The sequence below is a fragment of the Martes martes genome, assembly GCF_963455335.1.
Source record: "Martes martes genome assembly, chromosome: 1".
In the NCBI taxonomy this organism is placed as follows: domain Eukaryota; kingdom Metazoa; phylum Chordata; class Mammalia; order Carnivora; family Mustelidae; genus Martes; species Martes martes.
In genome coordinates, this window is record NC_137888.1 from 208,940,910 (window position 1) to 209,012,998 (window position 72,089).

Below are 72,089 nucleotides of genomic sequence, written 5' to 3' on the forward strand. Positions count from 1 at the left end.
AGTAGGCTCCATGGCAGGGTGGAGCCCCATGTGAGGCTTGAACTCACGACCCTGAGATCAAGATCTGAGCTGAGATCAAAAGTCGGACGCTTAAGCAACTGAGCCACCCAGTAGGTTTTTAAGATAAACCAAACTGACAACCTTTGGCTAGACTAAGAAAAAAGTATTGAAGATTCAGACAACTGAAAGCAGAAATGCAAGAAGAGAAACTGACATCACAGAAATACAAAGGATGGTCAGAGACTATATACATGCAAACAAACGGGTAACCTAATATAATTGGATGAATTCCTCAAAACATACAACCTACCAAGACTGAATCATGAAGAAACAGAAAATTGTAGAGACCAATAATGAGTAAAGAAATGGCATCACCGATAAAGTCCCGACACAGACAAGCCCAGGACCAGATGACTTCATTGGTGAATCCTACCAAACATTTAAAGAGGAATTAATACCAATCCTTCATAAACTCTTGCAAAAACTGAAGTGGAGGGAACAATGCTTCTAAAATTACTTTACCAGGTGAGCATTACCTGGATACCAAAGCTGGACAAATCAATGAGATATGCCACATTAACTGAATGAAGGATAAAAATCACATGATCATCTTCAAACATGAAGAAGCCTTTGACAAAACTCAACACCCTTTCATGTTAAAAATTTCCCACAATTTAGTATTGAAGAAACTTTATAGATTCTGCTTTTTAAAAAAGATTTTATTTATTTATTTGACAGAGATCACAAGTAGGAAGAGAGGCAGGCAGAGAGAGAGGGGAAGCAGGCTCCCTGCTAAGCAGAGAGCCCGATGTGGGGCTCTATCCCAGGACCCTGAGTCCATGACCTGAGCCCAAGGCAGAGGCTTAACCCACTGAGCCACCCAGGCGCCCCTGTGGATTCTGCTTTAAGTAAATTCATGCACTATTCTTTCTGTGTCTGACTCATTTCACTTAGCATAATGTCCTCCAGATTCATTCAGGTTGTACAAATGTCAGGATTTCCTTGTTCCATAAGGCTGAATAGTGTTCCTTTGTATATATATGCCCCATTTTCTTTAACCAGTCATCTGCCAACACTTAGGTTGTCTCCATATCTTGGCTATGATGTACAATACTGCAGTGAACATGGTAATACAGACATCTTTTCAAGAAATAACAGGTATTGGTGAGATGTGGAGGAAGGGGAACCCTCCTGCACTATTGGTGGGAATATAAATCAGTGCAGCCATGTGGAAAATAGTGTGGTGGTTTCTCAAAAAATTACAAGTGGAACTACCATACAGTCCAAGAATTTCACTTCTGGGTATTTACCCGAAGGAAGTGAAAACACTAATTTGGAAAGGTATATGCACCCATATGTTCATTAAATTATTTGCAAGAGCGAAGATACGGAAGCAACCTAAGTATTCAGTGATAGATGAATAAAGAAGGTGTGACAGATAGATATAAAATGGAAGGCTAGTTACCATCTGTCACTGTACAAAATTATTACGGTATTATTGACTATATTCTCTGTGCTTTACATCTCTGTGACTCAATGTGTTTTATAACTGGAAGTTTGCACCCCTTAATAACTTTTACTGATTTCATCAATCACCCAGCCTCTTCCCTTTTGGCAACCACCAGTTTGTCCTCTGTATTTATATTTCCATTTTGTTTTCTTTTTCGTTTGTTTGTTTTTAGGTTCCATGTACACATGAAATCATGTGGTATTTGTCTTTCTCTGACTTTTTTTCACTTAATACCTTCTAGGCTCATCTGGGTTGTTACACATGGCAAGATTTTATTCTTTTTTTTTTTTTTTTGTCTTTGATACTAGCCATTCTGAGAGATGTGAAGTGATATCTCACTGTGGTTTTGGTTTGTGTTTCTCTGATTTTCAGTGATGCTGAGTATCTGTTTCTGTGTCTGTTGGCCATCTGTGTGTCTTCTTTGGACATATGTTTCTTCAGGTCCTTTTCCCATTTTTCTTTTTCTTTTTTTTTCTTTTTAAGATTTTATTTATTTATTTTACAGAGATCACAAGTAGGCAGAGAGGCAGGCAGAGAGAGAGAGGGAAGCAGGCTCCCTGCTGAGCAGAGAGCCCGATATGGGGCTTGATCCCAGGACCCTGGGATCATGACCTGAGCCGAAGGCAGATGCTTTAACTCACTGAGCCACCCAGGTGTCCCTTATTTTTATTTTTTAAAAGATCTTGTAGATTTGTCATAGAGAGCACAAGCGGGGAGCAGCAGGCAGAGGGAGGAACAGGCTCCCCACCGAGCAAGGAGCCCAATGGGGGACTCGATCCCAGGATTCTGGGATCATGACCTGAGCCAAAGACAGAGGCTTAACCCACTGAGCCACCCAGGTGTCCCCCTTTGACCATTTTAAAATCAGACTTTTTTTGGTGTTAAGTTGTATGAGTTCTTTTCTTTCTTTCTTTAGATTTTATTTATTTATTTGAGTGACAGAACAAGTGTGAGAGACAGCACATGAGCAGGGGCAGAGGGAGAGGGAGAAGCAGGCTCTCCTGCTGAGCAAGGAGCCCGACATGAGGTTCAATCCCAGGACCCTGGGATCATGACCTGAGCTGAAGGCAGATGCTTAACTGACAGAGCCACCCAGGAGCCCCAAGTTGTAAGAGTTCTTTATATTTTAGATATTCACTACTTCTTCGATATATCATTTGCAAATATTTTCTCTCATTCAGTAGTTTGCCTCTTCATTTTGCTGATGGTTTCCTGTGTTGTAAAAATCCTTTTACTTTCATGTAGTCCTGCTTACTTATTTTTGCTTTTGGTGCCCTTGCCTGAGGAGACCTCCAGAAAGATACTGCTGAGACCAATGTCCAAGATTTATAGCCCATGTTTTGTTTTGTTTTTGTTTTAGGAGTTGTAGTTTCAGGTCTTACTGTTTAGGTCTTTAATCCATTTGGGGTTTATTTTTGTATGTGGTGTGAGAAAGTGGTCTGGTTTCATTCTTTTGTATGTTGTAGTCCAGTTTTCCCAACACCATTTATTGTTTTTTTTTCCTAATTATATATTCTTGCCTCCTTTGTCATAGATGACCTTGTAAGCATGGGCTTGTTTCTGTTTTCTGCTCCACTGATCTGTGTTGTCTGTTTGCATACTAGTGTCATACTGTTTTGATTATTATAGCTCTATGGTATAATTTGAAACCTAGGAACATGATACCTCCAGCTTTGTTCATTCTCAAGATTTCCTTGGCTATTGAGCATCTTTTGTGGTTCCAAAAAATTTTAGGATTATTTGTTCTAGTTCTGTGAAGAATGCCAAAAATGCTATTGGTATTTTGATAGAAATTGCACTTAATCTGTAGATTGCTTTGGGTAGTATGGATTTTAATAATATTAATTCTTCCAATCCATGAACATGGTATAGCAGTCCATTTATGTGTGTCATATTAAACTTCTTCCATCAGCTTATCATAGTTTTTAGAGTACAGGTCTTTCACCTTCTTGGTTAAATTTATTCATGGGTCTTTTTATTCTTTCAGATGCAATAACAAATGGAATTTTTTCTTAATTTCTTTTTTTAATAGTTATTGTATAGAAATGCAACAGATTGTATATTAGTTTTATATCCTGCAACTTCACTAAATTTATTTATTAGTTCTAATAGATTTTTGGTGGAATCTTTAGGATTTTCTACATATTATATCATGTTATCTGCAATAAGTGATAGATTTACTTATTCCTTACCGATTTGGATGTCATTTATTTACTTATCTATTTTCCTATTAATTAATTGATTTTTAGAGGGGGAGGTGGGGCAGAAAGAGAGGGAGAGAAAGAATCTTAAGCAGGCTCCATGCCCAGCCTGGAGCCCACTGCAGGGCTTGATCTCCCTTCTGGCCTGCTAAGTTTCTGTTGAAAAATCAGCTTATGGTCTTATGGGTGTTTCCTTATATGTGACTAGTCACTTTTCTTTTGCTGCCTTTAAGATTTTCTTTCTCTTTAATTTTTGACATATTACTATATGTCTTTGTGTGGAGTTCATTGGATTCATCTTGCTTCTGGCTTTCTGTGCTTCCTAGACCTGAATGTCTGTTTCCTTCCCCAGAGTAGGGAAGTTTTCAGCCATTATTTCTTCAAATATGTTTTCTGCTCCTTTCCCTCTCTTCTCCTTTTGAGACCCCTATAATGTGAATGTCAGTATGTTTGATGTTATCTCAGAGGTCCCTCAAACTATCCTCATTTCTATTATTCTTTCTTCCTTTTTGCTGTTCAGTTTGGATGATTTTCATTACCCTGTCTTCCACATTCCTGATCTGTTTTTTTTTTTTGCATCCTTTAATCTGCTGTCAATTCCCTCTAGTGTATTTTTTATTTCTTATTTGTATTCTTCAGTTCTGATTGGTTCATTTTTTTTTAAACGATTTTATTTATTTATTTAACAGAGAGATCACAAGCAGGCAGAGAGGCAGGCAGAGAGAGAGGAGGAAGCAGACTCCCTACTGAGCAGAGAGCCTGATGCGGGGCTCGATCCCAGGACCCTGGGATCATGACCGGAGCCGAAGGCAGAGGCCTAACCCACTGAGCCACCCAGGCGCCCCTGACTGGTTCATTTTTAATAGTTTCTCTTTGTTGTGATTTCACTGTGTTCACCCATTCTTCTCCTGAGTTTGATGAGCATAGGGCCATTACTTTGAACTCTTTATCAGGTAGATTATCGCCATTTCATTTATTTCTTTTCCTGAGGTTTTGTCTTTTTCTTTCATTTCGAACTTATTCTTCTCTCTCCTTAATTTGCCTAGTTCTGTGTTTATTTCTCTATTTTAGGTAGATCAGCTATGTCTCCTGGTATTGAAGGAGTAGTCTTATGTAGAAGGCATCTTTTGGGGCCCAGAAGTACAGTTCCCCTATTCACCAGAACCAGGCACTCCAGTGGTGTTACCCATGTGGACTGCCTATGCCCTCCTCTTGCGGATGGGCCATGACTACAGCAGGCATGCTTGTGGGAAGGCCCTGGTGTGACTGTTGTGGGCAAACTGGTGCATGGAGCCTCCCGCACCCACCAGTACAGGAGGTGTTTGGAGAGGGACCAGTCCTGGCCAGGGCTGCATGCTATGTGTGGTGGTGGAAATGGGTGCAGGAGCTACGAGGGGTGTGCTGGCCAAGGCCAGCTGCTGGATGTGATGGTGCAGGAGCTGCTTTTGGGGAGCTTTGGTCCTAAGATGTGTCAGGATGGCACCTTCCAGGGTGGGCAAGTTCACCAGGTGGGTCTGCAGGGGACACCAGGGTGAGGGGAACAGTGCTAGCAAGGCAGATGGAGAGTGTCACAACTGGCACTTGCTAGCATCGGTCAGCTAGTCTGAAGGAGCACAAGAAAACTGGTTCTTGGCAGTGCCTCTTTCCTTGGGGAACTTCCTACAGATTCCTGCCCCTGTGGCACAGTCCCTAAAATTAGTCAGTAAATCTCTCTCTCTCTCTCTCTTTTTTTTTAAAGATTTTATTTATTTATTTGACAGACAGAGATCACAAGTAGGCAGAGAGGCAGGCAGAGAGAAAGAAGGAAGCAGGCTCCCCGCCGAGCAGAGAGCCCAACTTGGGGCTTCAATCCCAGGACCCTGGGATCATGACCTGAGACAAAAGCAGAGGCTTTAACCCACTGAGCCACCCAGGCACCCCCAGTAAATCTCTTTTACATATGGCCCAGGTGCTTTTCAGCCTACTCTCTCTTTGCTGGGTCTCTGAGGGAGTTCATGCACTGGTCCTTTAAGAGCAGAGTCTCAGTTCCCTGTAGCCCACCATCTCTCCTGGAGTGAAGCCCCACTGCTTTTCAAAGCCAGACATGGAGGCTCTTATTCTAGTGCCCGTCCCCAGAGCTGAGGGGGCCTGATGTGGGGCTTGAAACCTTTCCTCCTCAAAGTGGACATCTGTGCCTGTGATAATTCTCTGAGTTGTGGGTCCCCCACACCAGCGGGACTGCGTCTCAGCCCCTTTTGCCTATCTTGATGTGGCTGTTTCTTTACAGCTTTAACTGTGGAAGTGCGGTTCTGCTCATCTTCAGGTTGTTCTCAGACAGCATCCACTTGCTGTCTGCGTAGTTGCAGCCTTGGCGTGTTTGTGGAGGAGGTGAACTCTGGATCCTCCTAATCCACCATCTTGACTGGGATCCCAGCCATTATTTCTTTAAAAAAAAGCTTCCTAGGGGCACCTGGGTGTCTCAGGGGGTTAAAGCCTCTGCCTTCGGCTCAGGTCATGATCTCAGAGTCCTGGGATCGAGCCCCGCATCAGGCTCTCTGCTCAGCGGGGAGCCTGCTTCCCTTCCTCTCTCTCTGCCTGCCTCTCTGCCTACTTGTGATCTCTGTCTGTCAAATAAATAAATAAAATCTAAAAAAAAAAAAAAAAAAGCTTTCTACCCCACTCTCTTTTCTCCTTCCAGGACTTCCAGATTGCAGCTGACATTTCTCCTACTGGTGTCCCATCAGTCTTATAAGCTCTCTTCATTCCTTTTAATTCTTTTTCTTTTTATTCCTCCAACTGGGTAATTTCAAATGGTCTGTCTAGAGTCTCACAGATTCTTCCTTCTGCTTGACCACATTAGCTCTCAAAGTCATCTATTGCGTATATTATTTCAGTCATTGTTTTCCTCAGCTCCAGAACTTGTTTGGTTCTTTGTAATTTTTATCTATCTGTTGAACTCCTTTTTCTCTTGTAGTATTTTCCTGATTCCATTGAGTTGACCATCTGTGCTCTCCTGAAGCTTGTTGATCGTCCTTAAAACAATTATTATGAGCTCCGTGTCTGACAATTTGTAGGTCTCCATTTCTGTGGGTTTGGTCACTGAAAAAATATTGTGTTCCTTTGTGGTATCATTTTTCCTTGCTGTTTTGTGTTTCTTGAAGTCTTGTGTTGCTGTCTTTGCATTTGAAGACGTGGTCAGCACTCACAGTATTTACTGACTGACTTTGGGAGAGAAACACCTTCACCAGTCAGCCCAACTAGATATTCTGAGGCTGTCTCAAACCTTTTCTATGGATACACCCACATCATGCCTCTTTTGCCTCTTTGGGGGAAATTCTTTTTTTTTTTTTTAAGTTTTTATTTATTTATTTGACAGACAGAGATCACAGGTAGGCAGAGAGGCAGGCAGAGAGAGAGGAAGGGAAGCAGGCTCCCTGCTGAGCAGAGAGCCCGATGCGGGGCTTGATCCCAGGACCTTGAGACCATGACCTGAGCTGAAGGCAGAGGCTTTAACCCACTGAGCCACCCAGGCACCATCTTTGGGTGAAAATTTTTTTTTAAGATTTTATTTATTTATTTGACAGAGATCACAGGCAGAGAGGCAGGCGGGGGTGGGGAGCAGGCTCCCCAATGAGCAGAGAGCCCGATGCGGGGCTCGATTCCAGGACCCTGGGATCATGACCGGGGTTGAAGGCAGAGGCTTCAACCCACTGAGCCACCCAGGCGCCCCTTTGGGGGAAATTCTTAAGGCTCTATGCCTTCTCTTGCTCTTTCAAAGCCAAGACGGGTGCTGAGAGCTTCTCGTTTTTTCTCCTTAGGTTGTCCTCTGAAATACTCAAGTGTCTGTGTCTTCTCCCAATTCCTCCAGGTCAGACTGGCTGAATGTACATGCTTGAAAGATATCTGCTTGTGCTCATCATCTCAGGGTCTGTAGGGAGCTGGACACAGGATTGGAATTGAGGCATATAGAGCATCAGGCACACCCATAAGCCAGTTGGAACTGTCCCCAGCAGCTGCTCTGTGAGCCTCCTGATGGTGTTTGTAGCAGACACTAGGGTCTGCAGCCTTTTTAAAAATTTCCAGGTCCCAGATGGTATGAGCCCTGCAGACTAGCCAGTATCAGCCTTCCAGCTGCCCATCCATTGCCATCCCCTACATATTCTTTTTTTTTTTTTAAGATTTTTCTGTATTTGGGAGAGAGAGAGAACACACAAGCAGGGGAAGGGGCAGAGGAAGAGAGAGAGGCAGACTCCCCACTGAGCAGGGAGCCCGGTGCAGGGCTCGATCCCAGGACCCTGGGATCATGACCTGAGCTGAAGGCAGATGCTTACCTGACTGAGCCCCCCAGTTCGCCCCTGCGAACATATTTCACCCCTCCCCTACATATTTTTAGAGAAGAAAGCAGTGGGTCTCTTGTGCAGTGTCCTGTACCACTGGGGAAGCCAGTGCGCAGTCACTTTGCTCTCTCTTTCCCTGTGGAAGGAATCCCAGGCCGAACTGAGGGGGGGTCTCGACAATGAGGTGTGCTGCTGTAGGGGAGGGCGGGGGGATGCAGGTAAAGTGAAACTGTTTTTTGTACTATCTGCAGTCAGTCTGCTCTCAGTTTATTTGCTCCGGTGTTGTGCTGGAAACTCTCCCCCGGACTTCCCGAAAGGTATTCTCAGCCTTGGGTGGTTGTCAAAACTGGTGCACTTGGAGATTTTAGGAGAAAAGTCTTAATCCACCTTCTTTGTGACATCATCCTTTTATTGACCCATACGTAATTTAAAAGTGTGTTGTTTAATCTCACAGTATTTAGGGGTTTTTCAGCTATCTTTCTATTACTGATTTATAGATTAGTACTCTTGTGCTCTACAGCATATTTGGTATGATTTTTTTTTCTTTAAAATTTTTAAGCTATTTTTTTTATGTCCCAGAATATGGTCTGTTTTGGTGAATGCTTCATGTGAACTTGAGAAGCATGTATATCCTGCTGTGTTGAATGAAGTGTTGCATGGATTTCAATTATATCCCCTTGTTTGATGGTGCTGTTTAATTCAACTATGTTCTTCCTGATTTTCTTCTTGCCAGAACTCTTAATTACTGATGGAGGGTGTTAAAGTCTCCAACTATGAGTGGATTCGTGGATTTCTCCATGGATTTTAATGAGCATGTGTCCTTGGACTGTGACCTTCTTTGGTATAATTGGAAAGATATTTGGTCTTTGTCCATGGTTCCCAGCCAAGACTTCCTAAAGCCCTGGGACTTTCTGAGTGGTAAGGGTGACCAGAGCATCTTATGTTCTAAGGAGGTAATCGTTTGCTGGTTCCTAGATAGCTTCAGGATGGGAGTGAGCCACCAGGAAGACCAAACTTGGATTGGAGGCTTCGAACTTTTAGCTCAGCCCCCAGCCCCTGGGTAGTGGGGAGGAAGGAGTTGGGGACGGAGTTATTAACTAACTGCCAATGATTTTGTCATTCATGCTTATGTAAGGAAACTCCATGAAACCCCCGAAACCTCAGGATTCAGAGAGATTCTAGCTGGAAGTGTGTTGTATCTGGAGAAGGCATGGATGTTCCCTACCTCCCCCACGTCCTTTGCCCCATATGCCCCTTCCATTTGGCTGTTTCTGACTTGTACCTTTTACAATGAATCAATAATAAGAGAATTTTATTCTAAAGTGTTTCTGGCAAATTAACAAACACAATCCAGGGAACCTTTGAATCTGTAATTGGCCACGCAGAAATGTGTGTGGCCAGCCGCCTCTCCCCTGTTTGTGGCTGTCATCCAATGTGGGGGCAGTTTTGTGGGACTGAGCCTTTAAACTGTGGAATGTGATATTAACTGTATTTCGTGTCAGAATTAAATAGAATTGTTGGGACACCTGGGTGGCTCAGTTAGTTAAGCACCTGCCTTGGGTCAGGTCATGATCCCAGAGTCCTGGGATCGAGTCCCGTGTCGGGCTCCCTGCTCAGCGGGGAGCCTGCTGCTCCTTCTGCCTGCCACTCCCCCCTGCTTGTGCGCTCTCTCTCTCTCCCTATCTCTGACAAATAGATAAAATCTTTAAAAAGAAAAAAAAGAACTAAATAGAATCGTAGGCCACCCTCACCCTTAGTGTTGGAGAGCTGGGAAAACCGGTGGTGAGAAACACACCATGTACTTGCTCTCAGGAGTTAGCAAAAACAAAAACAAAAAACCTCTCAACCTCCCGAGTATTTCTAAGCCCCACCTCCCCTCAGCACAGGTCATGGAGGAAAGCTAAAGGAAACTCAGGTTGGCTGTTTCATCCCCCACCTTCCCATGCCCGCTGTGTCAGGTTGATTCTGGCAAAATCCCAAGTCAGTCGGGCTCTTGAAAAGCAGATTATATTAAGGACAGGTCTTGTTAAAGAGAACCATATGGGCATATGTCAAAATGGCTACATTTCTGTCTCTGTTTCCAATTCTGGAGACAGCAGTTTGCCCTGTGATTGATGCTTTCACGGTTACGTGGTGTTGATTTTAAGTCTGTTAGCTTTTCTTCTGGCGAGGATAGGAATGTCACCTCTAAGTTCCTTACATGCCAGATGACAAACCAGAGGTCTCTATTTCTTAACCTCTGCTGGCTGACACCTTTAAAGATTTGTATTTATTTATTTGACAGCTAGAGATCACAAGTAGGCAGAGAGAGAGAGAGGAGGAGGAAGCAGGGCCCCTGCCAAGCAGAGAGCCCGATGCAGGGCTCGATCCCAGGACCCTGAGATCATGACCTGAGCTGAAGGCAGAGGCTTTAACCCACTGAGCCACCCAGGCGCCCCTGTTGGCTGACACCTTTAAAAGCCTCATTCCTCCTCCTCCTCCTCCCGGTGCCCTGCATCTGAACAAGGTGACAAGAAAGTCTGGCTGCTCACTGCTCTGGTGCTGGCAAGACATTCCATCCCAGGAGGCCCTGCCCTTGTGCCCAAACTCTCACTCTAGACAATCCTGGAACTTCAAGAAAACCTAGGACAGGCTCTTTCCCTTGCTGTTTCTTTTCTTTTTCTTTCTTTAAAGGCATTATTTTTAATTTCGGGGGGGGGGTCGACGGAGAGAGAGAGTCTTAAGCAAACTCTACGTTGAGCGCAGAGCCCCCACATGGGGCTCGATCTCATGCCTCTGAGATCAGGACCTGAGCTGAAACCAGGAGTCGGTTGCTTAACTGTGCCACCCAGGTGCCCTCTTTCCTTGCTCTTTCAAGGCACTTCCCACCAGGTTGGGAGGCCTGCCCTCCCTGGGCACTTCCATTATCAAGTAATTAACCTTTTCATTTGTTCCTGGAAGGGATATGTTGTCAACCAAACAAACCTAGAGTGACTCCCTCACCACCCCCCCCCCCGCCTGACTCTTTAGGTGACAGTTACAGTAACAGGAGGGGTAACATGATGTATATATTGTAATACACTTTTACTTAATTATTCTATTAATAAATAGTCCAGATCTTTACATATCAATACATGCCACCCTTTGTTTTAAAAAAAGTAGGTATGATAATGAGTTTACGCAAGCAATTTTCTAAATAGACAGTTGGATTTTAACCAATTTTGCCACCGAAACCATGAGTAAAAACTCAGATTGCCAAATTACAACAAACAAACAAACAAACAAATTATGTTCTTTTCAAACAATTTCTTAAGATTTTTATCATCACATATATTGAAGAAAGAATGTACAAAATGTTTTGCGGTAGGATTTGCTAATAATACAAACATCCCCGAAGTCATCATCAAGATTCCTAACTGTGGGCAGTAGTGAGAGGCTCATGTTCCCCTCCCTGGCTCACCTCCGTCCCGCCCCTTCGATGACCGTTGTCCCCATGCTTTATTTATCCTTGATACCTTTACCGCCTCTTATTTTTCACTAAGCGGTGTTCTTTCAGTTTTCCTCCTTTGACCTTTCAGCAGGTAAGATCCACGGAACGACGGTGAAAGGTTTTCCAGTAGGTTTTTGCCTCAGTATGTTTCTGACCTGCGAGCACCTGAGGCTTCGGGGCTGGTCTAGGACTATGGGGTCCAAACCTCCCAGCAAGCTAAGTGGCCCAAGGCTTCGAGATTCTTTACATACAAATGAGTGCAGTTGGGGGGCGTGGTGGGCAGAAGACTCCCTGATGGCGGATGGTCCAAGATCCAAATGGAACCAGACTCCGCACTACCTACGGTGAGGTCACTTGGGTCCGTGTTTGTGAGGAAGGGTCACGGCTCCGTGAGTGGCCCGGCGGCCTCACGGTTCAGAGCGACGTCCTGGCAGAGACCAGGTTGCAGCCCGGCGCCCGAGCAAGGTCGACTCAAAGACGTGACCTCCGACCCGCTGTCACTCAGGCGAGCGGGGGCGGGGCCTCGCGAACGGCCCAATCAGGGGAGTCGCTGGAACCGTACGTGCGGGCGACGCGCTGTAGACGGCGGGGACTGGGTGCCGTCGCCGCTGTCCCGGCCGAGGCTCGCATCACCTCGCGCTGTCCCAAAAGGCTTGGAGAGCTTCCGCCACATCCTCTGTCGCCGTGAGCTCCGCCGGCCGCGGCAATCGCGTGGTGGTCGACCCGGTACCCCAGAAAGCGGGCAATGGTGAGTGTGCGGGGCCGGGAGTCGGGAAAGGGGGGCGGTGGGACCGGCTGGAACCGGCCGCGGCTGGACCAGCTTCCCCGCGGTGAACTCCGGGGTCTGGGGACCCGAGGCCGCGGATGGCGCGGCACGCAGCGCGGGGCCGGCCCGGCCGCAGGGACCCCCGCCATCCTGTCCGTTCCTCCATGGCCGCGTCTCCCTTAGATCGGGCGATGACCACAGGAAGGGTCATCAGGGGACAGTCATGCCTCGGTCTCCCGGGTTCGTGTGTGGGAGGTGCTGTGGTCTGTGGGGTCCCCTTCCCTCTCTCCCTGGTGTCCCCGCACTTTTCCAAACATTTGGGGAGTAGGGTCTCAAAGCCACGACCCTGTGCCCCCAACCTAGCTCTTCATGGGACTGGCAATAAATGCCTCAATTTCCAGATCTTTCCGTGTTTTCTGAAACGCCATCTTTCCTCTCCAGTTCAGAGCATCATTATTAACTATTTGTTCTCCGGGATGCATTTCATATTACGCAGTATTTTATCATTTATCCACAGAGCCATGGATGGCTTGTTTTAAAGATTTATTTTTGTGGATATTTTACATGAGAAGAAAGTGGAGAATAACCACCTGGAACTGTTTTATGAAATCTTTGTATCCCTTCCTCCCCCCACCCCCCCCCAGGATCTTTCCTGGACACTGACGTCCTGTCGGATGTCCTTTGAGTGGAGGTCTTCTTTAAAACTTTCCTGGGTGATCCGTCCTGTCAGCATTGCCCCTCCTTGCATTTGTCATTCTGAAAAGATTTATTCACTTGAGACTTAGCTTGGGAGACAGTATAAAGTATTTCCAAAACGGTGAATTTCAGAAAAAAAAAAAAACAAAAAAACAAAAAACAGTTTGTTCCCTTTTTTCTTCTAAGTGGGTACAGTAATATTCTGAGATCTGTTACTTCTTTCAGGTGATTTTAAATGGCATAGCAGGGCCTAGACCTGTGACACTAAGTATCCCAACCCAGTTGTTTACCAATCGATTTGTTTTCTTGGAAATAATGGACATCTTCATTTTCTGATAGTAGAAAGTTGGTTTTCTTGTTGAACTAGTACAATTCCTTAAAATTTTCTTTTCTCTTTTACACATAAACACTGGGTGTGTGAGATTTTGCGGGATTCTTGAACCCCTGGGTTTATGTCATTTAAATGATCAGTGGTGGTCCAGAGTGTTGTGATTGGGGAGCAGAGGCCTGAGGCCAGTAACTCCAAGCTGAGGCCAGCTCTGAGCTGGCAAAGGCACAGGGTGTTTGCGTAGGCCTAGATGTTTTTGCATGTCTGAGTTTTGCATCTGTGATACAAGTGTACTCAGAGGGTAATTTGTGTAATTTGTGTACTGAGAAACTCTGTGAGAGTCTGGAGTTCTGTCTCCTGGACAAGATGTTTATGAATTTGGGAGTTTATTAGGGTCACAACCTTAAACTGAATCTGACTGAGAGTTTCCTCATAGGTAATATTGGAAACCCTGGGGGAGGGAGTTCCCGTAAGCTGCCAGGAGGAAGGAGGGTGTGCGGGGCTCCCAGAGTCCGTTCCTGCTGGTTCTCCGGTGATCCTCCCCTCCCTCCTGCACCAGGGGCTGACCCCCTGTGGAGGTGCTCTCACCTGGGAATGTCTAGAGCCCAGCTTGGAAATGGGTTTCATTTCTGAATATGGGTTTTCCTTCTTAACTCTGGGTAAGCAGGCTGCTTATCTGAGCTGACTGGAATGTCTGCATTTCTTTCCTTGGCATTCTTTTTTTATCTGTTGAATATTCCAGTCCTTTCAGTCTAGTCTTCCTTAGTAGTTAGCAGTTTTATTTCCTGTCTGAATGGGTAAGATTTTTTATTTTTATTTCTCGGGCTTTGAAAATGTAAGTTGATTGAGAAAAATGTGTGAGGCAAGAAAATCTTGAATCCAAACAGAATTTTTATTCCTTTTAGGCAACAGTCTCAAGCTGTGAGATGGGCATATTGAAGTACTCAGGCACATTTTTCATCTTTATTATTATTACTTTTTAATATAAAGATTTTATTTGGGGGGCAACTGGGTGGGTTAAGCTTTCTGCCTTTGGCTCAGGTCTTGATCTCAGGGTCCTGGGATCGAGCCCCGTGTCAGGCTCTCTGCTTAGCAGGGAGCCTGCCCCCCCCCCCGCTGTTCTGCCTACTTGTGATCTCTCTAATAAATAAATAAAATCTTTTTTTTTCTTTAAAATTTATTTATTTGACAGACAGAGATCACAAGTAAGGAGAGAGGCAGGCAGAGAGAGAGGAACGGAAGCAGGCTCCCTGCTGAGCAGAGAGCCCCGTGCGGGGCTCAATCCCAGGACCCTGAGATCATGACCCAAGCCGAAGGCAGAGGCTTTAACCCAGTGAGCCACCAAGGAGCCCCTAAAATCTTTTTTTTTTTTTTAAAGATTTTATTTATTCATTTGACAGACACAAGTAGGCAGAGAGGCAGGCAGAGAGAGAGGAGGAAGCAGGCTCCCTGCTGAGCAGAGAGCCCGATGCGGGGCTCGATCCCGGGACCCTGGGATCATGACCCGAGCCGAAGACAGAGGCTTCAACCCACTGAGCCACCCAGGCGCCCCTCCCCTAAAATCTTTTTTAAAAAAGATTTTATTTTTAATTTTTTTCTGAAGATTTTATTTGAGAGAGAGAGAGTTAGCATGAGAGGGGGAAGGTCAGAGGGTGAAGCAGACCCCCTGGTGAGCAGGAAGCCAGAGCGGGACTTAATCCTGGGACTCCAGGATCATGACTTGAGCTGAAGGCAGTCACTCAACTAACTGAGCCATCCAGGTACCCTAAAGATTTTATTATTATTTTTAAAAGATTTTATTTATTTACTTGACAGAGAGATCACAAGTAGGCAGAGAGGCAGGCAGAGAGAGACAGGGGAAGCAGGCTCCCTGTTGAGCAGAGAGCTGGATGTGGGGCTCGATCCCAGGACCGTGAGATCATGACCTGAGCCAAAGGCAGAGGCTTAACCCACTGAGCCACCCAGGTGCCCCTAAAGATTTTATTTTATTATTTATTATTTTTATTTTTTTAAAGGATTTTATTTATTTGGCAGAGAGAGGTTACAAGTAGGCAGAGAGGCAGGCAGAGAGAGAGGGGGAGGCAGGCTCCCTGCCGAGCAGAGAGCCCAATGTGGGGCTCGATCCCAGGACACTGAGATCATGACCTGAGCTGAAGGCAGAGGCTTAACCCACTGAGCCATCCAGGCGCCCCTAAAGATTTTTATTTTTAAGAAATCTCCACACCCAACTTGGTGTGGAGTGAGACTCTCTCACTCTCACAAGAGTGAGAGTCACATGCTCTACTGACTGAGCCCACTGGACACCCCTCATTTCTCACATATAGACCCGTTTTTGTATGTGCAGGTCTCCAGGGAATTATGATGTTTAAAAGGCTATACTGTTTTTTAAGGCAAGTGAATTTGTTTTAATTGATGTCAGAAAAACTACCTGAGCTTATGTAAATCTTAAAAATCGTAGTAGGTTTCAGGGTTTAAATGCAGTCCCCTAATGCAGTGCAACATACTGTTCATTCCTGACAGTATCCGTAGTGTGAAATATGGCTGAGGGACAAAACTGTCCTTTTAGTTAGAGCATTGAAATTTTTCATTTTTTATGGGCTGCAGTTTTATACTGGCTAGTACTTAAAGAATTAGATTGTAGAATAATTTCCTGTGTAGAAAAGTTTAAATTAAGTTTTTTAAAAGATTTTATTTATTTGACAGAGATCACAAGTAGGCAGGCAGGCAGAGAAGGGGGAAGGAGGCTCCCTTCGGAGCAGAGAGCCTGCTGCAGGGCTCGATCCCAGGACGCTGGGATCATGACCTGAGCCGAAGGCAGAGGCTTTAACCCACTGAGCCACCCAGGCACCCCAAGTTTAAAGTAATTTAAAATTAAATTGAAAGTAGCAAAAGTTGAAAACACTATTAAGTAGTAAAATACAGTGTATATAAGTTTGTTTCTTTTATATTAATTGCATGCTAAGGATTACAATTCATAAAAAAACTAGTAGACCAGAAAAATTTTAAGATACGAAAAGACGAGAGTTCAGGGGTTTTTTGTTAGAGCATTTTGTGTTTACGGAAAAATTGATCACAAAGTACCGAGGTCCCACTTGACCCCTCTGCATCCACAGTTTGCAATATTTTTTACATCTCCTGTTCCTGTGGTGTATTTGTTACAGCTGATGGACCAGTAGTCCTGCACTGAAGTCCGCTGTTGATACAAACATGGACGTTTTGTGTTCAGTACAATCTGTGGGTTTTGGCAAAGGTACAATGACAAGTGTCTATCATTTCTTTTTTAAGATTTATTTACTGATTTTGAAGAGAGCACGTGCATGTGTGGGGAAAGGCGGGGTAAAGGGGAGGGAGAGGGAGAGTCTCAGGCCGACTCTGCTGAGCGTGGAACACGACACGGGGCTCCCTGCCAGGACCCTGAGATCGCGACCTGAGCCCAAACAAAGAGTTGGGCGCTTAACCGACTGCTCCACCAGGCATCCCGTGTCCATCATTTCTCTATCGTATAGAATAGTCTCTCGCTTTCCTAAAGATAGCCTGTGCTTCCCCTGTTTGTTCAGTCAGCCTTCCCTCCAACACCCCAGTCTTTCACTGAAAGGTCTTTTTACCGGCTCACTGTTTGGTCCCTTCCAGAATGTCCTGCACTTGGAAACTGCGTTTCACCTTGTCCGAGTGTCTTCTTTCACTTAATATACTTTAAAGTTTCCTGCTGGTGTTTTGTTCATTTTATCTTTTAGTTCTTTCGATCACTAAGCATTATTTGTCACATGTATATACCACAGGGTGTTTGCTCATTCTGCTACTGAAGGATATCCTGCTGAACTCTTGGCAGTTATGAATAAAACATCTGTAAACATTCCTTTGTATGTTTCTGTGTGAGTACGAAGTTTCGGTTCATTTGGGGAACTACCAAGGAGTATGATCATTAAATCCTTTGGTGAGAGTATGTTTAGTTTTATAGGAAACTGCCTGTCCTCCAAAGTAAGCTTACCATCTTCCTTTCCTACCAACAGTGAATGAGGATTCTTGTAGGTTTACAGCTTCACCCGGGTTCGGTGTTCTGAGTGTTTTGAATGGTATCCTTGTAAGTGTCTAGGGATACCCGTTTATGTTCTATTTATAATTCCCTGATGACATTTGAAGTTAAACTTCTTTTCATATGCTTATTTGCGGTCTGTGGTTTACAGTCTTTTGTGGTGTGTGTTCAGATCATTTGCCCATTTTAAGTTGGATTGTCTTAGTTTTAAGAATTCTTTGGACAGGGGCGCCTGGGTGGCTCAGTGGGTTAAAGCCTCTGCCTTCAGCTCAGGTCATGATCCCAGGGTCCTGGGATCAAGCCCCACGTCGGGTTCTCTGCTCAGCGGGGAGCCTGCTTCCTCCTCTCTCTCTGCCTGACTCTCTGCCTACTTGTGATCTCTATCTGTCAAGTAAATAAATAAAATCTTTAAAAAAAAAAAAGAATTCTTTGGACATTTTGGGTGTCCTTTATCAGAAACTGTTCTGTAAGAATTTTCTCCCTGTATGTGACTGTTCGTTTTCTTTTTTTTTTCAAGATTTTATTTATGTGAGATAGAGTGAGAGAGAGAGAGCACAAGCGGTGGGAGCAGCAGAGGAAGAGGGAGAAGCAGGCTCCCTGCTGAGCAGGAAGCCCGGCACGTGGCTGGATCCCAGGACCCTGGATCATGACCTGAGCCGAAGGCAGATGCTTAACCCACTGAGCCACCCAGGCACCCCATGACTGTTCATTTTCTTACCACTCTCTTTTGTAGAACAGGGTTTTTATTTTAATGAAATGAAACTTCCCATTTTTTTCTTTCATGGATCTTGCTTTTGGTATTGTATCTTAAAATATGTCAGTTAACCCGGGATCATCTCCTATGTGATCTTTTAGGAGTTTTTAACTTTAGATTTACGATATATTTTTGGTTAAGTTTTGGAAAAGGCATAAGGTCAGTGTCTAAATTCATTGTTGGTTTTTTTTTTTTTTTTGGTATGGATAGCCACTCTTTCTAGCACTGTTTGTTTAAAAAATTTTTTCTTGGGGCGCCTGGCTGGCTCAGTCCGTGAAGTATCTGACTCTTAATCTTGGCTCAGGTCATGGTCCCGGGGTCGGGACCCATGATCCCCACGTCGGACTCCACACACAGCACAGAGTCTGCTTCAGATTCTCTCTCTCCCTCTGCCCCTCCCCCTGCTCATGCATGCGTTCTTCTCTCAAATAAAATCTTTTTTTTTTTTTTAAAGGCTTTCCTCTATGTATTGCCTTTTTGTCCTTTGTCAAAGGTCAGTTGACTGTATTTTTGCGGGTCTGTAGGAAAACAGTTGACTGCTGCTTCCTTCAACCCTGCTGTGCTCTGTTACTGATTTTCAGAGTGATCTCTGCAATTGTTGGGGACTCCGTCAGATACTCTACATAGTAAACCATGCACTATGTAACTCACAGGTTTATTTTTTGCTTCCCAATCTATATAACTTTTATTTCCTTTTTTTGCCTTACTGCATTAGCTAGGTCTTCAGGATAATGGGGAATAGGAGTGAAGAGAGGAGACTCCTTACCTTGCTGGTTAGCTTACCAGAAAAGCAACTAGTCTCTCACCATTATTATCGTTGTTAACTACAAGATTCACATAGATGTTCTTTTTCAAGAACAGGAACTCCTCCCTTCTATTCCTAGTGTGTTCTCGTGTGTGTTGAGTTTTATCACGTTTTTTCGTTTTCACCTCCTTGTATTCCTGATATTAGTAATCTCTGTCTTCCTTCTCTTCTCACTTAGATTGACTCAACATTCACCAATTCCATTAATCATTTCAAAGAACTAGCCTTGGTTTTCTTGATATTGTCTCTTCATTTCTCATAACTCATAATGTCTTTTATAAGTTTAACCATTTTATTTTCCTTATTTTTATTGAGATATAACTGACATGTAACATTAGTTTCAGGTGTACAGCATAATGGCTCGGTATTTGTGTATACGGGGTGAAATATTTCCACAGTTTAAGTCTAGTTAACATCCTTCGTTGCACACAGTTACAGTTTCTTTACTTACCATAGAACTTTTAAGACCTACTCTCTTAGCAGCTTTCAGATATTCAGTGTTAACGGTGTTAAGAGCTGTGGGTACCATGTCGCATGCTGCATCCCGTGACTTACTTTATTCCCGGCAGTTTGTACCTTGGGACTCCCTTCACCCATTTTCCCCACCCTTCACCTTTGGCAACCACCAGTTTGCTTTGCATATGAGTTTGTGGTTTTGTTTTAGTTTTTATTTTTATTTTTTATTTTTTTTAAGATTTTATTTATTTATTGGACAGACAGAGATCATAAGTAGGCAGAGAGGCAGGCAGAGAGAGAGGAGGAAGCAGGCTCCCTGCTGAGCAGAGAGCCCGATGCGGGGCCTGATCCCAGGACCCTGGGATCATGACCTGAGCCGAAGGCAGAGGCTTTAACCCACTGAGCCACCCAGGTGCCCCTAGTTTTTATTTTTTTATAGGATTTATTTACAGAGAGAGCTTGTGTGCACGCACGGTGGTGGTGGGGGGCAGAGGGAGAGAGAGTCTCAAGCAGACTCTGCCTAAGCACGGAGCCGGATGTGGGTCTTGATCTCACGACCCTGAGATCATGACTGGAGCCGAAACCAAGAGTGGGATGCTGAACCGACTGTGCCACTGGCTCCCCTGTGGTTTTGTTTTCAGATTCCACGCATAAGTGAGATCATACAGTATTTGTCTTTCTCTTCTGACTTTCCCTCTTAGCATAATACTCTCAAAGTTTATATGTTAAAAATAGTAAGACTTTGGGGTGCATCAGTGGGTTGAGCCTCTGTCTCTCGATTTTGGCTCAGGTCGTGAGATCAGGCCCTGCGTGGGGCTCTGCACACCTGGAGCCTGCTTAAGTTTCTCTGTCTCCCTCTGCCCTCCCTGCCCTCTCTCTGTCTCTCAGAAAAATAAGGGCAGGGCACCTGGGTGGCTTACTGGGTTAAAGCTTGTGCTCTCTCTCTCTAATAAATAAATAAAAATTAAAAAAAAAACAAGGGCAATATTTTATTCTTTTTTATGGCTGAATAAAATTCTATTAATATAAATCAGTTTGTCCATTGGTGAACACTTGTTTCCATATCTTGGCTATTGTAAGTAATAATGCAGTGAACATGAGCTGCTTGTATTTTTTTGAGTTAGTTTTTTCCGATAAATACCGAGAAGTATTATTGGATTACATGGTCATTGTATTTTTAATTTTTGGAGGACTCTCCACACAGTGTCCATGGTGGCTGCACCAATTTACATTCCCAGTAACAGTGCACAAAGGTTCCCTACATCCTCACCAACACTTGCTATTTGTCTTTTTGATGCCAGCCGTTTGGACAGGTGTGAGGCGATAGCTTGTTGTGGTTCCTTTCCCTGGTGATTATGACATAGAGTACCTTCTCATGTACCTGCTGGCTGCCTGTGTGTGTTCTGCAGATAAATATCTGTTTAGATCCTCTGCCCTTTTTTTTTTTTTAAAGATTTTATTTATTTATTTGACAGAGAGATCAGAAGTAGTCAGAGAGGTAGGCAGAGAGAGCGGGGGAAGCAGGCTCCCCGCTGAGCAGAGAGCCCAATGCGGGGCTCGATCCCAGGTCCCTGAGATCATGACCTGAGCTGAAGGCGGAGGCTTTAACCCACTGAGCCACGCAGGGACCCCCCCCCTTCCATTTTATTTTTTAATTGGGTTCTTTTTTTGGTGTTCAGTTTTAGGAGTTCTTTATGTATTTTGGATATAACCCCTTGGGTATAACCAGAGATACGATTTATAAATAATTTTCTCCCATCGAATAGGTTGCCTTTTCATTTTAAGGATGATTTCTTTTGCTGTGCAGAAGCTTTTTAGTTTGATAAAGACCCACTTGTTGACTTTTGCTTTTGTTGTCAGATCTAAATAGTCATCTTTAAGATTGATGTCAAGGAGCTTACCACCTGTTTTCTTTCTTTCTTTCTTTTTTTTTTTTAATATATTTGACAGAGAGAAATCACAACTAGGCAGAGAGGCAGGCAGAGAAAGGAGGAAGCAGGCTCCCTGCAGAGCAGAGAGCCCAATGCAGGGCTCGATCCCAGGACCCTGAGATCACGACCTGAGCCAAAGGCAGAGGCTTTAACCCACTGAGCCACCCAGGCGCCCCTACCACCTGTTTTCTTCTGGGAATTTTATGGAGTCATGTCTTACACTCACATCTTTAATCCATCTGGAGTTGAGTTTTGTCTATGGTGTAAGAAAGTGGTCCAGTTTTCCCAGCACTGTTTATTGGAGAGATGGTCCTTTCTTCCACTGTAAATGTTTATTTCCTTTGTTGTAAATTAATTCACAGAGTGTGGGTTTATTTCTGTATTCTCTGTTCTATTCTGTTGATCTGTATGTCTGTTTTATGCCAATGTCTTACTGTTTTGATTACTAGGGCTTTGTAACAGTTTGAAATAAGAGAATGTTATGCCTCCAGATTTTTCCTAAGATTGCTTTGGCTATTCAGGGTCCTTGTGGTTCCGTGCAAACTATAGGATTGTTTTATTTCTGTGGAAATGCCATTGAGATTTTGACAGGGATTGCATTGAATCTGTAAATTGCTTTAGATGGTGTGGATATTTTAACAGTAGTAATTCTTTCAATCCACCGAGCATGGAATATCTTTGCATTTATTTTGTGTCATCAGTTTCTTTAATCAGTGTCTTACAGTTTTCAGTATATACGCCTTTCACCTTTTTGATCAAGCTTATTCCTATTCTTTTTGATGCAGTTGTAAGTGGACTTCATTTATTTATTTTAAAAAAGATTTTATTTAGTTATCAGAGAGATAGTGAGCACAAGCAGGGGGAGCAGCAGGCAGGGGACAAGCAGGCTCCCTGCTGAGCAAGGAGCCCAATGGGGGGTTCCATCCCAGAACCCTAGGATCATGACCTGAGCTAAAGGCAGATGCTTAACCAACTGAGCCACTTAGGTGTCCCGTGGACTGTTTTTTAAATTTTATTAAGTTTTTCATTTTGATTCCAATATAGTTAACCATATCTTTAAAATATTTTTATGGAGTTAAGGTGGATTGTTTTCTTAATTTCTCTTTCTGATCATTTCTTATTAGTGTAGAGGAATGTAACCATTTTTTTGGTGGAGTCTTTAGAATTTTCTGTATACAGACATTTCCCAACTAAATGATGATTCAGCTCAAGATTTTTTGACTTTTTGATGGTATGAAAGCAACACACATGCAGTAGGAACCATGCTCTGAATTTGGATTTTTCCGTTCTCAGTATGCAGTTCCGTGTTCTCCTGTCCTGCTGGGCAGGAGAAGCAGCCGGCTGTAGCTTCCGGTCAGCCCCACAATCGTGAGGGTAAATGACTGTTACAGTTAAAACCCTTCTGTCCCTATACAACCATTCTGGTTTTTTCTTTTTTTTTTTTTTTTTAAAGATTTTATTTATTTGACAGAGATCACAAGTAGGCAGAGAGGCAGGCAGAGAGAGAGGAGGAAGCAGGCTCCCTGCCGAGCAGAGAGCCCGATGTGGGGCTTGATCCTGGGACCCTGGGACCCTGGGATCATGACCTGAGCCAAAGGCAGAAGCTTAACCCACTGAGCCACCCAGGCGCCCCAACCATACTGTTTTTTACTCTCAGTATGATATTCAATAAACTACATGAGAAATTCAACACATTGTTAAAAATAGGCCTTGTTGGGCACCTGGGTGGCTCAGTCAGTTAGGCGTCTGAGTCTTTATTTCTGCTCAGGTCAGGATCTCAGGGTCTTGGGATTGAGCCCTGTGAAGGGCTCTTTGCTCAGCAGGGAGTCTGCTGGAGAGTCTGTCTTGCTTCCCCTTTGTCCCTTCCCCCAAACAAATCTTTTTTAAAAAGACTTTTAAAAAAATAGGCTTTGTAAAAAAAAAAAAAAAAAAGGCTTTGTGTTAGATGATTATACCCAGCTATAGGCTAATGTGAGTGTTCGGAGTATGATTAAGGCAGGTGACACTAAGCTTGGATGTTCATTAAGTTAGGTATATTAAATACATTTTCAGTTTTTTAAAAAAAAGATTTTACTTATTCATTTGAGAGAGTGAGAGCACATGAGCTGGGGAGGGGGGCAGGCAGAAGGAGCACACTCCTCACTGCGCTGGGAGCCCAGCTTGGGGCTTTGGTCCCAGGACTCTGAGATTATGACCCGAGCTGAAGGCAGATGCTTAACCTTCTGAGCCACCCAGCTGCCCCTACATTTTCAATTTAGAGATATTTCCAATTAATGATGTATCACTACATAACACAATCATAAGTTGAGGAAGATCTGCAGAATATCCTATCATCTACAAACAGACCACTTTACCTCATTTTTTCTAAACTGGGTACCATTTTTCTTTTTCTTGCATAATTGCCCTGACTAGAACTTTCCAGCTTTGTGTAGTGGGCATCCTCCTCTTGCTCCTGATCTTAGTGGAAAAACTTTCAGCTTTTCAGCACTGAGTATGAAGATATCTGTGAGCTTGTCATGGCCTTTATTATGACCTTGATTATGCTGAGGTATTTTCCCTGTACACCACTTTGTTGAAAGTCTTTATCATAAATGGATATTGAATTTTGCCATATGCCTTTTCTGCATCTGTTGAGAAATCATGACTTTTGATCTTCATTTTGTTAATATGGTTTATCACATTGATTTGTAGATGCTGAAGCATACTTGTATCATGGAATTAATCCCACTTGATCGTGGTAGATGATCTTTTTAGTGTGTTGTTGGACTCACTTTGCTAGTATTTTGTTGAGGACTTTTGTAGCTTATGTTCATCTGGGATACTGGACTGTAATGTTCTTATGGCATCTTCTGGTATCATGGTAACACCGGCCTCATAATATTAGTTTGGAAGTATTCCCTCCTATTTTTTAGCAAGAGTTTGAGAAGGATTTGGTATTACTTTTTCTTTGAAATGTTTGGTAGAGTTTACCAGTGAAGCCATCTGGTCCTGGACTTTTATTTGTTGGGATGCTTTTGGTTACTGGTTGACTCTTTTTACTAGTAATCAGTCTGTTCAGATTTTCAGCTTTTTCGTATTTCAGTCCTAATATGTATTTTGTTTCTAAGAGTTTATCCATGTCTTCTAGGTTGTCCAATTTTTTGGTGTATAATTGTTCATAGTAGTTGCTTATGACCCTTCGTATTTCTGTTGTACCAGTTGTAATGTCTCCTCCTTCATTTCTGATTTTATATATTTGAGTCGTCTCTCTTTTCTTTTAGACTCTAACTAAAGGTCTATCCATTTTATTTATCAAAAAAACAACTCTTAGTTTCACTGATTTTTTTTCTATTTTTAATTTGTATTTTGTTTATTTCCACTATGATCTTTGTTCTTTCTTCTTCTAGCTTTGGACTTCATTTTTTCTTCTTTTTTTAGTTCCTTGAGGTATAAAGTTGGGTTTATTTGAGATCTTTCAATGTAAGCATTAATTGCTGTGAACTTCCTTCTTAGAACTGCTTTTGCTGCATTTTTTGACATGCAAGTTTTGACATGCAGTATTACCATTTTCATTTATGTCGGTATTTTTTGACTTCTCAAGTTGATTATTCTCACCTGTTGGTTGTTCAGTAGCATGTTATTTCATCTGCACATATTTGTGAATTGTCCAGTTTTCTCCTTGCAATTGATCTGTAGGCCCACCGTTTTGATTAGAAAAGATGGTTGATGTGACTTTAATCTTCTTTAGTTTATTAAGACTTGTTTTGTGGCCTAATATATGATCCGTTGTGGAGAATGTTCTATGTGCGTGTAAGAATGTGTATTCTGTGTATTCTGTTGCTTTTAGATGGAAATGTCTGTTAAAAATGGGTCATTTAAATTCAGTGTTTCCTTACTGTTGTGTTTTTTTTTTAAGGATTCCATTTATTCATCTGACAGAGAGAGATCACAAGCAGGCAGAGAGAGAGAGAGAGAGGGAAACAGGCTCCCTGCTGAGCAGAGAGCCTGATGTGGGACCTGATCCCAGGACCCTGAGATCATGACCCGAGCCAAAGGCAGTGGCCCAACCCACTGAGCCATCCAGGTGCCCTGTTTTTTTTTTTGGTCTGGATGATATATCTAATGATGATAGTTAAGATATTAAAGTCCCCCACTATTATGGTATTGCTATTTCTTCCTTTAGGTCTGTTAGTATTTGCTTCATATATTTAGATGCTCCTATTTTAAGTGTATAAACATTCACAAGTATTATATCCTCTTATTCATGCCTTTATCATATAATGACCTCCTTTGTCTCTTAGAGTCTTTGTCTTAAAGCCTATTTTGTGTCAGGCAAAATAGCTAGGTTTTTTTTTAAAGATTTTATTTATTTATTTGACAGACAGAGATCACAAGTAGGCGGAGAGGCAGGCAGAGAGAGAGGAGGAAGCAGGCTCCCTGCCAAGCAGAGAGCCCGATGTGGGGCTCGATCCCAGGACCCTGGGATCATGACCTGAGCTGAAGGCAGAGGCTTTAACCCACTGAGCTACCCAGGCGCCCTGTTCATTAACATTTTAAAGTAATTATTGGTAGGTATGTACTGATTGCCATTTTGTTCACTGTTTTCTGACTCTTTTTGTAATTTGTTCTTTTCCTGGTATCTTCTTTTGTGATTTGCTGATTGTCTATAGGACTATGTTTGGAGTCCTTTCTCTTGTGTGTGTCTGCTACAGGTCTTTGTGATTACCATGAGTTTACTAGAATAGCTTATATTTATAGTAATCTGATTCGATAACAATTTGAGTGCATTCTAAAACTCTTCATTTTTATTCTACCCCATTTTATGTTTTTGATATCACAGTTTACATTTTTGTGTCTCAGTTAACAAGTTAGTGTAGTTATTTTCATACTTTTGACTTTTAATCTCAACTTCATATGATTAACCTCCAACCTTTACATTAGTCTGAATTTCACTACATATTTACCTTTTATGGTGTAATTTGTACTTTCATATTTTCCTGTTACTGATTAGCATCCTTCCATTTCAATGTAAAGAAGTCCCTTTTGGGGGCGCCTGGGTGGCTCAGTGGGTTAAAGCCTCTGCCTTCGGCTCAGGTCATGATCCCAGGGTCCTGGGATCGAGCCCCACATCGGGCTCTCTGCTCAGCGGGGAGCCTGCTTCCTCCACTCTCTCTCTCTGCCTGCCTCTCTGCCTACTTGCGATCTCTATCTGTCAAATAAATAAATAAAATCTTTAAAAAAAAAAAAAGAAGTCCCTTTTGCATGGCTTGCAAGGCCAGTCTACTGGCAATGAACTCCTTTGGCTTTTGCTTCATTGGAAAACTCTTATTCTCCAATTCTGAAAGCTTTACTGAGTTGAGTTTTCTTGGTTAACAGTTTTTTTCCTCTTTTTAAAAAATATTTTATTTATTTATTTGTCAGAGAGCATGAGCTAGCACAAGCAGGGGGAGTGGCAGGCAGAGGGAGAAGCAGGCTCCCCGCTGAGCAAGGAGCTGGATGTGGGGCTCGATTCCAGGACCCTGAGATCATGAACTGAGTTGGGAGTTACCTTGTACATAACACGTTTATTTTCTCTCTCTCTCTCTCTCTCTCTCTCTCTCTCTCGCTGGTTTTAAGTGCCTCTCCTTATACTTTAGCTTTGACACTAAGTGTAGTGCTTCTTGGTGTGAGTCTCATTGGGTTCATTGTATTTGGAACTCTCTGGGACTCCTGGATCTTGCTGTCTGTTTCCTTCTCCAGGTTAGGGAAGTTTTCGGCTATTATTTAAGTTTTTCCTCCTTTCTCTCCTCTTTGGGAGTCCAATAATGCAGACGTTGGTCAGCCTGATGTAGTCCCATAAGTCGTCTTCACTCTTTTTCGTTCCTTTTTCTTTATACTGTTCTGATTGGGTAAGTTCTACCCTGTCTTCATTTTTCAGTTCAGTTCTTCTTCAACTCTGTGACTTCTGTTTGGTACTTTGTTTTCTTCTGCTTGTTGGAATTCTTACTTTTTTCATCCATTCTTCTCCTGAGCAAGGTGAGCATTTTTATCACTGTTATTTTGGACCCTTTATTGGATAAATTACCTGTCTCCTTTTTGTTAAGGTCTTTTTCTAAGGTTTTATATTTTGCTTTTTGGGGAATATATTGTTCTGTTTGTTTGGTTTCCTTGACACTCTGTTGGTTTTTATGTGTTAGATAAAACAGTCCCCTCTCCCAGGCTTGAAGGAATGAACTCATGGAGGAGAGCCCTTTGTTTTTTCTCAAACCTTTGTGATCGTCCAAGGCGGCTATTTGTAATTGCTCCCGGTAACTGAGGGTGTGCCAAGGCCTACAGTGCCCCAAGAGGAGGATCTCTGTCAGCATCTAGATTCAGGCTGATTAGAAGGCAGACCCTCGGGCAGCAGCTTTTAAAATTCGCAACATAACTTCTTGCAGGTGAAGACTGGGAGATGGACAGTTCTGCCTGCTTCCTCCGCTCTGAGCCGTGAGTAACAACCAGTTAGGACAACGAGTTAGGAATGGTTTCTTTCTTCGGTCCCAGCCCATTGACTGTAAGCCCTGCTGGCCACCAAGGGCAGGGTGTGAAGGGACTCCAGGGCATGTCTATAAGCTTTTATGTTGGACATTCGTATGGCCTGGGGGGGGGTGGAGGCAGGACAGAGGGAGCACGGGAAGATGGTGCCCACTTGTGAGAAGCTGGAGGAGAGACAGTGAAGTATCCTTCAAACGGAGAAGGTGCTTTGAGGCCAAAATCAAAACAGGCCACTTCATACAGTTGACAGAGTTGTATTCAGGGTAACTGATTGACGGAAGAGCGGTCAGAGGCTGGGCCACGGCAGCTGCACAGTTATTCTCCACAAGCCCAGGCCTCAGTCCACAGATTTTATAGAGGAAGGGGACACACAGAGGGACACTGTAGTGAGATCAGAGGGCTGCACGTACCTCAGAGAGCGTGCGTGCCGCTGACTGACTGCTGACCTTTCATCGGTCTTGGGGCACCACCTATGTGCCAGGAAGAGGGCTGACAGTGTTATCTCTGACAGATGGATGGAAAGGCAAAGCAATTCTCCCCTCATTCCGGCCTCGGTGGGCATTCCTAACGTGTGTATATTAATCTCCAAGGGGCCAGGAACACGAAGCCCAGCTTTGGAGGGCCAAAGCTGGAGTCAGTATTGGCAGCCCTCCCACACTGCTATCTTCTCCAGTTTCTGGTCCTAGGTGTGTGTTTAATTAGAAGCTTGCCCCTTAGATCACAGCTATGAAGATAAACGGGCCTCTTTCACAGAGACTGGGTGCCTTTCTTTGCTGTGCCCTGGGAACGGTGGTGGCCAGTTAAGAACTTTCTCCATTTGTTACAGTCTCGTGGGACCCACGGGCGTAAGCCCCCTAACCACCAGAGCCAAGCAAGCGAGAGGTGTTTCCTGGGCAGCAGAAATTTTCTGCAAAAATCAAGAGTGTCCGGCAAGGGCACATGCTCCTGGGAGATACCGAAGAGCTGGAGGGAGACAGAGGAGGAGCACAAAATTGTCTGTTTCGGGAGAACATTTCAGTAAGCCCTTAGATGTGTGTTAAATTAGATGCCTGCCTTTCAGGCTGACACTTTAAGATGAGCAAGCAAGACTCGTGGTGTTTTTTTTTGTTGTTTTGTTTTTTTTTTGGTTTGGTTTGGTTTGGTTTTAGAGCAGGGAGGGGCAGAAGGAAAGGGAGAAAGAGAATCCTAAGCAGGCTCCATGCCCATCTCACAACTTGAGCTGAAATCAGGAGTCAGATGCTTAACCGAATGAGCCACCCTGGCACCCCTCAAGCAGGCCTCTTCAACAAAAGTCGGGGTGCTTTTCAGTCAGCTGCCTCTATGCTGGGTCCTGGGCTGGGTGAGTCTGCACACGTGAGCCTTTTAATAACTGTGTCAGTTTGCGTAGCCTTCTTGGTCCCATGGATGCAGGCTCCATTGGCTTTCAAAGGTAGATGTTTGGGGGCTCATCTTCAAGTTCAGGTCTTAAAAGTTGGTACCAGATGTGGGGTTCAGAACCTTCACTCCTCGGGGAGAAGCTTGGGATTCTGAGTTCCCTCCTGATTGTGGGTTGCTGCACACGTTGTGGGTGATTGTGGGAGGGGTTTATGGCAAGATTGTGTCTCAGCCTCTCTGACCTGCTTTCCTGTGGGTTGTTTCTTCATTCAACAGCGTGCAGGAGTTGCTTAGCTAGTTTTGGGGGTTTGGGTTTTTCCAAGGAAATTATTCCATATGTAGGTGTAGATTCAGTGTGTCTGTGGCAAAAAGTAGGTAGAGGGTCGTTCCATGTCACCATCTTGAATTGGACTATTTAATCTGCTTAAGGTTTGTTCTTTATTGTTTCCTCAAGTAGTTGCTTACATTATTGTCAATTTTTTTTTTTTTTTGCCTTTGGTTTATTTGTTCAGCTGTATAAATTTCCTTCTAGGCTGCTACAGTTGCTACACCAGACAACTTTTACTAAATTCTATTTTCATATCATTTCAAAATAATAATGATTTCTTCAGACTTTTTTGATCCCAGTATTTGGAAGTTTTTATCTCCATGTCTTTGGGGTTTTCCAACTACTGATTTCTAGATTAATGCTGCTGTTTCCTGAGAACATATTTGTAGGATTTCTGTTGTTTCAAATTTAAGGTGTTTTATAGCCCAGAAGGTGGTTTGTCTTGGTGAAGGTTGCATGTGCACTTGAGAAGAATGGAGATTTGCTGTTCATGGCATAGGCCATGGATTTCAGTGAAACCTGTTGCTCATTGGTACTGTTCAATGTAACTAGTCCTTCCTGATTTCTTCCTGCTGGAACTTTCGCGTTACTGATGTGGGGTTGTTGACGGGTCCATCTTTTGCCTAACATATTTTGCTATTCTGTTATATACACAGAAAGGGTTATTACATTTTCTTGGAGATTTGACCCAATGATCATCACGTGATTCCCTCTTTATCTGAAATTTCCTTGCTTTGACGTAGGCCTCGTCTGAAATTAATATGCTCTGGCGGCTTTCTTTTGGTTACTGTTGGTGTGGTGCATCTTTCTCCCTCCTTTTACATGTGTTTGTGCCTTTATCTTTAGTTCTTTTTAATGTGCTGTTATAGCATTCAGCTGTAGGATTTAGACCATTGATGTTTAAAGTGGGTATTGATAACGTTGATGCTTTTTACTCTTTCTTGTTGTTGTCCTTGTTTCTTTTGTCTTCCACCATTTTTCTGCCTTCTTTGGCTTTAATTGAACATTTTCTCTCTTCGCAGCGTATCAGTTATAGTTTCTTGACTTTGTTTTCCCAAGTTTACCTCATGTCAGAGTGTTCCTAATTTTTCCCTGGCCCGGGTAACATTGTCATTCATTTCACTTACCCAAAAGCTTATTACTGAATGCAAAAGTGAGGTCAGATTCGTTAGTAAAAGAAAAGGTATTTTACCTTCATTAGTTTCTTTCCTAATGCTCTACCTTTCTTATGTACCTCCCAGTGAATTTCTTTTCATGTTCTTTGAAAAACAGGTGTACTTATGTCAAATTCCTCAGTTGTTGCCTCAGAAAGTCCTTGTTTCTTTTTCATTTTTGAAGAACAGTTCTAACAGCATTGCAGGGTGTGGTGGTTTACTTTCAACACCTTAAGTGTTTCATTCCAGTCTCTCTCTTGCTGAAAAGGTTTTGGAAAGAGGTCCTGTTTAATTCTTACCTTCGTTTCAGTGTGACTGAGGTTTGTTCCTCCTGCCTCCCCTCCCACCCCTGGCTTCCTCCACTATATTCTCTTCGTTTTTTCTTTTTCTACAGTTTGAATAGGATGTGCTTGAATTTGCATTTCCAGTTGTTTGGGGGGGTTTTCCCCCCTTCATTTTCCCTTTTGTGTTCTCTTAGCTTCTCTCGAATGGTAGGAAGATACAGTGATTATCGCTTCACTTTTTCTGTTCCTTTCTTTCTTTTCCATCAGTTAGTCCCATTTTGTGTATTTTATCCTTGTCATTATTCCAAAGTTCTTGGAGAGCGTGTTCTTGTTTTTTTTTTTTTTCCTGTTTGCTTAGGCCCCAGTGAAACAGAGTCTTCTGAGGACAGGCCTTGTTAAGAATAGAACATTCTGGGCATATTTCAAAATAGCTTCTTTTCGGTCTCCAATTTTGAAGACTGTGGTTTGCCCTGTGTCCTCAGTTCTCTGGGGGAATCTAAGAAGAGTTGTTTCATTTTAAGTTTTTTTGCTTTTTCCTTGTGAGGGAGAGACTGCTTCTGAGTTCATTATTTGACAAACCACCACCAGGTCTCTGGCTCTGATTTTTGGTGTTTGATGCTCACAGCTTTGAAACTCATCCCTCCTCCTCCCTCCTTGGTCCGCTTCTATCCAAGACAGGGAGAAAGCCCAGTGCTTCCTGCTTTGGCAGCGGCAAGAGGTTCCGTTCATACAGGCTCCTGCCCTTGTGTGTGAACCTTTAGTCCACTCACAACCTCAGAAAAAAAAGTCTGCCTGCTTTTCCCTGGTCTCTCAAGCCATCTCATGCCAGCGTGAGAGGCCTGCCTGCCTCCCCGGAGACCTCAGTCGCGGAGTGAACGCGCTTATCCCCTCTCGGCAGTACCTGGTGTCCTCAGCTAAGGGATTCCTGGACTCGGGGGTTGGCTGTGGTGCTTCTGTGCACCATGTCGCAGCCCATAAATGAGAGAAAGTGAGAGGGTCGCCTCTAGAGGGGCTGGTCGGGACCTTCCTCCTGAAATTGGAGCGTGGAGATTTTATGTTCTCTTGGAGGAGAGCACTGCTGAATCCGTTATTTACTACTCATGAACAGACTCACCATCAAACCATGGTGGATGTTCGTGAACTCCCTCGTGACCCGCAGCTCTTAACGTATTCGTCAAGGTTAGCGTGGGCCAAGGACACTGTTACAGTTTGACCAAAAAGAGTTCTTCTAGCACCTCCTAACTTCAGTGTCCTAAAAAGTGAGAAGCAGCCCTGAGGCTCATTGGACGGGGTTTCTGTGGGGACCTCGGAGCTGTCGCTTCTGAATAACTTCTGGCTCCGTGAACGGGACAGAGGTAACGGAAAAACGGGGTGCGGTAAGTACCGCACCGGTGCAGAGTACGGCTTCTGCACAAGAATACTTGCCTTTGTCCAGCTACGCCTGACTACCTCTGACGGCCTGGAGGACTTCCGGCTGACTCAGAAAGCTGATCCTTATTACAAGTTGCATTTCCACAGGCCTCCGGGACTCTCGTGGTTGGTGGTGGGACTAGAACAAGCTTCCAGTTCTTCCCTGTGTTTTATTCATTAAAACCTCGTGCAGACTCAAGCCCGTGCGTCATGGAGTGCTGAGTTAAATGGTACGTAAGAAGGAAGGAGATGAGAGCATCTTTCTCAACGGGAATTAGTGTGCTTAAAATAACACTTGTCTCATTTGTATAGCATTTCGCTCCTTTCTCCAGGGTGCTCTAGACCCCCCCCATTAGAGAACAGTAACATTTAAAGTGATCACAGTAATGATGAGTCAGTAATTTGCATGTGTTCATGATACTGTTAAATGTTTGAGGAAGTGGGAACAGAAAGTAAATTCTCATGACCAAGACATAAATGTTTGGAGACCACAGAATCACATACATAACACAACCTTTCTATATAAATTGAGTATAAATCCCCAGTGCTGTCAGACTCACGTATGCTACTGTGAACATATTTGGGATGTTTTAGGATTCAGTGACCTTTGAGGATGTGGCTGTGAACTTCAGCCTGGAAGAGTGGGTTTTACTGGATTCTTCGCAGAAGAAACTTTACAGAGATGTGATGCGGGAAACCTTCAGAAACCTGGCCTCAATAGGTAAAGATGATGACATTCTTACTGAACGTTAGCAGTTAGAGAATAAGTATTTCTTGCCCATCAGTCTTGTTCTAACATGTGGGAAAAGAGTACATTAGTAAGCTAAGCTCACATAGACCTAAAATCTAGTAATTTTTTATAATTTCTAAAAACATGGAATTATTTTTCTCCATTTGCATTTTAGGGAAAAAATGGGAAGATCATGACACTGAAGATGGGTACTATACGCAGGGGAGAAAACTAAGGTGAGTCACACAGTATAGCAGTGTCCCACGTGGGAATCCGACTATGGCATGAATTTTTCTTTTAAAGATTTTATTTATTTGACAGAGATCACAAGTAGGCAGAGAGAGAGAAGAGGAAGCAGGCTCCCCGCTGATCAGAGAGCCCGATGTGGGGCTCAATCCCAAGACCCTGGGGTCATGACCTGAGCCGAAGGCAGAGGCTTTAACCTACTGAGCCACGTAGGCGCCCCTGGCATGAATTTTTTTAAACCAAATTATTCAGAGGTGCCGGTGGCTCAGTCAGTTCTATGTCTTCCTTCAGCTCAGGTCATGATCCCAGGGTCCTGGGATGGAGTCCATCTCAGGCTCCCTGCTCAGCCTGTTTCTCCCTCACCCTCTGCTTGCCACTCCCCCTGCTTGTTCTCTCTCTGTCAAATGGATAAATAAAATCTTTAAATAAATCCCAAAGTGTTCAAATTTATTCTTAAATTTTTTTCACTGAAAATATTTACTTAAATAGGACATAAGTGTTCAGTGTTTGCAAGACTATCCACTTGGAAACAGCATAAAGAAAAACCCTGTATGTTGAGATGCCTGGGTGGCTCAGTCTGTTATGTGCCTGCCTTTGGCTCAGGTCACGATCTCAGGGTCCTGGGATCAAGTCGTGCATCAGGCTCCTTGCTTTGTGGGGAGCCTGTTTCTGCCTGCCACTCCCCCTGCTTGTACTCACTCACTCTCAGTCTCTAATAAACAAACAACCCTGTATGTTAATAATCTTTGTTTACATGATAGCTGTGGTCAAGTCCTATTTATGGAACATTCAGGCTATTAACTTTTCAAACAATTCAGAAAGGGCAGGAAACCTTCATTTTGCTGTAAATTATAGAAAATGTAATTCTAATATCCTACTAATATGAATTACCAAGAAATCATTAATATATTTCTCATTTTTTACAGAAGCCATATGGTAGAAAAACCTTATGAAAACAAAGAGGATCACTGTGGAGAAACCATCACCCAGACTCCAGATCTTATTCTGAACAAGAAAACGCCTTCTGGAATAAAACCACCTGAAGGTCCTCAGTGTGGAGAAACCATCACCCAGACTCCAGATCTTAATCTGAACAAGGAAACGCCTTCTGGAGTAAAGCCATGTGAATGTAGCGTGTGTGGAAAAGTCTTTGTGCGTCATTCATCCCTTAGTAGGCACATCAGATCTCACACTGGACATAAGCCATATGAGTATCACGAATATGAAGAGAAGCCATACAAGTGTAAGGAATGCGGGAAAGCCTTCAGCTACCGCAAATCTGTTCACAGACATGAAAGGACTCACACTGGAGAAAAGCCCTACGAATGTCAGGAATGTGGGAAAGCTTTCACGTGGCTCACGACTTACCGAAGACACCTGATAACTCACACAGGAGAGGGACCTTACAAATGTAAGGAATGCGGGAAGGCTTTCAGTTGTTCCACTTCGTTGCGAACACATGAGAGAACTCACACTGGAGAGAAACCCTATCAGTGCACACAGTGCGGTAAGTCCCTCAGGTCCCCTCTGGGTCTGCGGATACACGAAAGAAATCACACTGGAGAGAAACCCTATGAATGTAAGCAGTGCGGGAAAGCCCTCAGTTGTCCCAGCTCCTTTCGAAGACATGAAAGGACTCACACTGCAGAGAAACAGTACGAATGTAAGCAGTGTGGGAAAACCTTCAGCTCTCCTCTAGGTTTGCGGATACATGAAAGAATTCACACGGGAGAGAAGCCTTATGAATGTAAGGAATGCGGAAAAGCCTTCATTTCCCTGTCAAGCATTCGAACCCACATGATCACACACACTGGGGATGGACCTTACAAGTGTAAGGAGTGTGGGAAAGCCTTCATTTGTCCCAGTTCCTTTCGATCTCATGAAAGGACTCACACGGGGGAGAAACCCTATGAATGTAAACAGTGTGGGAAAACCTTTAGTTGGCCCAGTTCCTTTCGAATACACGAAAGAACGCACACTGGCGAGAAACCCTATGAATGTAAGGAATGTGGCAAAACCTTCATTTATCGCACAACCTTTCAGGGACACATGAGAAAGCACACTGGAGAGAAACCCTATAAATGTAAAGAGTGTGGGAAAGCCTTCATTTCTCCCTCAAGCGTTCGAACGCACATGATAATGCACACTGGAGACGGACCTTACAAATGTAAGGAATGTGGGAAAGCCTTCAATTTTCCCAGTTCCTTTCGGATACACGAAAGGACTCACACGGGAGAGAAGCCCTATGAATGTAAACAGTGTGGTCGAGCTTTCAGTTGTTACACGTCCTTTCGGACACATGAGAAAACGCACACTGGAGAAAAACCCTATGAGTGTAAGGAATGTGGAAAGGCCTTTATTTATCGCACTACCTTTCGAGGACACGTGAGAATGCACACTGGCGAGAAACCGTACAAATGTAAAGAATGTGGAAAAGCCTTCAGTCGTCCCAATTCATTTCGAAGGCACGAGAGATCTCATACTGAATAGAAACTTCCCGAATGTAAGCAGTGTGAGAAAAACGTCAGTGGACCTTCATCCTCACATGTGAAAGCCCACTGGAAAGCAGTCCAACAAGTATAAGAAAGCCTGATACAAATGAATCCCTATGTAATGTACCAGAAAACTGTAACCTCAATTATTATAAAAGTTATAAATATATTGTCTTTATCAGTGCCTCATTCTTAAAGTGGATGTCTGGACTGTGGATATTTACTACTTAACTTTCAAAAATGAACACTGAGGTGAGATAATTCTGTAAGTACTCTTACTACTGTTGTTTAAAGATTAATAGATATTTGTTTTCTCCTTAAATCAGTTAGTAACATTTTTCTCTTTCAATTTTGGAGTTTGATCCATGGATGAATCGAGGTGGTTTCTAAATGTGCAAGTACGTTTAATTTTAAAATAATGGTTTAGAATTGTTGATAAATCACATTTTGGTATTTGTTGGGATCTTCCCACTGGCCGCCTCTGTCAGCTATTGGATACCCATTACCCGTCAAATATTCCATCTTTCTTAGGAGAAAACCAGTTTTTGTCACCCGGGTAATGTGACATTTTCTAGAATCTGTTCCCTTTGTGATTCTACCTGTAGCCTCACTTGCTTGAGGTTTTGAAGGCCGGAGTACTGGAGGCATTAGGTTTCAGAGCTGCCAGACAGACAGACAGACAGACAGAGAGAAGCTGTATAGGAGCTTGGAACGTACCTGCTTGCAACCTGTCTTCCTGATCGCTTGCCCTGCCAGTCAAGAGTGCCCTCAGAACCACAATTAATTGCCCGACTTCCATTTCTCAGAGGTACAGGTTTCCACATACACCTTCACAAGTTCTGCATCAAAGATCCACCACGGTTTGGATTTTCCTGCCAGCGCTCATGCATCCAGGCGACTAACTGGAACTTTCATGGTTGGGAGTATTCTCTGCTGCTCAGACTCTCCTCTCCTCTGTACTGTATTCATTTAAGGTCTAATTTGTGTGGTAAACTCCTTGTTATGGTGATACTGCTAGTGACCACGTGTTCCTGATTCCACTGCGATAGCTACAATGATGCCATCCAAAAGAACCACCTTGGACTTCGGTCCTCTGCTGTGCCGCGACACTGCTGCGACAGTGAGAACTGGCCCCTCCCTCGTATCAGGCCGATCATGGATGTTTGCCTTAGTTCACAGCTGTGTGTAATTCCTCAGTATGTCTTCAAGTATGTTTGTATGTGATTAAAAGCAATGCCTTTCTCAAACAAAAGCTTCTGTAGTCATTTCTTAAAATATTAACTGGGGCATCTGGGTGGCTGAGTTGGTTAAGCGCCTACCTTCGACTCAGGTCAAAATCTCAGGGTCTGGGGCACCTGAGTGGCTCAGTGGGTTAAAGCCTCTGCCTTCGGCTCAGGTCATGATCTCGGGATCCTGGGATCGAGCTCTGCATTGGGCTCTCTGCTCAGCATGGAGCCTGCTTCCCCCTCTCTCTCTGCCTGCTTCTCTGCCTACTTCTCTGTCAAATAAATAAAATCTTAAAAAAAAAAAAAAAAAGATCTCAGGGTCCTGAGATCAAGGCCCATGTTGAGCTCCCTGCTCAGTGGGGAGTCTGCTGCTTTCTCTCCCTCTGCCCCTCTCCCTGACTTGTGCTCTTGAGCTCGTTCTTGCTCTCAAAATCTTAAAATATTTCATTAACCGTTTTAATACAATTTGTATGCTACCAAATACTGAGTCTCTCATTTCCTGAGAGTATATATTAAAATATCCTATTGTAATTATGAATTTTCAGATCAGCTTTGTAATTTTGTCAAGTTTAGCACACATTCTCAATATTAGCTTGTGTACATGCTGAGGTACTTTTCATTCTTTTACAGATACAGTCTCTGTCATGAAACTAACTTCTCATTTGGTCAGTGTCATCTCGCTAGACAAAACCCACTGTGTTTCCATCAGCAGTCAGCAGCGGTGTGATGAACTCCAGTAATAACGGGCGCCTCCGTGGCTCTGTTGGTTGAGCATATGACTCTCAATCAGGTCGTGGTCTCAGGGTTGTGAGTTTGAGCCCCATGTTGGGCTCCAAGCTGGGCATGGAGCCCTACTTAAATTCAGTCATTTAGGGTTTGCAGTCCTTTATCAGTAAGAGAGTGTTTAAAAGGACTTACATGATTTGGGTTTTTGCTAGGTGATTTGATTACTATTCAGTAAAGGCAAGAAGTTTCTGGATGTACTGGATGCTTTGTGGAGGTAAACTTAATTCTACCATTGTCTTTACCTTCCAGAAAATGATTACGATTACCAGTATAGTGGGGCTAAGCCTATAAGAAGCTGCAGTCAGTCATATTTTTAAGAAGAGGAGAATTTTGGTTATTTTTGTGACTTAGAATCGTCTTTTTCCCATTTTGAGAAACACAGTTTAAAAATACCCTTCTTTTTGTCTTGATCCATCATGGTCACCAAACTGCTTTGTCTGGTGGAAGTGTTTGGTATTTTTCTCCTCAACACAGTACGACTTGGCAAGGCCAGCGCCAGTCTCCTACAACTATTGCCCTTCCCACTTGTTATCTAAACACCAATATATTTCCTACAGTGAAACTGATGGACACTATTTACCACAGAGAACCTCAGTGAAAATATGTAAATTCACTCCTCAGTAAACTATGTTTAATATCTCCTTTATGAGGTCACTGAGCCTGTAAGTTTAGGTAAATTGTGAGAGAACAAAACCTAATGGGTGAAAAAAAGAGAACACTACTGTTCCGATCACGCCTTTCTTGCTCGGCGACTACTCTTGATGCTAGTTTTTGAACATCCCTCTTCTGTCAGACACTGTGTACTCAAAACATACCCAATGTAGCAAAAACAGTAAAATCAGTGTAGGATTTCAACATACAGGCATTAAACACAAGTTCTTGCAGTCTTGGTGTTCATATTTTTGTGGGAAAAGAGAGATGGTTAACAAATAGTAAAATTTTAGATAATAAGATGAGAAGTACAGGCTTTGACAGAAAGAAACGACATTAAGTAACATGGAAGCTAGGAACGTGTATATCTTTTCTATGAGGATAGGAGCCTGAGTGAGCGGGGATGTCACTACTGACCCCTGGAATTCCCACCATGCAGTACATCTTCAACACTTTCAGGAACAGCTTGGGTGTGGAAGTACATAGAGGGCAGTGGAAATGGAGAAAGTCCGGCATTCCTGTGATTAACAGGAACGATTCCCCATAAAGATACAGACCTAGTTCATCTTCCTTTTTGCAGTTTTCTGTATGTAATTTGTGATCATGGGTTTGGGCCTGGGTGTCTGGGGCTTGAAACTTACCACTGATTTGGGCCACAGATATCTATGGTATTTTTTCGTGTTTAACATCATTTCTGAGAGCATTTCAGTTTACCTGTATTTAAGTTTTACAGCATTTGGCACCTAAATTTTGCTTATGTACTAACTGCATAATATAAACCCCCATTAAGCCCTGGGGTGTCTCCCAGTTTGAAAAGGGTTATGATGAGCTGCCCTGTTCTAGTTCCTCCAGTTTATTCTGTGCAGAGAGAGCTATTTACACAAGCCCACTGCGATTTCCCACTGGAAACACCAGAAATAGCTAGGTTTAGAAGGCCGTTATTCAAGGAATAACTAAGGAAAGCTGCAGACACAAAGTATCATTTTGAGTAATGCCTTAATTTTATGTAAAAGGAAATACGGGAAATACTGTCTTTCTGTAAGAGGAGTAATTGGAAGCTTTCTGTTTGACCCACAAAGCCCCACAGCCCACCTCACTGTCCGCACGTGTCATTTCCAAATGCTTACACTTCCGGCACGTGTGTCAGACTAGCTGGATATAAAAGTGACCGCTGAGTTTTACGAGCAAAGGAAAGTCAACCCTGTTCGTTTTTTAGTACTGACATTTTTTTTAGCACTGTCGCGGTAAGTTCATGATTATTATCTCTCATTGGACGCCTTCACCAGCATTCCTTCATCTCACAAAAGAGAAACTTGAGCACAGGAGAGCAGGGTCCAGGCTCACAGCTCACAGTAGTGGACTCGCTCCCATTTGGAGGTCTGATGGGTGCTACCTACTTAACTAGGCATCGTCACAATTTTAAACTCAGAAAAGCACTGCAAGAAATTTCCACTTTGAAAAATTTGCCATCAAGTTTCACAAATGACTCCAAGGGCAGTGTGTTGTTTATATTACATTCTGGGAAAGGCAAACTTGGGAGCCTAACGCAGATGAGTGTGGCCAGTGGTGAAGGGGTTTAGTACAGGAGTGTTCTGGGGTTCATCCTTTGTGGTGTTACTACACACTTGTGAAACCCCCTCCCACTACACTTTATTTTTTTATTTTTTTATTTTTCCCACTACACTTTAAATAGTATGTGTGTATAGACTAAAAATGAGTAACAGAAGATGACAAAAATGCTCTCATATGCTGGCAGAATACTGAAATTTGCTGAACCCCGACTGTCATGTGTGCAGCTCTTCTTTCCCCCACATCGGGGCTACTACTTAGGAGGAACTGACGGACTGAGGAGGGAGGACTCGGTCCCCATCAGGCCTTTGCTTGCCATCCCGTCGGCACCTCGACTGAAGCACGAGGGCTCCGAGAATCTAAACTCCACAGGCCATCTGGAAGTGCTGTGGTTCTGGAACATGGCGGCGCGCCCCACGGTTCTCCGCAGGCACCATCTGAGGACCTCCTGATGTCTCAGCAGCAGGACCCCATCCTTCCCTGGCTGTCCTGAGGCCCTTGACAGCTCTTAGTTTCCCATCTCAAGTGGACTTTGCCTGCTTAACTGGGAAGCATCTTTGGAAACCCACTCCTGTCCCGCTCGGGAAGATTTCTCTACCAGGAGCAGGGGCTGTGAGATTTGAGGGTAGAAGGCACAGCACCGGGCACGTGCCCTTGAGCCACAGCAATCTGAGCTGTTGCAAAGTTAACGTGCTCTGCTGGCCTCGTCACCAGATACCTACAATTGGATGACTCTGAATGGGAAAGCACATGGCTCTAGAGTCTGACCAAAGAACAGTCACTCCATTAGTGTCTCCCTCCCCAGACTCCTATACCATAGAGGCTTCCGCAGCCTCCGTTCAGACCTCCCAGGATCTCCAAACATCTGTGACGGCCACAGAGTGCTGGTGCAAGTAACTGTTCTCAGCCTAAACACCATTAGAGCAGCCAGTGTCGGCAATCCACAGTCTTCTGGAATAGAAGCTCTCACGGGACCTGAGCTGATGATCCAGGGGAAGCCAGCCTTCCTTTTTGCCTTGGGTCATGAGTCCCAGCCTGCTTTACCACAGAGGCCCCCTCATTGAAAAGGTATTGGTACCTACAGGAGAAAGTGTGTGCCCCTGTCCTCCAGAGGTGATCATTCTGGAGGAGGTCACCCCTTTTCTAGACTCATTCACTGGCCATTTGGGGAGTCCCTTGGGATGACGTGAATGACGAGAAGAGTTCATGTACCTGATGGACCCTGTGCCACCACCCTTACTGATGAAGTCAACTGCAGAAATACTTTCTGGTCCCAGATCAAATAGGCCGTCCCTGATCAAAGACCGCACCCAAGTATCCACTCAGTTACTCAAACTCCAGGCAATCACGCTAGCACTACAGGATGCCCTGGCCAAGAGTCAGACTCACCCGCATGTTTTCACACAACCTTTGGCCAGGGCCAATGATAGCTTCTGTCTGGTCGCACCAATAGAAACAACTCCTTATCCAGGGTTACTCCCTTTGGGATAAAGAACTCTGGGAATATCCTGAATCACGATTATGCAATTACGTACAGGTCCCTCCTGACTTGGTACGTATTAAACTTTAAACTCCAGAGGCTTATTTCAATACTCAGGGCGATAAATTAACTCAAATTTCTGAGACTCATACTGACATCTCAGACATAATATTAACCTTGGCCCTGTGTGTCCATGAAATGTGAAACCACAGAGACCGCTACCCTAAAGCTCTAGGCAGAATGCAAAGGCCTTCTCTGACACGGCTTAGTGACTGACCAACACACCTGTTGTGAAAAATCACACCACTGGGAATATAAAGAATGGAAGAATTCCCAGGCCAAGTAGAGGGTTATAGCAAAGAGAAAATACACTATACATGACTCTTTATCCCCTATGTAGGGCTACTTGCTATGGTCAGACCATGCTGGAAACTTAGAAACTACTCACCGACCCTATCAGACTTGCCACTGATGAAACCAAAATGCAAGGACTAAGACGTTCCAGACATTGATGTGATCGACTCATTTCTCAAAAAAAGACACACACACACACACACACACACACACACACACACACACACACTGAGCTTTTGAAAAAGGCATTGAATGAGGCTTGCCTTTTACAAGCCCAGACTGTAGCCCTCATAGAAGCGAGAATGGCTTACTTAGATAAACCTCGCTATCTTCTAAATGGGTCTTCCTGCTGTTCAAGGCATTAGACTCAACCCTCAGTCTTTAGGGCCCATTACTTTGTTCTTGTCATCATGTTTGCTGACACGTTATGAGAAGAGGCCTTTCTACATCCGACGTTTATGTCAAAATGGTCATTTTCACAGGCCTTATTTATTGTAACAGTGCCCAACAGCTCACACTCTCATAGCCCACCCCTGGACCTTCCTCCTAACATCGCCTGTACTCTGTACCCTGCATGTCAGTATTTCATTTTGGGCTCCCTCTTTCAAAACAACCTCAGGGCCATCTCAACACAAATGGGATATTTTCCTACCAACTACACTCACACATTCATTGTCATGGGAGTCGCTGGCACTGTCTGGGCACAGATGATGTCATTCAACAAACTCAAGCAATTGGTCCCAATCAAAAAATGCCCCAAACACTCCAAGCACATGCAGCAGACAGCTGATGTTTTAGACATTTTCTATGGAGGGAAACTGGCAACCATGGTAGCTGATGACTACTCGGCTTTGGACTATTTACTGGCCAGGCAGGGAGAGTTCCAGTCCCTTAAAGGGATTGCTTGCTGCACATGTAGACAGTACTGGCAAAGCGTCATCAGTAACTTAACAAATGAGACAACTGATGAAAAGAACAAAATACATTACTAAAATAATTGAATAGAGCTCTGAAAGCCTACTGACATGATATTCCTAGGTCTCTCCCAAAACCTTAGGATGACTGGATTCTTATGCTTTTTCAAGTTTTCTTCATCTTGATTATAACGTGTTGCTTGGACTTTTCATGCAGCTTTAAAAACTCATATTCAGGGGCACCTAGGAGGCTCAGTTGGTTAAGCATCTGCGTTTGGCTCAGGTCATGATCTTGGGGTCCTGGGATCGAGCCCCGTATTGGACTCCCTGCTCACTGGGGAGTCTGCTTCTCTCACTCCCTCTGATCCTCCTCCCTGCTTGTGCTCTCTCTCCTCTTTGGCATGTTCTCTGTCAATAAAAATCTTTAAAATAAAATTCATATTCAAATTTGTGTAAATGCAATGTGCCATTATTCAGTCAACAATCATCAAAGAATGAACGTTAATAAAGACACTTACTCCTGGGGTGCCTGGGTGGCTCAGTTGGTTAAGTGTCTGCCTTCAGCTAACGTCATGATCCTGGAATGCTGGGATCGAGCCCCGTGCTGGGCTCCCTGCTCAGCGGGGAGCCTCCTCCTCTCTCTCCCTGCCACTCCCCCTGCTTGTGCTCTCTGACAAATAAATAAAATCTTAAAAAAAAAAAAAAAGACACCGACTCTTTTTTGATGTTTGACTGTTGGCTTTAGATACCCACTCACCCTGCCTGGCCCACAATGGACAACAAAACTAAGAGGGTTCACACGTGGCCCTTCTCTATTTGTGCTTATGGTAGGAGGCTCAAAGCTTGAAAATCCACAGCCTCAACTCCTTGACACATTAAAGGGTGTACCTGCTTTTTCCCTGTTGATCCAGCCACCCAAACCCAGTTGTACTTGCCCTACCTTCTCAAAGTGCCTCTGAGTAATGAACTTCGAGTTTCCACTCGCTGTTGAGCCAGGAACCTATAGGAGCACAAAATGTAAGAGATGAGTTGCTTGAGGACAGACCGCTTTGAGAATTAAATGGGTTGAGGAACCCATTTGGAGTGCTCCCTACAATTCAAGAATTCTTCCAAACCACGTTCTCACCCTGAAGATCAGAAAAAAATTGCCTCATGGTTTATGCAGAAAACAGGAGGAAATGTTTTGATACATATACAATGCATTCTGTTCTCTGTAATTTAGGCCATCCTCCAAAGAAAACGGATTTGCCACAGCTTTATCTGATTTGGGAAAGAGCAGTTACACAACTACAGCTCTCTTCACCTTTCCTCTTTGACAGAAGAGGAGGAATAAAGGCCAAGAAAATTTTCTGATTTTCATAGTCCAGGGATTCTATGCCATCGAAACATCACAGGTCTAATCATAATAGAATATGTCCCTTTCCAAAAAACCTACTCATCATATCAGCAGATTCCCAATGTAAGAACTGGATTAAAATAGCTGCAAGACACAGACTCTACCTAAGATTGAGTTGCTGGGATGCCCAGACACACTGGGGAGAAAAATTCAAGGACACTGGAGGATACTGAAGCCCATGATACCTACAGCCAAAATAAGCATTAAACTGCTTTCAAGAATACATAAAACCTCCCAATTAAAGGCTTATTTTCCTCAAATCCTATTAACTGATATACTATGTCTGGCTTTCAACCAAAAATTGAAAGGCATACTGAAAGGGAAGAGAAAACATTCTTTTTTTTTAAAAGATTTTTTTATTTATTTGACAGAGATCACAAGTAGGCAGAGAGGCAGGCAGAGAGAGAGGAGGGGAAGCAGGCTCCCCGCTGAGCAGAGAGTCTGACATAGGGCTTGATCCCAGGACCCTGAGACCATGACCTGGGCCGAAGGTAGAGGCTTTAACCTACTGAGCCACCCAGGCACCCTGAGATAAAACATTCTTAAGGGGCAAAGCAATCATCAAAAGAAGACTCGGGTACAGAAGAGACTTTGAATGACCAGGCTATGAATTTTAAATAACTGTTAGTTTCACACAAAGCCAACTTCAGAACAAAAAAGATTATCTGGGCGAAAAGGGGAATTACCTACTAGTGAATGTGCCAATTCTCAGGAAAACATAGTAAACCTTAATATATATGTGCCAAACAACAGACTGTCAAAATAACTGATGCAGAATGTGCAGAACTGCAAGGGAAGATAGACAAATCCACAATTACAGTTGAAGACTTTGACGTCCCTCTATCAGACCCAGCAGGTAGAAAATTGGCAAATGAATTGTTGAAGGAGCAGTACTATCAATCGAAAAGTCTTATGTGATATTTATAGATGCCTTCATCCAACTGCAGGATAGACATTCATCTCAAGACATTTATCTCAAGAGAACATGGAACAAGTCCAGATCGACTACATTCTAGGCCATAAAACACACCTGTAAAACAGTAAAGACTAGAAACCCTACAAAGTATGCTCTCAGACCACAATGGATTTATACTAGAAATCAGTAGCAGAATCATAGCTGGAAAACCACCAAACATGGAAGACTTCTACGTAACACATGCATCAAAGGAGTCCTGAGAGAAATTTTAAAATATTTCAGCTGGGGCACCTCGCTGGCTCAGTCGGAAAAGCATGTGACTCTTGGTCTTGGGGCCATGAGTTTAAGCCCCATGTTGGATGTAGAGATTATAAAACAACAACAACAAATCTTTAAAAAAATATTTCAACTAGGGGCACCTGGGTGGCTGAGTTGGTTAAGCATCTCAGGTCATGATCCCCGGGTCCTGGGATTGAGTCCCACATCAGGCTCCCTGCTTAGCAGGGAGTCTACTTCTCCCTCTCCCTCTGCCCCTCCTCCCTGCCTGTGCACACTCCCTCAAATAAATAAAATCTTTAAAAATAAATAAATAAAATATTTCAGATAATGGAAAACAAATCTATCTTAACAAAACATGTGGGATGCTGTAATAACAGTGCTTAAAGAGAAACTGATAGCATTGAATGTACCCATTAGAAACAGAAAATAATGTAATTTTCCATTTTTGGAAACTAGAGAAAGAAGAGTCAGAAGAAATAAACAAAACACAAACCAGTGAAAATGAAAACAGGAAATCAAGAGAGAAAATCAATAAAACAAAGATGTTTATTTTTTTAAAAATCAATGAAATTTACCAGGCTCTAACCAGAATAACCAAGAAAAGAGATAAGACAAAGTATTACTATCATAAATTAAAAGAGTGGCCATCACAACTGATTTCATGAGATTTAAAGGGATAACAGAGGAATATTATTAACGACACCAAGTCCAGAAATTTGATAACCTAGATCAGTTGGAACAATTTCTTGAAAGACACAATCTACCAAAAACCACACACACACAATTTGTTTACACATTCAACTTTGAGGGGCCTTCCAATTGTTTCTAGTTTTTAGTATATGTGAATAAAGCTTCTATGCATGTGGGTGAAGGTTTTTGGGTGAACATAAGTTTTCAACTCATTTGGGTAAATATCTAAAGGACAACTGTTGGATCATATAGTAATACAAGAAACTGTCAGACTGCCCTCCAAAGTGGGCCTCTTAGGCCCAAGATGTATGGGTAAAAACAGATATAATTAGGGGCACCTGAGTAGCTCAGTTGGTTGAGCATCTGACTCTTGGTTTGGTTTGGGTCATGATCTCAGGGTCCTGGGATCAGGCCCTGCTCTCAGCATGGAGTCTGCCTAAGAGTCTTTCCCTCTCCCTCCACCACTATCCCCGGCCCTGCTTGCTCAAATGTTCTCTCTCCCTAAAAAAATAACTAAAACCTTTTTAAAAATAGATGTAATTATTAACTGGCAAAATACCTATGTTGGTTTCCCAACATGTTTGCTGAGGCACATTCTGGTGAGAAAGGCTAAATGAATGCTTTTTGATCTATTCCCCAAAAAGACAGTAACCAAGAAGTAACCTCATACAGGGAGGAATTGCAGAGATAAATTCTATCAAACAACTCCCTGAAAGATATAGGAGAGTTTTGTTTTTGTTTTTGTTTTTTTTTAAATTACCTTCTTTGGGGCACCTGGGTGGCTCAGTGGGTTAAAGCCTCTGCCTTTGGCTCAGGTCATGATCTCAGGGTCCTGGGATCCAGCCCCACATCCGGCTCTCTGCTCAGCAGGGAGCCTACTTCCCCCTCTCTCTCTGCCTGCCTCTCTGCCTACTTGTGATCTCTATCTGTCAAATAAATAAAATCTTAAAAAATAAATAAATAAATCACCGTCTTTTTTAATTCACATGTTTGCTTGTTAACAAAACTATGGAAAGAGTTTAGAATATCATACACTTTAATAGTTTCAGATATTAATAATGTTTTCCAAATATGGTATCATTACTGGGGCATTTACAAAGAAGGGTCATGGCATCTGGTATGCAGCTTCTACTCTTTGCTCATCTCTGCCAGTAGAGTTCATCAGAATCCATTTGCCTTTACTTGGATGTCACAACAATGTACATTTACTGTCTTGTCTTAGGGCTAGGTCATGAATCCTTATCTGTGTCAGAGTACAGACACATACATATCAGATGTTGGGGTAGAAATGTTATGAAAGTGTATGGGTCATGCACATTTGTGGATTTTTACAGTTTCATTGAGAACAGGATGAAATATCACCTGCAGTATTGGAGACATGTTGCTGCTCTTTGCACTGCCAACAGGTTGGTATCAAGGTCAATGGAAATGTTGAAATTATGGAGACCACAAATACAACATCTGAGCCTGACACTCAGACTTATTTACTGGGAGACACAAAAGAATGCCGGTTTTAAGAACTAAAATCGGGTGCCTGGGTGGCTCTGTCAGTTAGCATCTGCTTCAGTTCAGGTCATGATCCCAGGGTCCCAGGACTGAGCCCCACATTAGGATCCCTGCCCAGTAGGGAGCCTGCTTCTCCCTCTCCTCTGCACTCATGCTCTCTGTCGCTATTTCTGTCTCTGTCTCTTGAATAAAGAAAATGAAATCTTAAAAAAAAAAAAAAAACTAAAATCTAACCAAGTCAAAATCAAAAAGGCTATTAACGAGGTGCAATAAAAAATGGAGGCTATTACTGCTAGGGTAAATGACACAGAAGAGAAATAGTGATATGGAAGACCAGATAATGGAGAATTGAGAAGAAAAAGGGAGATAAACTACTGGATCATGAGGGGAGAATTCAAGAGATAAGTGATACCATAAGATGAAACAGTATTAGAATAATTGGCATCCAGAAGAAGAAGAGAGAGGGGGGCCAAAGGTATATTGGAGCAAAGTATAATAGAGAATTTCCCTAATTTGGTGAAGGGAACAAGCGTCAAAATGCAGGAGGCACAGAAACCCCCCCCCCAAAGATCAATAAAAATAGGTCCACACCCCATCATCTAATAGTAAAACTTACAAGTCTCAGTGACAAAAGAAAATCCTGAAAGCAGCTTGGGACAAGAGGTGTGTTACATACAATGGTTGAAATATTAGATTGACAGCAGACCTATCCACAGAGACCTGGCAAGTCTGAAAGGACTGGCATGATATATTCAGAGCACTAAACAAGAAAAATATGCAGCCAAGAATACTATATCCAGCTAGGCTGTCATTGAAAGCAGAAGGAGAGATTAAAAAAAACTTCCAGGACAAACAAAAACTAAAAGAATTTGCAAACACCAAACCAGCCCTACAGGAAATATTGAAAGGGGTTCTCTAAGCAAAGAGAGCCTAAAAGTAACATAGACCAGAAAGGAACAGAGACAATATACGGTAACAGTCACCTTACAGGCAATACAATGGCACTAAATTTTCATGTCTTTCAATAGTTACCCTGAATGTAAATGGGCTAAATGCCCCAATCAACAGACACAGGGTATCAGAATGGATTAAAAAAACAAGACCCATTGATATGCTGTCTGCAAGAGACTCATTTTAGACCCAAAGACACCTCCACATTTAAAGTGAGGGTGAGGAAAACCATTTACCATGCTAATGGACATCAAAAGAAAGCTGGGGTGGCAATCCTTATATCAGACAAATTAGATTTTAAACCAAAGACTATAAGACATGAGGAAGGACACTATATCATACTTAAAGGATCTATCCAATAAGAAGATCTAACAACTGTAAATATCTATGCCCCTAATATGGGAGCAGCCAATTACACAAACCAATTAATAACAAAATTGACAATAATACAATAATAGGGGACTTTAACACCCCCTCACTGCAACAGACAGATCATCTAAGCAGAAGATCAACAAGGAAATAAGGGTTGTTTGTTTTTTTTGTTTTTTTAAAGATTTTATTTATTTGACAGACAGAGATCACAAGTAGGCAGAGAGGCAGGCAGAGAGAGAGAGGAGGAAGCAGGCTCCCTGCTGAGCAGAGAGCCCAATGCAGGGCTCGATCCCAGGACCCTGAGATCATGACCTGAGCCAAAGGCAGAGGCTTAACCCATGGAGCCACCCAGGCGCCCTGGAAATAAAGGCTTTAAATAACACTCTGGACCAGATGGACTTCACAGATATATTCAGAACATTCTGTCCCACAACAACAGAATACACATTCTTCCCTAGTACACATGGAACATCCTCCAGAATAGACCACATTCTGGGTCACAAATCAGGTCTCAACCAGTACCAAAAGACTGGGATCATTACCTGCATATTTTCAGACCACAATGCTTTGAAACTCATACTCAATCACAAGGAGAAAATTGGAAAGAACTCATATACATGGAGGCTAAAGAGCATCCTACTAGAGGGGTGGCTCAGTGGGTTAAAGCCTCTGCCTTCGGCTCAGGTCATGATCCCAGGGTCCCAAGATCAAGTCCCACATCAGGCTCTCTGCTCAGTGGGGAGCCTGATTCCCCCCATCTCTCTGCCTGCCTCTGCCTACTTGTGATCTCTGTCAAATAAATAAATAAAATCTTTTTAAAAAAGAGCATCCTACTAGAGAATGAATGAGTCAACCAAGAAATTAAAGAAGAATTTTAAAAATTCACGGAAACAAATGAAAATGAAAACACACTGTTCAAAATCTTTGGGATGCAGCCAAGGCAGTCCTAAGAGGGAAGATTATAGCCCTACAAGCCTTTTTTCAAGAAACAAGAAAGGTCTCAAATACATAACCTAACCCTACACCTAAAGGAGCTGGAAAAAGAACAGCAAATAAAGCCTAAACCCAGCAGAAGAAGAAAAATAAAAAAGATTAGATCCGAAATCAATGAAATAGAAACCAAAAGAACAGTGAGACAGATCAATGAAACTAGGAGCTGGTTCTTTAAAAGAATTAATAAAATTGATAAACCCTGGCCAGATTTATCACAAAGAAAAGATTAAGGACCCAAATAAATAAAATCATGAATGAAAGAGGAGAGATCAGAACCAATACCAAAGAAATACAATTATAAGAACATATTATGAGCAACTATATGCCAGCAAACTAGACAATCTGGAAGAAATGGATGCATTCCTAGAGATGTATAAACTACCAAAACTGAACCAGGAAGAAATAGAAAACCTGAATAGACCCATAACCAGCAAGAAAATTGAAATAGTAATCAAAAATCTCCCAAAAAACAAGAGCCCAGGGTCAGATGGCTTCCCAGGGGAATTCTACCAAACACTTAAAGAAGAATTAATACCTAATCTTCTGAAACTGTCCAAAAAATTGAAATGGAAGGCAAGCTACTGAACTCATTTTATGAGGCCAGCATTACCTTGATCCCCAAAGCAGATAAAGACCCCATCAAAAAGGAGAATTACAGACCGATATCCCTGATGAACATGGATACAAAAATTCTCACAAAATACTAGCCAATAGGATCCAACAGTACATTAAAAGGATTATTGACCACGACCAAGTGGGATTTATTCCAGGGCTGCAAGGTTGGTTCAACATCTGCAAGTCAATCAATGTGATATTACATTAATAAAAGAAAGAACAAGAACCATATGATATTCTCAATAGATACAGAAAAAGCATTTGACAAAGTACAGCACCCTGTCTTGATCTAAACTCTTCACATTGTAGGGACAGAGGGTACGTATCTCTCTATCATAAAAGCCATCTATGAAAAACCCACAGCGAACATCATTCTCAATGGGGAAAAACTGAGAGCTTTTTCCCTAACGTCAGGGACACACAGGGATGTCCACCATCACCACTACTATTCAACATAGTACTAGAAGTCCTAGCCTCAGCAGTCAGACAACAAAAGAAATAAAAAGCATCCATATCGGCAAAGAAGTCAAACTCCCACTCTTCGCAGATGACATGATACTTTATGTGGAAAACCCAAAAGACTCCACCCCAAAACTGCTAGAACTCACACAGGAATTCAGGAAAGTGTCAGTATATAAAAATCAATGCATAGAAATCAGTTGCATTTCTATACACCAACAATAAGATGGAAGAAAGTGAAATTAAGGCATTGATCCCATTTACAATCGCATCCGAAAGTATAAGATACCTAGGAATAAACCTAATCAAAGAGAAGAAGAATCTGTACTCAGAAAAACTACAGAATACTCATGAAAGAAATTGAGGGAGACGCAAAGCAATGGAAAAATGTTCCATGCTCATGGATTGGAATAAAAATTGTTAAAATGTCCATGCTATCTAGAGCAATCTACACATTTAATGCAATCCCTACCAAAATACCATCAACTTTTTCACAGAAATGGAACAAATAATTCTAAAATTTTTATGGAACCAGAAGAGACCCTGAATAGCCAGAGGAATGTTGAAAAAGAAAACCAAAGCTGGTGGCATCACAATTCCAGACTTCAAGCTCTATTACCAAACTATCATCATTAAGATAGTATGGTACTGGCTCAAAAGCAGACACGTGGCTCAGTGGAACAGAATAGAGAGCCTGGAAATTGACCCTTAACTCAACAAAGCAGGAAAGAATGCCCAGTGGGAAAAAAGTCTCCTCAACAAATTGTATTGGGAGAATTGGGTAGCCATATGCAGAAGAATGAAACTGGACCATTTCCTTACCCCACACAAAAATAGACTCAAAATGGATGAAAGACTCAATGTGAGACAGGAATCCAACAAAATCCTTGAGGAGGACACAGGCAGCAGCCTCTTCGATCTCAGCTGCAGCAACTTCTAGAAACATCACCAAAGGCAAGGGAAGCAAGGGCAAAAATGAACTACTGGGTCTCATCAAGATAAAAAGCGTGTACACAGCAAAGGAAATAGTCAACAAAACCAAAAGACAACAGACAGAATGGGGGAAGATATTTGCAAATGACATATCAGATAAAGGGCTAGTATCCAAAATCTATAAAGAACTTATCAAACTCAACACCCAAAGAACAAATAATCCAATCAAGAAATGGGCAGAAGACGTGAACAGACATTTCTACAAAGAAGACATCCAAATGGCCAAAAAACACATGAAAAAGTGCTCAGCATCACTCAGTGTCAGGGAAATACAAATCAAAACCACAATGAGATACCACCTCACACCAGTCAGAATGGCTAAAATTAACAAGTCAGGAAACAACAGGTATTGGTGAGGTTGCAGAGAAAGGGGAACCCTCCTACACTGTTGGTGCGAATGCAAGCTGGTGCAGCCACTTTGGAAAACAGTGTGGAGGTTCCTCAAAAAGTTGAAAATAGAGCTACCCTATGACCCAGCAATTGCACTGCTGGGTATTTACCCTAAAGATACAAATGTAGTGATTTAAAGGGGCATGTGCACCCCAATGTTTATAGCAGCAATGTCCACAATAGCCAAACTATGGAAAGAGTAGATGTCCATTGACAGATGAATGGATAAAGAAGAGGTGATGTGTGTGTGTGTAGGAATATTATACAGCCATCAGAAAATGAAATCTTGCCATTTGTAACAACATGGATGGACCTAGAGGGTATTGTGCTAAGCAAAATAAGTCAGTCAGAGAAAGGCCATTATCATAGGATCTCCCTGATATGTGGAATTTGAGAAACAAGGCAAAAGATCATGGGGGAGAGAAGAAAAAGTGAAACAGGATGAAACCAGAGAGGGAGACAAACCGTAAGAGACTCTTAATCTCAAGAAACAAACGGAGGGTTGCTGGAGTGAAGGGGAGGTGGGAGAAATGGGGTGGCTGGGGGATGGACATTGGGGAGGGTATATACTATGGTGAGCGCTGTGAATTGTGTAAGACTGATGAATCACAGACCTGTACCCCTGAAACAAACAAACAAAAAATTCTATGTTAATAAACATTTTTTTTAAATTGACAATGCATCTGAGAACTTAAATTCACCCATCTCACCTCTTGAGTTTCTCCCTCCTCAAAGGTACAAACAGTCCGGGCTCCAGAATGGTTTTGCCTAACTCACACCATACTTCTCAATCAACTCACATTTTCAAACCTCAAGAAATCAAAACTCTTACATACTCACGCAGGAAACAAAATTCCAAAATGCTAAGGAAAAAATCAGTTATGTTAGGGCCACAATGTTCAACAGATAAAGGAATCCAAAGGAAAGAAACGCAAAATTTTGCATCAGCTGAGCTAAGCAGCTTGCTTCCGTATAACTGAAGAGGAAAAGCCACATTCTGAAGTTCAAACACCTTCCCAAGCTTTGGCTCCGGACTCCTCTGGTGGAGACGGAAGCCCTGGAGTGGGTGGGGCAGTCCCTGGTGAGGGAGGGTAGGGACGCCTGAGCAGCCACACCAATAAACCCACCCCCAAAAGCATAATGGAAATGCTCCCCCCCTCCGGCTTCCATTCTCACAAATGAGGACAATCTCAGCAGGATTCTGACCCAAGTAACTCCCACAGTCATAGACCTTTTGTCAGAAGACAGAACTCTGATCTTCACAGACCTTCTCAATGTATACAACTGATGTATACAATCACATACAAATGTATACAGTTAGACCTGAGTACACCTACACTATCTATGGCGGCAGAACTCCAGCCTGTGTCCATGAGCTGGTGGTCACAACCACAGAAAGCCATCACCTGCTCACCACCCCACCCGCCACTGAACATGCATCCCCAGCTTTCCAGGGGGGTGTAGCTTCTCCCAGCAGACAGGCTCCTGTAAGCAGCAGGACATCTGCAGGGGAAGGCTTCCCAGGAAGAACCAAGTGGTACTTCCCTGTGCCATTAGCTTAGAGACACTGACCTCAAAGCCAGGTTGCTTTGGACCACCACTGATATTTAAAAAGTGATAAACCCAGTGTTCAAAGAATTCAGTAAAATCACTCAAACCCAGTTCTTTATGTGTAAAAGATAGAAAATCGTAAGGCACTTTTTCTAGTTCAACCAGAAAATTCACAAATCTCTATTCCTTTCAGAAAATAAAGATGTCGATTAATTATCATTGACGCGGCAAGAAATTGGAAAACAAATCTATCCGAACGGTCCTAGGTGTGGCAAGTCTAAGCCCTAATATTCCATTTAAAGGCATCCAAACCCAAGAACCTCCAAATATTACTAAATGCCCCCAGGGGAATACAAAAAAGGGAAAGAAGACTCTTTTAACAAATGGAATGTAATAATATGGAATCCATTATATCATTTTTTTTAAAGTTCTGATATTTAGTTCTTTCTTGCCTCTTTGGAAATATTTTACACTGTGTTTCAAGATTTGATTTAATTTTTTTTAATTTATTGAGAATCAAAACCCAAGTGAAAAAAATCTTTCAAGGGGACAAACCTAGGGAGGAGCAGTGCTGACAGGAGAGATCACCCAGAAAAGTTTCCAAAGATGCATCTCCACCCAAAGGACTTTCCATAGGATGTCTGTGCCCAGGAAACATCCTGGAGGGTGTGGGGTGGTGAGGGAGAGGCATGGGACTTCACACAACGTAGCTCCTGGTGGTTAATTCGCTGCTTCTCATGTAAAATAACCACAAACATTTTTCATGTGTCTGCCTTAAGAAATTAAAAATACAGCTACCCTATAACCCTGCAATTGCACTACTGGGTATTTACCCCAAAGATACAGATGGAGTGAAAAGAAGGGCCATCTGTACCCCAATGTTCATAGCAGCAATGCTCACAGTCGCCAAACTGTGCAAAGAGCCAAAATGCCTTTCAACAGACAAATAGATAAAGAAGATGTGGTCCACATATACTATGGAGTATGATGCCTCCATCAGAAAGGACGAATACCCAACTTTTGTATCAACATGGATGGGACTGGAAGAGATTATGCTGAGTGAAATAAGCCAAGCAGAGAGAGTCAATTATCATATGGTTTCACTTACTTGTGGAGCATAAGGAATAACACGGAGGACACTGGGAGAAGGAGAAGAGAAGTGAGTTGGGGAAATCGGAGGGGGAGACGAACCATGAGAGACTGTGGACTCTGAGAAACAAACTGAGGGTTTTGGAGGGGGGGATGGGTGAGCCTGGAAGTGGGTATTAAGGAGGACACGTATTGCATGGAGCCCTGGGTGTGGTGCATAAACAATGAATCTTGGAACACTGAAAAGAAAAATTAAATTACAATATTAAAAAAATAACCACAAACAAAAAATAAACCTTTTAAAAACAGCTGACCATTGACTGTGGGAAACTGATAAGCAATTAAAACACTGGCTCAGTTTGAAACGCACCAGGGAGACTAATAGGGGACAATGCTGTGAATCGGAAGTCGGCGTCTGGGGCCGCGGAGAGCGATACAGAAATTTCAGGATTTACTGCTACCCTTAGGAAGAGCTAGGCTGGGGGAAAGGATCCTGAATTTGACCCTCTGCTTCCCCCAAATGTGGAACACTCAGGAGGAAACGGGTGAACCTCAGGACAAAGGAAGGACTGGGGACCCCACAGACCACAGCACCCACACACACACTAACCTCAAAAACAGAGTCACGACTGTCCCCTGATGATCCCCGTGGTCACCGCACGACCGGGGGACCCGCGGCCGCACGCAAAGATGAGACACGAGGCGGGCGCCCGGGAGGGGACTGAGGTCCGAGCGGCGCCACCAGGGACTCCGGCTCCGCAGCCTCGGGGGCTCCCGCGGGAAGTTGGGTCCCCGCCATCGCCCGTCGCCAGGCCCTCCCCACCTTCCTGGCACACCCGGCCCCGCAGACTCACCATCTCCCGGCTTCTCGGTCCGCCGGCGTCGTCCCTACGGCTCCCGCACCCGGTGCAGCTCTCCGCGCTACAGAAGCGGCAGCAGAGCCACCCGGGACCATTAAGCGCAGGTGAGACTTGGCCACGAGCAAGATCACAAGCGTCCACGTGGCTGAGGCGCGTCGCCACACCCACCTGCCCCGGCGGCGCCCCTGATTGGACAGAGTAACTGCAGCTGGTGGTCACGTGGGTGAGCCGCCACGGCTTCCACTTTTGCACCAGTACTTGGCCTCTCCAGGATGTTTGCATTTAACCGCACCGGAATGGGAGGCAGGTGTGCCCAGGGAATTCAAGACTCAGGTTTTGGGGATGCCTGGGTGGCTCAGCCTGTTAAACGTCTGCCTTCTGCCCGCGTCATGATCTCGGTGTCCTCCCATCGAGCCCTGCATGGGTCTCGTCTCTCAGCAGGGAGCCTGCTTCTCCCCCTGCCTGCTGCTCCCCCTGCTTGCCCTCTCTCTGACAAATAAATAAAACCTTAAAAAAAAAAAAAAAGACTCAGTTTCTAGATGGTGTGACTCGTGGGGGAGGAAGAGGGGGCGACCATGCCAGAAAACTGGAATAGGAGGACTTGTTGTCGTCTAGAGGTCGGGAGCTTGGCATGAGATCCCTCGTGGAACTGTGACCCCCGTTTACAAACACAGACACTTAAAAGTCACCTCGCCATATATAATAATGGGTCCGCCTCCATTTATATTTTTTAAGAGATATTATTTATTTGAGAGAGAGAGCACGAGCAGAGAGAGCTAGGGAAGAAGCAGACTCCCCGCTGAGTGGGGAGCCCGACGAGAGGCTCGATCCCAGGACCCCGAGACCATGACCTGAGCTGGTCAGACGCTCAACCCGCGGAGCAACCCAGGCGCCCCTCCATTTTGATTTTTGACCATTGATTGCAGTTTTCCACCCTTCCCTTGGCCACCCCCATATATTTGGTAATTTAAAGAACCCCTTAACCTCTTCACCCCTTGGCTCTGATGGGAAGTTAGAATCTCACAGCTCTATCCTAAGCACAGGGACTCTTCTGGGAGCAACCACAAACTATGAGCCAGGTTCAGTAAGTTCTCAGGTGTACCTTTTACACTGGGAGGAAATTTACATCAAATTTTGAGTGTGTGCCTAGAGGACTTTGACGTGTGAAAGGCTATAATATTCCTAAGGCAACTGAATTCTTATTTTCACTGATACAAGAAAAACAAATCATCCTATAAATTTGGGTTGCACCTGAAAACTATTAAAACACTTAACAGATTGGACGGCAAAACTCTGGCACTGAAAAACATAATGCGTTTACCCGTTCATTTGAACAGTTTATCGAGATATAACAATGGACCCCTTTAAAGTGTACAATGCAATGGTTTTCAATACAATGTATTAAAAAAATGTGCAATAATCGCCATTTTAGAATATTTTCATAATCTCAAAAAGCTCTTACCCATTTTCCTCTTCCTGCCTTCAGCCATGGGCAACCATTAATCTACTTTCTATCTCTATAGATTTTATTTATTTAGTTAGTTATTTTTAAGGTTTTATTTATTCGACAGAGACACACAGCAAGAGAGGGAGCCCAATGCGGGGCTCCACCCTAGGACCCTAGGATCATGACCTGAGCTGAAGGCAGTCACTTAACCAACTGAACCACCCAGGCACCCCAGATTTTATTTATTTTTTAAGATTTATTTATTCTGGGGGCACCTGGGTGGCTCAGTGGGTTAAACCTCTGCCTTCGGCTCAGGTCATGATCCCAGGGTCCTGGGATCGAGCCCCGCATCGGGCTCTCTGCTCAGCGGGAAGCCTGCTTCCTCCTCTCTCTCTGCCTGCCTCTCTGCCTACTTGTAATCTCTATCAAATAAATAAATAAAATCTTTAAAAAAAAGATTTATTTATTCTGGAAAGAGAGAGAGCATGAGCAGAAGGGGCAGAGGGAGAGAGAGAGAATCTCAAGCAGGCTCCATGCTGAGGGTGAGCCCCACATGAGGCTCTTTTCACGACCAAGAGATCAGACCTGAGCTGAAACCAAGAGTGGGATGCCCAACCCACTGGGCCACGAAAGGGCCCTTCTATATACTTTTTTTTTTTAAGATTTTATTTATTTATTTGACAGAGAGAGAGATCACAAGTAGGCATAGAGGCAGGCAAGCAGAGAGAGAGAGGGAGAAGCAGTCTCCCCACCAAGCAGAGAGCCGGATGTGGGGCTCGATCCCAGGACCCTGAGATCATGACTAATATTCACTGACTTTCTTACGAATGAAATTATATAAGAAGTAGTCTTTGTGGTTAACGTCATTTACTCTGTTGAATTTGTTTATATCATCCTGCTCGCTTCCGCAGCACATATACTAAAATTGGGCCATTTACATTAGCATAATTTTTTCAAAATATATTCATGTTGTAGCATGTATCGATACCTCACTTGTTTTTGCAGCTGAATAATAGCCCGTTATGTGGACTATTAACCTCAAAAATAGGGCGCTTGGGTAGCTCAGTCAGGCAAGCGTCTCCTTTCGCTCAAGTCAAGCATGAGCTCAGGGTCCTGGGATCAAGTCCCTCATCTGACTCCCCGCTTGGCAGGAAGTTGGCTTCTCCCTCTACCCCTGCCCCTGTTTGGGATTTCTCTCTCTCTCAGGCTCTCTCTCAGTCTCTCTCTATCAAATAAATTGCTAAAAAAAAAAAAAAAAAAAAATCTTAAGCAAAAATCTTTAAAAATAAAACTGGCAGTTATTTTACCAGCAAAAATGGGATTATTCGAGAAGGGCAGCGAATGGCAACTTGGAACAAGCAAGATAGGGCAAAACCATAGGCAAGGCAGGAGAAAAAGGAGAGAAAGGCTCTTTTATGGAAGAAAGGGGAGAAAGTGGGCAGGATTTTGCGAACAAAAAGTCTGTTGGAACGACCTGGGAGTTTAAAGTATAGGGGTTTTTCATTGGCGGAGTCTGACAGTCTCTCATTGGCTATTGCCAAGGGAGGAGAAAAAAACTTTCTTCCGGCCGCTGGGGTAGTAAAGTAGCGGAAAGAATTTACAAGGTTCCCTTGTTCTGTGGAGTTTGCAACTGATCAGGAGCGGTAGGGCCTGAGAGCTCCCCCTGCTGGCCGCCTAACGCAATCGTCAATGAGGTTTCCTTTTATTAATTTTCACAGGATAGAGTGAGTTTTCTTCATCCATTTCATCCATTAATGGACATCTGGTTTGTTATACTACCTTTTGACTCTTATGAATGCTATTCATGTACGTTTTTGTTTGGACATGTGTTTTTATTTCATTTGGGCATACGTCTGGGAGTGGAATTGACGGCTCATATGGAAATTCTACATTTAATCTTTGAGGAAATGCCAGACTGTTTTCCAAAGTGGCTGAATCACCTATAATTCCACAAGCAGTGTATGGGGGCTCCAATGTATTCATATACTCGAGTACACTTATTATTCTCTCATTTGTTGAGTCTAGCCATTCTAGTGGGTGTGAAGTTGTATCTCATTGTGATTTTGACTTGCTTTTCCTTGATGTGTGATCATGTCCAGCAAATTTTCATACACTCTTGGCCATTGGTATATCTCCCTTGGAAAAATATCTGTTTGGGTGCTTTGCTATTTTTAAATTGGATTATTTGGCTTTTTACTTTTGATATGTAGTTCTTTTTATGGTGGATACTCGATACAAATACCTTATCAAATATATTTTCTCCAAAATTTTCTTCCATTCTGTGGGGCGTGTTTTCACTCTCTTGCTCTAAAACATGTTACTTTTGATTGTGGCAATATACGCACACTATAAATTTAACATCTTCATAATTTTTTAAAAGGAAAATCATTTTAAATCATTTTTAAAATCATTTATTTAAAAAATAAATTTGTGTTTATTTATTTGAGAGAGAGAATGAAAGAGAGAGAGGGAGAGCACGAGAAGGGGAGGGTCAGGGGAGAAGCAGACTCCCGCTGAGCAGAGAGCCTGATGGGACTTGATCCCATGACCTGAGCCAAAGGCAGTCGCTTAACCCCCTGAGCCACCCAAGCACCCCAACATCTTAATCATTTTAAATGAATGTGAGTAGTATGTTAAGTAGTATGTAGTACATTGACATTGGGAAACCAGTCTCTGGAATTGTTTTCATCATGCAAAGCTGAAACTCTGTACTCATTAAACAACAACTCCCCCATTCACACCTCTGTCCAGCCCCTGGCAACCACAGTTCCATTTTCCTTCTCTATGAATTTGACTACTATAGGAACCTCATATAAGTGGAATCATGCAGTATTCGTGCTTTTAGAACAGGCTTATTTCACTTAGCATATTGTCCTCAAGGTTCATGCATGTTGTAGCCTGGGTCGGGAATTTTTTTCTTGTTGAAGCTGAATAATATCCCACTGTATGTATATACTACATTTTGTTCATCCATTCATCCCTTCATGGACACTTGGGTTGTTTCCATTTTGGCTATTGTGAATAAGGGTCCTATGAACAAATATCCATAACACTCTGATTTCTCTTTAGATCAAATAAATATTTTGCCTTTTACTTAAAAAAATAGTTTATAAATATCTGAGTTCATGTTTTGAATTCTTTGGGGTATATATACAGGGGAGGAATTGCTCAAGCATGTAGTAATTCTGTAATTTCTAAGGAACCACCATATTGTTTTCCATATTAGTGGTACAATTTTATATTCCCACCAATAGTATACAAGGCATCCAATGGGTCTGTTTATTTTCTTTCTTTCTTTTTTTTTTTTATGATTTTAGGGGCACCTAGGTGGCTAAGTCATTTAAGCATCTGCCTTCAGCCCAGGTCAGTCCTGGGATTGAGCCCCACATTGGGCTCCCTGCTTAGGGAGGAGTCTACTTCTCGTTTTCCTTCTGTGATCTCTCTTACTCTTACTCTCTCCCAAATAAATAAATAAAAATCTTTTTTTAAAGTTTATTTATTTACTTATTTATTCAGAGAGCAGGAACGGGAAAGAGCAGAGAGAGAAGGAGAGATTCTCAAGCAGACTCTACACTGAGCACAGAGCCTAATGCAGGGCTCGATCTCAGGACCCCGAGACCATGACCTGAGCCAAAATCAAGAGCCCCCCAGGTGCCCTGGATATGTTCATTTTCTTGATAGTGTCCTTTGGAGCAAAAAAGTTATTAATTTTGATGAAGTCCAAAATATTTTTCTCTTTCTTTCTTTCTTCCCTGTTTTTGCTTTAGGTGTTGTTGGGAAGGAAAATGTTTTTCTCTAGCCTTTAAGATTCTTCTTGGTGGCCCAAGAATTACATTGACGTGAGACGAATTAAGAGGAGAAAAAAACCAAATTTAATTACATGTACATGGAGGCCCAATAATAAATTTGAGGCCCAAAGAAAAGACAAAAGCTTGAAGCTTTTGTATGTTTTAGACAAAGAAACATGAATCTTTGAGGAATAAACAGTACGATGAAAACTTATTTGGGGAGCTTCAATTAGTAAGGCATTCTAAGCAGAATTTGAACTGGGGTAGTAAATTGGTAAAGGTAACCAGGTTTGTTAATATAGGCTTTTCTGGCCCTAAATCCTCTGTCTCTAACAATAGGATGTCTCTTTACCACCTGCTGCAGGGAGATTACTTTTCACTTGGGAGATTTATTTCCTGCTTTCTGAGGATAAAGGAGGGTCACAGCGTTCTTCCTGCGCTGACCATTTCATAAGTAAAAAATTCAAAATAACCAATTTGGGATGGTCTGTCCTGGGCCCCTACAGTGTCATATAAGAATTATTTCCCAACTCCAAGGTCATGAATATTTTCTGTATTTTTTTTTTTTTTAAGAATGTTGTAGTTTGGGAGCACCTGGATGGCTCAGTCATTTAAGCATCCGACTCTTGATCTCACTCAGGTCTTGATCTCAGGGTCATGAGTTCAAGCCCCACACTGGGCTTCACACTGGTCATGGAGCCTACTTTAAAAAAAAAAAAAAGAGTACTATATTTTAACCTCTTATGTTTGGGTCTTCGTTTCATGTTTGAAAGATTATTGTATGTGCTGTGAGTAAGTAAGAGTCAACTCCTTTTGTTTGCATGTGGCTCTCCAGCTGCCTCAGTACTGGGATTTTCAGACCTCATCACAGTCCAATATTCACTTGATCTTCACGAGGTAAATTGGTCTTACCCTGATCCAGCGTGGCAGAGGGGAGTCTCCTAGCCCTTGAGCCCAATGCCCAAAGGTGGGTTTACCCACATAAGTTGAAAATGCAGGTCTATGTAAAAACCTGCACATGAATGTGTATCACAGCTTTATTTATAATTGCCAAAAGCTGGGAGCAGTGGAGGTGTCCTTCAGTAGACGAATGGGTAAACAAATGCTCCATGCAGACAATGGGATATTACATAATGCTAAAACGAAGTGACCTCTCAAGCCATGAAAAGACATGGAGGAAACTTAAATGCATATCACTAAGTGAAAGCAACCAGTCTGAATATTATATATTATATGATTATGACTATGTGACATTCTGAAAAAGGCAAAGCTTTGAGACAGTAAAAGGACAGAGGTTAGCTGTAGGGGGGAAGAGGGATGATGAGGCAGAGCACAGAGGATTTTTAGGGCATAAAACTCATCTATATGATAATCTATAGGACACCTTAATGGTGGATACACGTCATTAATACATTTGTCAAAACCCATAACACATACAACACCAAGAGTGAATTCTAAAGTAATCTGTAAGCTTTGGTGATAATAATGTGTCAGTGTAGCTTCATTGATGGTAACAAATATACCACTCTGGTGTGAGATGTTGATATTGGGGGAAATTGCACACATATGGAGACAAGGGCATGTGAGAACTTTGTACTTTCTGTTCAATTTTGGTGTGAAACTAAAACACCCCCCCCCCAAAATAAAGCTTGTTGGGACACCGGGGTGGCTCAGTTGGTTAAGCATCTGCCTTCAGCTTAGGACACAATCCCAGGGTCCTGGAGTCAAGTCCCACATCAGGCTCCTTGCTCAGTGGGGAGCCTGCTTCTCCCTCTGCCAGCCCCTCCCCCTACCTTGTGCGTGCTCTCTCGCTCTCTCTCTCTGGCAAATAAATAAAATCTCTTAAAAATAAATTAAAAATAAAGCTTGTTAAAAGTAAAACAAAAACCCAGTCCCAGACAGCTTCACTGCTGAATTCTACCAAATGCTTAAAGAATTAATACCAGTCCTTCACAAACTCTTCCAAAAGATAGAAGAGTGAACACTTCTCAACTTAGTCTACAAGGTCAGTAATACACCAGGTCAGAATAAGACACCACACACACAAACACACACACAAACGCACACATACACATGCACCAATTTCTTATAAATATGGGCGTAAAAGTCCTCAACAAAGTACTAGCAAACTGAATTCAGAGACATATAAAGGAATTATACAGTATGACCAGGTAGACTTCATATCCCAGGTATACAAGCTTGGTTTAACCCCCCAAATCAATTATTATAATACATCATATCAATAGAATAACAAACAAAACTCAACTCCATAGACAGAAAAGCAAGTAAGTAAGTCAACTGACAAAATCCAACACTGTTTCATGATTACAAAAAAAACAAAACATGCAGCAAACTATTAACAGAAGAGAACTTCCACAGGTTGACAAGGGACAGTTAAGATCATAATTAATAGTGATAGAAAGGATCTTTTTACCCATAAAATCAGAATGAGGACAAGAATGTCCACTCATGCTAGTTTTATTCGACACGGTATCAGACGTTCTAACCAGCTCACTTAGGCCAGAAAAAAAAAAAAAAAGTTAAAGGCATCCAGATTGGGAGGGTAAGGAATAAAACTCTATTCACAGATGATGTAGAATATCCTCAGGAATCTTCTAAAAAACTATTAGAATGACTACATGAGCTCAGCAAGATTGGAGAGACAAAAGTAATATACAAGAATCAATTGTATTTTTTTTTTTTTTTTGGAGAGAGAGAGAGATCACAAGTAGGCAGAGAGGCAGGCAGAGAGGAGGGGGAAGCAGGCTCCCCACTGAGCAGGGAGCCCGATTCAGGGCTCGAAGGAATCATTTGTGTTCTTATACACTTGCCATAAAATATGTTGAAAATGAAATTGAGAAAACAAGTCTATGGTAAGAGGCTGACAGCCCTGACTCAGTCTTTGGCCTTTCTTCTTGCTCATGCCCGTGCAGTGACTTCCCTTGGCCCATGAGTTCCAGGCACCTCAGAGGCTAACGTGTGCCCTGACCAGAATGTGGGAAGACTTGTTCTGATCCTCCCTAAAGTGACTCATAGAAGGCCCAGCTTTAGATAACCAGTAGAGATAACTGGTGCACGGAGGGTGCCACTTTTTTCTTAATTAATTATTAATTATTTTATTTCTTTCTTTCTTTATTTCTTATATAATTATTTAAGGGAGAAAGAGAAAGAGAGAGACACTCATAAGCAGACTCCCTGCTGAGCATGGAGCCCCACGTGGGGCTCGATCTCATGATCCTGAGATCACGACCTGAGCTGAAATCAAGAGTTGGATGCTTCACTGGCTGCTTGGATCACTGAGCCACTCCTGGGTAGTGCCACTTTAGGTAACTACCCTGTGGCCTCACCATCATGTCCCTTGTTCAATAAAAGCTGGAGATTAAAGTCCAGATTTGGCAGAGAATAGTTGCACAGCAGCGGGACTCTTTGTCTACCCAAGTCCTCCCTGTCAGTAAATTACCCTAAATAAAACTGTGTAAACAGCATGGAGTGGTTTCCTTCCTTTTTTGGTCTTTAAGTGCCTTCTCAGTCTGGAGGATACATTACTGACCCTCCTTCACCTTCTAATATCAACTTATCCTAGCACTTATAAAATACATAAGAATAAATCGAACCCCAAAAGTGTAAAACTTAGACTCTGAAAACTACAAAACCCTGTTGGAAGAAACTGAAGATCTAAATAAATGGGAAAACATTCCAGGTTCAGGGATCAGAAGATTTAATAATGTTAAGATGTCAATTCTCCCCAACTTGAACTATAGATTCAACATAATCCCAATCAAAATCCCAGCAAGTTATTTTGGATAACAACAACTGATTCTAAAGTTTATATAGACTGGGGCACCTGGGTCGCTCAGAGGGTTAGGCCTCTGCCTTCAGCTTTGGTCATGGTCTCAGGGTCCTGGGATAGAGCCCAGCGTCAGGCTCTCTGCTTGATGGGGAGCTTGTTTCTCCCTCTCTCTCTGCCTGCCTCTCTGCCTACTTGTGATCTCTCTCTGTGTGTCAAATAAATAAATAAAATAAAATAAATAAGGTTTACATGGATAGGCCAAAGGCTCTGGGGTGCCTGGGTGGCTCAGTCAGTTAGATGTCCAACTCTTGATCTCAGGTCAGGTCTTGATCTCAAGGTTGTGAATTCAAGCTCCGCATTGGACTCCATGGTAGGTTTTCTTTAAAAAAAGAAAGAAAGAAAGATAAAAGACTCAGAATAGCCAACACAATACTGACAAAGAGCAAAGTCACAGATCTGGCACTACCTGAATTCAGGACTTACTATAAAGCTACAGTGATCGGGGCGCCTGGGTGGCTCAGTGGGTTAAAGCCTCTACCTTCAGCTCGGGTCATGATCCCAGGGTCCTGGGATCGGGCCCCGCATCGGGCTCTCTGCTCTGTGGAGAGCCTGCTTTCTCTTCTCTCTCTGCCTGCCTCTCGGCCTACTTGTGATCTCTGTCTGTCAAATAAATAAATAAAATCTTTAAAAAGAAAAAAAAGCTACAGTGATCAAGATAGTGTGGTTTTGCCAAAAAAGAGAGAGAGAGAGAGAGAGAAATAGATAAATGGAACAGGACAACCCCAAAATAAGTCAAAATAAGTACACAAATATAGTCAACTGATTTTTAACAAAGAAGCAATGACAATTCAATGGAGAAAATCCTTTCAACAAATTGTCTTTTCAACAAATGGTGATGGAATGCCTGGACAACCATGTGCAAAGAAATTAATTAGATGCAGACTTTACAATATTCACAAAAATTAACTAGAAATGGAACTCATAAACCTAAATGTAAAATGAAAAAATTTTAACTTCTGAAAGATAACGTAAGAGAAAATCCAGATGACTTGGGTTTGGCAATGAGACTTTCAGATACAACCCCAAAACCATGATCCATGAATGAAAACATTGATCAATTGAACCTCACCAAAATTAAAATTTTTCTGCTTTTCAAAAGACCTTGTTAAGGGAAGGAAAGGACAATCCAAAGACTGAGACAAATGTTTGCAAAGTACACATCTGATAAAGGACTGGTATCCAAACTATACAAAGAATTCTTAAAACTCGGTAAGAAAACAAACAACTTAATTTAAAGATAGGCAAAAAATCTGGAAAGGCAGCTCACCCAAGAAGATACTCAGATAGCAAATAAACCCATGACAAGATGCTCAACACCGTATGTTGCTAGGGAATTGCAAATTAAAACAATAATGTGGTGCCACAATACACCTAATAGAGTAAAATCCAAAACACTGACAACAAAAAGTGCTGGCAAAACTGTGGAGCAACAGGTCATAATACCAGGGTTCTGGGATCAAGCCCCGCATCAGGCTCTCTGCTCAGCGGGGAGCCTGCTTCCTCCTCTCTCTCTGCCTGCTTCTCTACCTACTTGTGATCTGTCTGTCAAATAAATAAATAAAATCTTTAAAAAAACCCCAAAACTGTGGAGCAAGAGGAACTCTCCTCCGTTGTTAGTATGAATAGAAAATAGCTCAATCGCTTTGGACGATATTCCGGCTTGCTCTTACAAAGCTGAACACTGCCTTACCATACAACTCAGCCATCTCACTCCTAAGTATTTACCCAAATGAGCTGAAAAGTTATATCCACACAAAAGTCTTCACGCAAATGTTTCTAGCAGCTCTATTCACAACTGCCAAAAACTTGAAGCATCCAAGATGCACCTTTCTTTTTTTTTTTTTAAGATTTTATTTATTTATTTGACAGACAGAGATCACAAGTAGGCAGAGAGGCAGGCAGAGAGAGAGGAAGGGAAGCAGGCTCCCCGCTGAGCAGAGAGCCTGATGTGGGGCTTGATCCGAGGACCCTGAGATCATGACCTGAGCCGAAGGCAGAGGCTTTACCCACTGAGCCACCCACGTATCCCAAGATGCACCTTTCAATAGATGAATGGATGAGCAAAGTGTGGCGCATCTATAGAACTAAATGTTATTCAGTGATAAAAAGAAATGAACTATCAAGCCACAGATAAAAAAAACCATGGAGGGACCTTAAGTGCAATTTTAGTAAGTAAAAGAAGCCAGTATGAAATGGCTAGACACTGTACGATTCCACCAAATAACGTTCTGGAAAAGGAAAAACTATTGAGATAGTAGAAAGACCAGTGGTAGCCAGGGATTTGGTGGGGCAAAGCAAAGAAGGGGAAGAGATATGAATAAATGAAACACAAGGGATTTTCAGGGCTGCAAAACTACTGTGTGGTACTCTGATGGTGGATACATGACATCACACATTTGTCAAAACCCATAACACTATAAAACACAAAGAGTGAGCCCTATTGTGAACTGAGAATTTAGTTAATAATAATGTATCAGTTTGTCAACTCTAATCATCATCCAATGTAATACGCTGGTTCGTCAGTTGTGACAAATGCACTACACTAATGCAAAATGTTAAAACTCAGGGAAACTGTGAGTCACGGGGGAAGGGGTATAAAGGAACTCTGTAATAGCTGCTCATTTTTTGGGTGAACCTAAAACTGTTCTGAAAAATAGTCTATTAACTAAAAAGAAAGAATGAATTACCATTCCATGGAAGATTCGTAAGTGAATCTTGACATAGTATATATATTTACAGAATATATATATATGTATCTATATACATATATATATTTATAGAACCTGACATAGTATATATATTATGATGCCATTTGCATAAAAACACAAAAATAAAATATATCAACATAGGGATGTATACACAAGTTACAAAACTATGAAGAAAAGCAAGGAAATTGTCTTATAATTCATGACACTAACTCCATCTGGAAAGAGATGGAATGATTGTTTCCTTAAGTGACATCCTGAGTGGGATGGGAAGTGTTCTTCCAAGTCCTGGCCTGATTGACATTATATAGATTTCCTTTATACTGTTTCAGTTGACTGTGCAATATTTCATTTATCTTCCACATATGTAATATTTTAGTAAACTTCCAGAATGTAAAACGCAATATGAAAATAAATCTCGGGGCCGCTGGGTGGCTCAGTCAGTTGAGCGTCTGAATTGATTTTGCCTCAGGTCCTGATATGAAGGTCCTGGGATCGAGCCATGGGTCAGGCTGTGCACTCAGTGGGGAGTCTGCTTGAGGATTTTCTCTCCCGCTTCCCCTGCCTCTGCCCCTCGTTCCATTCTCTCTCTCCCTGTCTCTCTCTCTCTGTCTCTCAAATAAGTGAGTCTTTAAAAAAAATGAAATAACTTTCAGTGCAGTTCGAATTACTAGCAATAAGACACTAGACGTAAATTTTTTAGAAGGTATCATAGCTAGAGTTTTAATAAATTCCTATTAAAGCTAATTTTCTTAAAATTCTATTAAATGGCTAGGGTGGGAAAAGTATAGATTGAATGACATCAAAGTATCATGAAATAAATGTTAAAATGATGTACGTCCTTTGAAAGGAGACTGAGTATCACAGTGATGTAATCACTTCCCATGTAGATCTAGTGTTTTAATAAATTCCATTATATTCACAATCAGGTTTTTTGTTTTGTTTTGTTTTTGCCTTATCTTTTAAAGGTTTTATCTTAAAGTGATCTTTACACTCAACATGGGGCTCAAACTTACAAGCCCGAGATCAAGAGTCACATGCTTTACCAACTGAGCCAGCCAGGCGCCCATGTTTTGTTTTTGAGCTCAATTAAAACTCCTTTTAAAAACCAAAAGAGAAGACAAACGTCTAAGAATAGCTGGGATTTTGTACAGAACACTGTTAGAGAGTGTCATGGGACTAAATGTTTGTGTCCTCCAAAATTCACATGTTGAAATCCTGCCCTGCATTGTGACGGTATTAGGAGGTGGAGCCTTTGAGAAGTAATTAGGTCATAAGGATAGAAATCTCATGAATGTGGTTATATGAAGAGACAAGAGTTTGTTTCTTCCCTCTCCATTCTACCATGTGAGGATACAATGAGATCACAGCCATCTGCAAACCAAGAGGTCGGTCTTTACCAGACACCAGATCTTCTAGCATCTTTTTTTTTTTTTAAAGATTTTATTTATTTATTTGTCAGAGAGAGAGAGGGAGAGAGAGAGAGCGCGAGCACAGGCAGAGGCAAAGGGAGAAGCAGGCTCCCCACCAAGCAAGGAGCCTGATGTGGGACTCGATCCCAGGACGCTGGGATCATGACCTGAGCCGAAGGCAGCTGCTTAACCAACTGAGCCACCCAGGCATCCCCAGATCTTCTAGCATCTTAAACCTGGACTTCCCAGCCTCCAGCACCATAAGAAACAAATGTTTGTCATTGAAGAGACCCAGTCTATGGTAATTTGTGATAGTAGCCCAAATGGACTAAGTTAGGAAGGCACTTTCTTAGCCTACATCGAGGCTTTTCAATCTATAGTAATCGGGACAATATGGTATCAGTAGAGATACGTACAAGCAGACCAGAGCGAGATGGGAATTTCTGGAACAAGGGCATCAATTTAAAATACAAGAACCTATGACAGAACAGGTAGTGACAGAAATTACGGACATTTTAACACAGAGAAATGACAAATGGTTACCTACAGTAGAATAATGAATCACCTGCTCATCATATCCACATACAATAATTATTATAGAGCTACCTATGAAAGACAAAAATAGAATGCTTTCAAAGTTACAGGCAAATGTGGGTTTTGTTTTTTTTTACAGCTTCATTGTAGGGAGAGCTTTCTCTACCTTTGTGGTGTGTCTGGCTGACTCACCATGTGTTCTCACAAGACTTGTAGAAGCAAGTGATTCTGGCTGAGAAACAAAAGCAGAATTGTCCCATTCCCCAATGGGCTCAGATGAAAGGCTGTAACAAAATCAGGTACAACTCCAAGAAGAGACACTGGAGAAGAACCAAGCTGGGTCTACAAGGAATCACACATGAGATGGCCCAGGTATTTATGCTGCGCCATGGTCACTAACATCTCACCTGGCCACGGTGAAAACATCACCACCATCTCTGAATAGTTGGGCATGTTTTATTCAGGAAATCATTTTTCTCTTTGTTTTGATGCTTCTGCATTCGTAGGTGAGTTCAGAAACAAATATGTGAGAGATTTAGTTTGGGGGGGGGGGAAGGAAGAAAAGAAGTAGACCCAAAGAGATGGACAAATTCAATTCTATTAAAATTAAGAACAGGCTTTGGCTCAGGTCATGATCCCAGGGTCCTGGGATCGAGCCCTGCATCGGGCTCCTGCTCAGCGGGAAGCCTGCTTTCCCCTCTCCCACTCCCCTGCTTGTGTTCCCTCTCTCACTGTCTCTCTCTCTGTCAAATAAATAAATTAAAAATCTTTAAAAATATATTAAGAACAGGGGTACCTGGGTGGCTCAATCGGTTAAGCGTCTGCCTTCAGCTCCAGGTCACAATCTCAGGGTCCTAGGATCGAGTCCTGCATCCAGTTACCTGGTCTGTGGGGAGCCTGCTTCTCCCTCTCCTCCATGTTCCTGCTCGCTCTCTCTCTCTCTCTCTCTCGTTCTCTCTCTGAAATAAATAAATAACATCTTTTTAAAAAAATTAAGAGCAGTCCATCAAAATGTAGAATTGAGTGAAAATTTGGGAGAAAGTGAATTTGGGAGAAAATATTTTCATACCTACAGATGATGAAGGATTAGTGTGCAGAATAGTTAAAAAGTACAAGAAATCAATAAATGTACAAATAAATTAAATACGAGAAAATGACTGAAACTTCAATCAGAAGATGATTGACCATAGAGGAAAAATGCTCAACACCAATGGTAATTAACAAAAACAATATATAATCACATGGAGAGTCTGTATAACACCATATAGGCAAAAATAAAAGGTGTTGGCAAATTGCAAAGAATAAATAAATGCACGTGCATAAATGGTCAGATAGTTAACTCATACCCTCTATCAGCATTTCCTAGTAAATTTGAATTTACCTATAATCTGTAGCCCAGCAATTTTTTCCCAATGTGTAAAAAATTTAATAATGCACCAACCCTTAAAGACGAAAAGAAGAATGACATTATCAACAAGATTAAAAAAAAAAAACAACTAACTAATCAACTCTGTCCCATAAGCAGTGAGGTGGGTAAGTAAATTGGATGACCCACAACTTCACAAAGCAGTATGTGTGAAACAGCCTGAGGCAGAGAAACAAAAAAAGTCTTTTCAGCATAACAAAAATGATATATTAATGGTAATATGAACTTATTAAAATTCAAAAGAGGCAGAACTCTGCTTCATGATAAATAGATGAGGATCACCATGTAAAGTTTAAAAAAGTCAGTTGAACAGAAAGATATAACAATTTTATTTTATTTTTTTTAAACTTTTTTTTAAAGATTTTATTTATTTATTTAACAGACAGATCACAAGTAGGCAGAGAGGCAGGCAGAGAGAGAAGGGAGGAAGCAGGCTCCCAGCTGAGCAGAGAGCCCAATGCAGGGCTCGATCCCAGGACGCTGGGATCATGACCTGAGCCGAAGGCAGCGGCTTTAACCCACTGAGCCACCCAGGCGTCCCAAGATATAACAATTTTAAATATGTATGCACCCACCACATAAATACACCTAAGTACATAAAGCAAATATTTACACGTGAAGGAAGAAATTGACAATATCATAATAGTATGATTATCGTAATGTCATAATAGTATGAGACTTTGATAACCTGCTTTCATTAATGGACAGAACATCCAAACAGAATATCAAGAAGGAAACAGCTACCTTGAAGTATATATCAAGCGGAACTAAGCAATTATACACAGAGAGAAAGAGAGAGAACTTTTCATCCAAGCAGAACACACATTCTTCTCAAGTCCTCATAGAACATTCTCCAGGATAGAGCATAGGATCACAGGTTAGGTCACAAAACAAGACTTAGTACATTTAAGAAAGTAAAAATCATCCCAAGTATCCTTTCACACAGTACGAGATGTGATGAAACCAGAAATGAATTAACAACAGGACACCTGGGTGGCTCAGTCTGTTGGGTGTTTGCGTTCGGCTCAGGTCATGATCCTGGCCAGAGTCCTGAGTTCCCACGTCAGTGTCCCACATCAGTCTCCTTGCTCAGCTGGGAGCCTGCTTCTCCT

General features: G+C 42.6%; 1 protein-coding gene across 1 annotated transcript; it reads left to right on the forward strand.

The window, feature by feature from the left end:
• Window positions 1–12,060: 12,060 nt before the first annotated feature.
• On the forward strand, window positions 12,061–37,014 carry LOC308348904 (uncharacterized protein). The gene is made up of 5 exons (XM_080813346.1): window positions 12,061–12,244; window positions 32,416–32,537; window positions 32,902–33,028; window positions 33,213–33,273; window positions 34,210–37,014. Exons 2-5 carry the CDS (start codon window positions 32,535–32,537, stop codon window positions 35,771–35,773), a joined length of 1,755 nt encoding a protein of 584 aa, XP_080669472.1. The 5' UTR covers window positions 12,061–12,244; window positions 32,416–32,534; the 3' UTR covers window positions 35,774–37,014.
• The last annotated feature ends 35,075 nt before the right edge of the window (window positions 37,015–72,089 follow it).

What these genes read in the sequence shown, in the direction of transcription:
- LOC308348904 (XM_080813346.1), top strand. An exon ending in CAGAAACCTGGCCTCAATAG is followed by an intron (nt 33,029 to 33,212) that starts GTAAAGATGATG and finishes TTTGCATTTTAG; the next exon opens with GGAAAAAATGGGAAGATCAT. An exon ending in ACGCAGGGGAGAAAACTAAG is followed by an intron (nt 33,274 to 34,209) that starts GTGAGTCACACA and finishes CATTTTTTACAG; the next exon opens with AAGCCATATGGTAGAAAAAC.